The sequence below is a fragment of the Dipteris shenzhenensis genome, chromosome 26, assembly GCF_047967505.1.
Source record: "Dipteris shenzhenensis isolate YYH24624 ecotype China chromosome 26, Dip_SZ_1.0, whole genome shotgun sequence".
Lineage (NCBI taxonomy): Eukaryota > Viridiplantae > Streptophyta > Polypodiopsida > Gleicheniales > Dipteridaceae > Dipteris > Dipteris shenzhenensis.
The window spans coordinates 39,287,524-39,359,612 of NC_141621.1; the positions used below are offsets into that span (position 1 = coordinate 39,287,524).

Sequence of the window (72,089 nt, forward strand, 5' to 3'; positions counted from 1 at the left end):
CTTCACTGTCGATCGATAATTACACAAAAAAATTAAAAATTTTAATGTCAAATATGTGCTTGGTTGCTCGTCTTTTTGGGGTTTTTAGAGAGTGACCGCCGTAGGTGAGTACCCATCTTGTATAGTTTCTACTTGGACTCGACGTTCACAGTCTAACATTAAGTTAAACTCTTGCTTTCTATATGTCAACTTGTTTCCCGCATAAAAGGTTCTTAAAGTACCTATTTCTTGGGGGTTGAATTCCCAGCACCTTTAACATGCCATTTGAGATTTAACATAACTAGACCCCCTTAAATTCCAATAGGAATGCATACTCGTCAGAATCTTCAACTAGTCCTTAACTAGTGGTGGGAATAAGCTCTTAATCTCATAATGAATTCTTTCATCTTCACCAATAACACCCTCTTGTTCCATACTTCTAGGGTGGAATATATGAGTGGGTGAGTGAGTGAGTGTGTGTGTGTGTGTGTGTGAGTGAGTGAGAGAGAGAGAGAGAGAGAGAGAGAGAGAGAGAGAGAGAGAGAGCAATAACCTTACTCTGTAATGGATTTGGGATTTACAAAGCCAATTTTTTTCAAAATTAGTTCGTCACTTTTACAAGCACACCCAAAATCTCTACTTACATCCGCCCTCTTAGCTAAATAAATCATTGGATACCTATTTCATGGGTTTTAAAAAATATTCACCAACTTTGTGGCTGCCTATTCTATCGTCTCTTTTTTGAATTACCAATTCTTGGTACGCCAATGGAACTTCCCATAGTGGGATCACACAATCTTGATTGCTTCCAATAAAATGGCCTTGTAATGGGATCTTTTTCAAGCATTAGATCCTTGCACTTCCAAAGCTCTTGGCTCATTGTTTAAGCATGATACAAACATATGTTAACAATTTCAACATGTTGCTAAGACAAAAACCAGAAAGACAAAATCCATATGCATTGAAACAAGTGCTTTACCTTATTGAGAAGAAAATCAAACATCAATGCTAGTCTAAAGAAACAAGATTTGATGTTTGCAAGGCATGCTTTCTACTTGAGTACATGTTGCTAATTGGGGAGGTGGTGGTGGTTGGGGCGGGGCGGGATTAGTTGGGGGTGGGGGGGGGGGAGGCTCTTAAAGTATAATTGAATCTAAGAGGGAAAACTAAAATGCACCGCCTGAATTTCTCTTCCCCTCATCACACAGCTTACACTTAATCGATTTTTCAATTTTTGAAAATTTCCTTGGTCTTAGATATGAAAGTGAAAACCTACTAAGTATAATGTTTTTGCTTCAATTATTTCCTTACTTGCAATATCATAGATGAAAGATGTATGAAAACTTTTAAAAAGAAAAATTTATTAAGGCTAATATTGTGTCCTCCCAACCTACACATCACAATGTTTTCAATGTTTGAGACATGTTTTTTGTTTTTCCATTCACAAATGGATCCTCCAAATCAAAGAGCATGAAACTTACATTCATGTGTGACCTTCACAAGGGATGGGGTTACATTTCTTTAAGGGGTTTTACTAAATACCCTTATGTGTAATTCGTGTTGCTTAAAATTTAGATAAAACTTTTGCAATTGCAAAGCCCCATTTTTTTGTCCTCATCTACTCTATTCACATATTATTGAGTGGATCCCTTGACATTGTCACACCAACTACCCCCTAAAAATGTGGGAAAAATGTCTTTAATCTATTCATTTAGATTGTGGGGACCTTGAGAGATGAGGAAAGAGAATAATAACTTACATGCCTTCTTTTGTACTATAAATTAAAATAAGTTTTCTTTTATCATTTCCAATTATGATAAAGTCCAAATCTCTTGCTTGTTTCTTGCAAAGAAGTTTGAATTTCTGGCTTCTTCTCTGCTCTCTCTCTCTCTCTCTCTCTCTCTCTCTCTCCTTTAGCTTGACTTCATCTGTCACCTATATAACCGAAGGTGGGAAACTAAATGATCTAGAAGGTTTTCCCTTAGTTTTTCTTTCATGAAGATTGAGTTACTTGCTTCTCAAAGTCAAATAAGACTGTCGATGTAATTGGAAATTTTCCATTATGTTAATAGTCATTTTTTCCCTTCATGGGAAAAATATCATTAAGTTATGGCTCTTGAAGAATTTTTCCTAATTCAAATATGTGTGATTCTACATAGAGATGTCAAAATAAAGTAAAAGTTATTTCAATGAAAAGTGTTAAACCAATTAAAAACATCACACATGTATGTATTCACACCACACAAGTGGAGAGAGAGAGAGAGAGAGAGAGAGAGAGAGAGAGAGAGAGAGAGAGAGAGAGAGAGAGAGAGAGAGAGAGAGAGAGAGAGATGGCATGTCTATTATAAAATAGGTACATATAGGACTAAAAAAATAAAATTTAGCAAAGAATAGTGCTTGGTATTAAAAAACACAATAAAAAATACAATATTACTATTTCCCTCCACATGATGGTTATTAATAGATTGAATTTTTACTTTTCCATGTATAATGAACCAATATAATTGCTCTACACTTTCCACCACCCATTGATATTATGTAGCAAACACTATGGTATTTTTGCCTTGTCTTCATCTTCTTGTTTGCCTTGTGTAGTGAGAATTTCCTTGATCAAGACTTAAGAGTTCTTTAGACTTCAAACTAGCCATGACATTATCGAGTAAATGTATTGTTGCTTTGTCTTTGTCTTCTTTGTGCTCTTGCATAGAGGAATAGTTCCCTGGTCAAAATTAAGAGTTCCTTATACTTAACATTAGCCATGACATTCTAGAGTAAATTTGATAGACTAATGTGACATGTAGGCCCATCATCATGTCTACAAAGTAAACATCAACCTTAAGGAGGGCATCTCCTCAGGTTTGTGTGATTAGTGTGTTAAACAAAAAAGTTGCCACAATTCTATCATAGCTTCTTGCTTGATGTTAATAGGATGGCCTTACAAAGGTTGGCTTTGACAAGTCTATTGGAGTCCCCTAAGCTAAGGGTGGGTACCTCACCATCATAGTGAAGGGTGTTAGTTGGGGTAGATTTTAGATTGCCCATTTATTTTTGTAATCCAATACTTTTTCTTTAGTTTCTTCCCCTCTCCCTTTATTTTTTAAGGGCATGAAAGATGGGGCTAACCAAAATGAAATTTTTCTCCCATAAGAGAATATATGCATGGCTTTTATCATCGCTTATTGCATCACCTCATTATTCTCTTATATAAACACTCAAATAATTCTCCATGCTGGCTCTACACAAAAGTAAAATAGTCGTCACCTTGGCATATTTAAAAACCCCATACAATGCATTCAGGTAAGCATATAATCAAAATATCCATGTACTTCATATTCTATTTTCTTAGGTTGTCATTTACCCATAATTGAAAGCATGCATTTGTTGGGCATTGAATTGGAATCCCTTCTATCCATCCACAAGAAATTATCTTTACCACCAAAAATATTTTTTCATATCGAGTTGCAAAAATGATAATTATGAGGTAAGGACCCACAATAATTGAGTTTTCCTTGATTGGACCACCCTCAAATGTGCTTGCTCATTTTACTTGACCTTCTTGCTTCTCTCATTGAACCATATGATAGAAAGTACGGGAGGTCATGGTAGGGAAGTTGGGACATCCTCTATCAAAAACCCTAATTGTAATCTTGAAGAGCAAAGTATCCCAGGGAGTTCACTAAGCCCAGGGAGGTCACTAAGCGATAAGTAAGATAGCACGTGAGTTCATATGAAGGGATATTATTTTCTTTGCTGCATTACAAAAAACATAGATAGATAAGTGCTATAAGGGGTACTTAAGACCTTTTTTTAAAAACACATGTGATGGAGGGGAGTTTTACATAGTCAAACTTCCTAGTATAATGGAGAGATCCAAGTAGTTTAATGAAATAATAATGTTATGCTATCAAGATGCTTAGGTACACTATGCATGAAAGACTTGAGATGACTATAGGGATGTGGAGAAATATTCCATCTTGCTCTTAAAGTAATCATTACACAACATTCCAAGTTAGTCAGCTAGAATTACGGTATTACTCCTGACATAAGAAAATTAGGGTGGATGACCTAGGATAAACAATTACAAATGCTCTAAATAGTATCCATTGTATTATGAAAATTTGAAGTCAAATCAATTATGTGAACAAGAATAAGTACATTTGCAAAATTCCACCAAGGAAATTGATATTATAATGCCATGTGAGCAAAATTTTATGAGAACAATCAACACTATAATGCTATATTATCATCCCTTGCAAAGCAACCTTGAATTAACAAGCTATTTTAATTACCTTCTCCATTATAGAATTAATCAGCTGCATCTTGTGAGATCCAAAAGGTTGGGAAACGGTTTTTATAATCTATGATGGGAAAGAATTCCCATGACTCATCATATATCCTTTGGATATTTGTTTTTTATGGATTAAACGTTGGTATTTCATGAGATTGTGCACTTCCACCCATTAATTTCAAAATCCACAATGAACATACACATACCAACATGTATGCATAATGAAAGAGTGTTCCTTTTTGAAAGCAACCTTTAAGATGCAAAAACTTTATCGTATTAAACATTTTATGAGCTTGGGGGAATTTGTGTATACTTTAAGATGTTCCAAGGACCATTTCCTTCTTAAAACCTGTAAAACTACCACACTTCTTGATTTTGAACAATTGCTCGAATTTTAAATATAGTCTACTTTATAAATATTGTGTACTACGTTCCAACTATACTAAAACCATAAATTTTAATGTCAAGATGGCATTAAATTATATTGTTTTATTCTAAGAGTTAAAGGCTAAATGTCAAACCTTGTATGATGTATATTTTTACGAGATGAGTGGAGGTAGGGTAGCAGCATAGCCATTAAATTTTCTTGTACTATTTTACTCTAAGGGTCTAAAGTTAGATAGAAATCTTATATTTACAAAGATGGAGACTAATGGAGTAAACTAATATATAAAAGTACGCCCAACCTATCTTTTATATCCATGTGTCCATTATTAGATTATAGCATGGTACCTAGTTAACTATAAGTTTCTACCAATTCCTCAATACACATACATATGTGTGTATGCACATACGTAGATACTTACATATATGCATCTATGCATACTCTTGTGAACTTACCACAAGATACTATTTGTACTTGGAAAATAATTTTGTAAAATATGCATTGTGAAGTACGAGGCTAGAATGTAATGTACATGATAGGTAAATATAAGTTTTGCGTAAACTAAAACTACATTGCACAAGCACCTACACTAAACTTGGTGCCTTTAACTTTTGCAAAGGACCTCGATCCTAATGTGTTCTTGTGTCTATGTTGAGCATCAATACTATTCTCATCGTAAAAATTATTTAAAATCTCTCTCTCTCTCTCTCCCTCTCTATCTATCTACATACATACATTCATACATATCTATGTATGTATGTAGTATGTATGTATGTAGGAGAGAAGGGTAAGGAGCAAGACACAACACTAGGGCCCATAAATAAGGGTTGAACCCCCCCGAAGGTCTTTATCGCAATAGAATAATCTTTGTACAATTGGCTCTTGAAAGAACATAGAACTGAGTACAATTCTAAATGAATATGGGAGGCCTAGGGCCTTTCTTTTATAGACTTGGTCTAGAAAAAAGGCCTAGCAAAAAGCTAGGGCTTGCTTTCTAAAAGCTAATTTTACAGAATGCCAAGCTTTTTAGTATTTTTCCTTCTAAATTTGGTGCTCTGGAGCTTTTAGGCACCTTTTAATCTTGTGGGCTCTCCTTTTAATGAGGAGCCCCCTTGTTTATACTTTTTAAGCCTTGTGGGGCCTACTTTTTAGACTTTTCTCCCCACTCTTGGGTCATTTTTGCACTCTCTTAGGTCCTACACATGGCACATACATGCGTACATGTACATGTACATGTATGTGTATGCGTATGTGTGTGTGTGTGTGTGTGTGTGTGTGTGTGTGTGTGTGTGTGTGTGTGTGTGTGTGTGTGTGTGTGTGTGTGTGTGTGTGTGTATGCGTATGCATATGTGTATGTGTATGTGTATGTGTATGTAAATGTACATGTATATATATATATATATATATATATTTCCTTTCCTTCTTCTCTTTTTATTTTGGTTTGATATCTAAGTAAGCATTGGATTCATCAAGGAGACTTTAAAATCTTTGTAATTGAGCAACATATTAGACTTCAATAATGAGGAGAACGCGTCACCGTGTGGCTAATTTCTCATTATGTCCTACCCTTTAATGTGGATGATAAGCTATACTTTCAATTTTTTTCCTATAACTCAAAAGAAAACAAAACCCCTTCTATTGAACCCACATGCTATCTTACATTATGTATTATGTGCTTCTCTCGTGCTAGCCTGCAATTGCACTGTTATAAGCTCTCTTTAATGAGCTTGTTGCTAACTTGCTTTTGTATTGGCTTAAGCATTCAATGTTTATAGAACATAATTTATCAACACGGAGGGTATGATGTACAAAACCACTACTTAGATTTAATTTCAACAAGCTAGTGATATCATTTGTGTAAATGGTCCACCTCTACATCCTCAAGATGCACCCATTTTTCTTGAGACTAGTGCATCCAATAAGGAAATGGCACATTGTTGCACACTGAGCTTCTTGGCCTTCTATTCCATGCCTATTCTCTAGCAATACTACTCAAGCAAGTGCCTCATAATATTTTAAGGGCCCAAGAGAAGTACTACTTTAAAAACTATGTGAGAGGAGATGCAAAAATAGCAATGCCTAGGCTAGTAAGAGAGTTGAAACTCATGGAAATAGATAGCCTAGAGTGAAACCCCAATCTATGAAGGGCCAACCAAGACAAGAAAGTTGAATCCAGCTATGGAAGGAGAAGAAAAAAAGCCCATGTACATCAGTAACCAACTCACACAAGAGAATTAAAGAATTACTACGAAAATATCAGGATTGTATAGTTTGGTTCTACAAAGAAATGAAAGGGATTTCCACTAAAGTTGTGGTACATACCATACCTATTATGAAAGGTTCCAAACCTAAGATATACTGGACCTTATATAGGACAAATCCAAAGTATGGCACCCGTTTGTATGGTGAACTATAAAATCACTAGATGTTTTTGGTTTCATTTATGAAATCAAGCACATTGATTGGGTGTCATCAATTGTGATTGTGCCAAAGAAGAACAAGAGGCTAATGATACCTTTGAATCTCAAAAACGTCAATGTAGCTATTAGGGGTTAGCTAGGCACCAATAACTAAGTCTAGTCCTAAGTAGTAGTCTTATCTTTTAATTGTCATAGCCAGCATGCAAAAATAGTTATTAAGTTACTTGCATGTAACTTCTTGGTACTCGTGTTAAGAGTCTCTGCAGTCTAATGACAATCTCACATTGCAATTTATCCAATTCTATGTTGATCTTGTACTGTGATATGATGATGATGAATACAAGGAAGTATTGTTTAATTTGTATTTGTTGTTTCCAATGCAAAGTTGAATGATTATTTATTCCAACTTGTTTTCAATCTATTTTTGACTCTGTGCAGACTAGACAAGCTCTGATTGAATTTTGACTAAGGGTGATTATTGCCTTCATGGAGGATCTGGTAGCGAATGTCAGACACATGAGAATGGGAGACTCCTACCCGTAGAGGCCATACCTATTTTACTAGGGCAAGAGCCAGGTCCCGAGGCCTCGAGTAAAACCAACTTTCAACATCAAGATGGAGAAAGTAATGAAGATGCCAACTATGTGCTAAGTAGAGAATTATGTTCAATGGATTCTACTCACAGTTGGAGTATTTAGAAGTAGAAGAAATAAATTCAAGACTGATCCCAGCTTCACCATCCGAAGCTTTCATTAGAACTACCTATGGATCTTATCTAGTAGCAAGAGTTTGTATTGTAGCTCGAAGAAGCTTGTTCAATCCGTTGCTGCCTCAACCAAGAAGGAGACAACCTGTTCCACCACCTATCATCATGGCAAACCCAAATCCACTAGTGAAAGCCACAAAGTTTGAAGGGAAGAAAGGACAAGACATCGACAGTCATGTAGGGCAGTTCGAGACTCGATGGATTACAAGCGGTTTCTAAGGACTAGCAGATGCAGTAAAGAAGGAGAAGTTTGCAACCACAATGGAAGGGAGAGCAATGAGTTGGCTCATGTAGTATAATCTACCACACTTTGCTACATATGATGGTCTGAAGGGATATTTCTTGGGAAGATTTCAAAAGGAACAGACACCTGAGGTAATGCTTAAAAGGCTTCACAACATGAAGTTGAAAGACTTATTGGTGGAAGATTATGCACAAAAATTTAGAAACCTATATGGAAGACTTGCAGCAATGCAAAGACCTTCTGAAGAACAGTTGGGAGACTATTTTTACAAAGGGCTCAAGAAGGAGCTGTGGACCGCAGTAGCAGGCCTTGAATAACTTGCTAGAGCAAATGATTTTAATAATTTGGCTAAAACTGGTCAAAGGGTAGAAATAAGATCTGGTGTTTCAAAGAACAAAGAAAAGAAGGTGAAGAAGAAAAATCATAATGACTCTAACTCAGAATTTGATGAGAAGGAGGATTCCAACTCAGAGGCTGAGGAGAGTGATAGTTCAGAAGATGATAGTTCCGACAAAGGTTTGGATGAGGAAGGAGAAGGAAAAAAGAGGAAGAAAAAAGGAAAATACAAAAAGCCTAAAACAAAGTCTAAAACTAAAACCAAGAAAAAAGAAGCCTAAAGAAGACTCTAAGCTTGAGAAGATAATCAAGGAGCAACTAAAGAGTATAGGAGTAGAGTCAAAGAAAGAGAGGGCACCATGTGAGTATTGCTCAAAAGAAAATCATGATAAAGAAAAGTGTTGGTATAATCCAAACTACAGGGAGAGATTGCCTCCTCATATGCAGCTAGCAGGGCAAGCTGCTCAAGCAGCGGCAGTTGGGAGCACAAGCTAGCCCAAGATATAACAATGCAACACCTAGGAGACAACACAACTAGAACTGAGGTGCTCAGCCAAGACAAAATAATGAAGCATGCACTTATTGCGGGCTTGAGGATGATGGACATTGCCAAGGCCCTCAGTGTGAGTGCAAACACATAAATGAAAGAGGAATTCCTATTGTACAATTTAATCCTAGATCCAATGCAAACCCTCCACCACAACCACAAGTAGGTGTAAATGTTCTCATACTTGAGACAATTGTGGAAGAATCTAAAGTAAGGGATGACAAGAGGATTTTTTCAAAGAAATATTGCACTCAAAGATCCATATAGCACTTGACCAATTGCTTAACCTAGTTCCTGCCTTTAAAGAACGGTTGTGCCAAAATTTTCATAAGGAGCAACCCTCTATAGCTGAGGTGGGAGTAAGATTGGAAGGTGAAGAAGATGGGGAAATCTATGCCTCTAGTGTGGAGGATGTTGATTATAAAGTACCTACACTAGATGTGGTGTACAAAAGACAAATAATTCCAGAAGTACTTATTGATGGGGGATCTGGTGTTAACATTCTTTTTGAAGAGTTGTACAAGCGCTTTTGTGAGAATGAATTGGTCCCAGCACCTTTTCACGTTAGAATGGCTGAGTAGATGAGAATTCAACCACTAGGTATAGTGAGAGGTCAGCAAATCAATATATGGGGATTGACATTTACAATAAGTTTTGTGGTACTGAGAATGGATGAAAAAGAAAGCTCTTACTCTATGCTACTTGGCAAACCTTGGCTTCATGCTACAAAGGCTAAGCAAGATTGGGGAACTGAAAGGATTACTGTTAGGAAGGGAAAGAAAAAGTACAAGATAAGCCTAGCCTCGAAGAGAACTCTTCCTAGGCATATGCAACCCATAGAGGCAGAGGTAGTTTATATGGTGGCAGAGGTGGAGGAGGATGAAGAGGATTATTTTTTCAAAAGAAACCCGTGTTTGAAGTAGAGCTGGTAGGCATTCTACAGAGTATACAAATGATAAGAAGACTATTTCCAATACAAATTTGACTACACAGTTCAACTAGCCAGCCAATTCTGACCAGAAAGCTGATGTGGCTCAAAAGAAGCCAGATGACCCTGATGCTGATGAAGAAATAGTAGAGGGGAGTCTAAGAACTCATTATTTCAAGAAGAGAAAGCCTTTGAAGAACATATAAGCAGAAGATGAGCTTGAAGACATGAATCTTGGTGACAAGGATGGTTTATGTCAGCCTTGAATTGAAGGAACCTTTCAAGGAACCTTGAATTCAAAGATGGTATATGTCAGCCTTGAATTGAAGGAACCTTTCAAAGGGAAATTGAGGGAGCTATTGCTAGAGTTCAAGGACATTTTTACATGGCATTATATAGATATGAAGGGAGTTGATCCTTCTTTTTGGCAACATAAGATAAATCTTAAAAAGGATTACAGTTGTTCCGCAAAGATGTAGAATGAATCCTAATTAATCCTAATTATGCTAAGCAAGTCAAAGAGGAGTTGGATAAGCTTCTTAAAGTTGGGTTCATATATCCTTTGGATAAAGTCACTTGGTTGTCACCTATTGTCATAGCTCCCAAAAAGAATGGCAAGCTAAGAATATGTGTGCCAGATTATAGGAAGCTGAATGTAGCAACTATTACTGATCCATTCCCTTTATACCTTTTTGTGATACCATGTTGGATGCTATGGCAAGCCATGAGATTTATAGCTTCTTGGATGGATTTAGCAGTTACAATCAAATAAGGATGTCTTACGAGGGCAAGTACAAACTGTATTTGTTACTGAATGGGGAGTATTAGGCAATGTAATGACTTACGGCTTGAAGAATGCTCCACCAAATTTTTAGAAGTGGATACAAGAGGTGTTGGTAGACTACCTTATTTCCTTCATGAGAGTACTCTTGGATGACTTTATAGTCTTTGGTAAGAGGTCATATCATTTAGATCATCTCAGATTATGTTTTGAGAAATGTTGGATGGCTCAATTGAGCTTGAATCCAAGAAAATGTACTTTTGATGTGGAAGGAGGTGTGTTATTGGGGCACATTATATATGACGATGGAATGGCTATTGATTCAAGAAAGGTATCTGTCATATAGAAAGCTTTGTTCCCAAGAGTGAAGTATGTATGGGGATTGAAGTAGTAGTAAGCATTTGATGTTTTAAAGAAGATGTTGGTAGTAGCTCCTATCCTACAACCTCCAAATTGGGAATTACCCTTTCATGTGCTTGTAGATGCTTCAGATGTGCCAGTTGGAGCAGTGTTGATGCAAGATAAGCACAAAAAGTGGTTCCGACCTATGCACTATGCCAACAGAGTGTGGACAAAGGTTGAAAAGAACTATGCAGTCACTGAGAGAATGGTATATGCTTTACATAAGTTCAAAAATTACCTACTTGGTAATAAGGTTATGTTCCATGTCGACCACTAGGCTTTGATCTATTTGGTGACTAAACCACACCTAATTGGAAGAATTGCAAGGTGGATGTTGTTGTCTCAAGAATTTTACTATTAGGTAATTCATACACCAAGAAGATAGATTACTTAAGTAGGCTCATCTCAAGAGAAGATTCTATTAGAGTACTAGATCAACTATCAAATGTAGACCTGTTTGTGGTCCGAATGGAGGATCCACAAATTTGGTATGATCGGATGCTATTTTTCCTTATTGATGGACTGATTCTTGATTCTTTTGTCAAGGGATCAAAAAAATAAAATGGTGCTACAAAGTAAGCCTTATTTGGTTATTTCTTGTGTACTTTATAAGAGAGGCATTGATCAAATGATTAGAAGATGTGTGCCAGCTCATGAATAGCAGGTAGTGTTGACAGAGGCACATGCTAGAGGACACTTCTCAGGGAGGTCATCACAGGCCAAAAGATTATGCAGGTAGGCCTTTGGTAGTGTTGAAAGATGCTCATCAATATGCAAAGGAGTGTTTAGCAAAGATGCCCATGCCTTCTTATAGTCTAAGGGACATAAGTCTTGAGAAGCTAAAATCCCCCTTAGCTAAACATGATATGATAGACCACATCACTCAATTTATAAGGTCGTATCAAAGCATAGAGTTGCAACTAGATAATTATGGCACAGTGACACATAATAGCTAGAAGCCTATTCATATCTACCTAATCAAATCAACAATGCAAAATTCTTTTGCATTTCCAAATACAAAAGAATAGTATCCAATAAAACATTTAGATGGTAGATTTCAAAAATTTAGGATGGGTTTTCACCTAGCACAAGGGCACAAAATGAGGGAATATGACATTATGTGGTCCTCGACCTAGTATTATGCAAAGAAGAAACGAGCACGTCTTTTCTTTGAGCATCTTGGTCTGAGCACATTTTTTTGAGCATGGCCTATATTGTGAGATATGGTGCCATGAGCACATAGATTAAAGGGCAAAGGTATGTGATAAGGAAAGAATTAAAGTAGCCACCCTAAGATGTGGACTACATGATGTGGAGATGTGGATTGAGGATATCCACAAGGAGAGATGTGGATGAAAGGATCCCACATGTGTTGACTATTCAAAGGGCACTCTCTATATAAGAGGCCTATCATGTATGATTGAGTACACACACACACACACACATTGCAAGAGATATAGATTTGCTATCTCCCTCTCATGTCTTATTTAGTGTGCTTTGAGCCTCCTTAGTTCTTCCATTGATCTTGTGTGCACTAGGTTTAGCACGATCTTACATTCTTTGACACTCTCCATTTCTATTCATTAATGCCTCCATACTATCATTAACTAGCTCAAAATCTCTGAATGAGTCCACCTCTTATAGATTTATTTGAATTTGTGATCCTAATTTGCTTAATCTATGCAAAATCCTCACTTCTAGTGCTGTAGTCTCATTAGCAAGTTCTTAAGAGGTAGCTTGCCTCTGATTCTTTGCTGATTTTAATCATTTCTCATATGCTACCTTAGCTCTAGTCAATTTAGTATGTGTAACCTCCTCTATTTGGATGTTTGCATCTGTTGGCTTCCTTGAAGGTCGTATTAGAAGCATGTCCCTCATCTTCATATCTACCCAATCTTGAGGATGTAGTATCTTATCATATCTTTAGCATACTCTTTTGAGAGTATTTGTGTCCTTGACCATTGTTGTTTTTCTATGACATGAGAAGAAACCAAAAGTGTGTCCTAAAAAAGCTCAATTAGGAAATCTTCTACTGCCTCTTGAAGTGTCCAAATAGCTATTCTTTGCCACCTCATCCCAAGGTCCAACTATCACATACCTCCTTATCCAACCTCTCAAAGGGTGCCTTAGGAATGGCAAATCCTATTGCCTTTTGTGCTTTCCTGATTCCTCTCAAGGCACTTATGCTTTGTTTGAACCTCCTCGTATTTTCTTACTAGAGAATGAGCATAGGCTTTCCTTTTCTAGCATGTTTAGCTCTGCCCTATGCACTATCCTATTTCACTCTTTGCTGTTGTCGTTTGCCTTAACATGATGATGATGGTGTTGTTGCTGCTTGTGTTATACTTGGGATGTGTCCCTGTTCTCTTATAGTTGGTTTTGTCCTAGCCATATCTCTAGATAGCTACAAGACCTAAAAAATGGACAAATTGACCAATGAATATATTTTGTGTAGAAGAAAGCGATTTGGAAGGTTGAAAATTTCCCAAGAGAAAAAATCACTTTCTATTGTACATTCTATAAAAATTCATTAACGATAGGTATACTTTTATATATTTCTCACTTGTGGCTATGTTTGAGCTATATCCCTAAGCTGTACTACTATTTGGTGCAAGAAGAATAGGTGAAATTGAAGTATAAACTCAATTTTTGGCACAGTTGTGGATTTGGGAAAGTCTCAATGGGGCAAATTGCATCTATTACACAAATTTGTCAGATAGAATAAAACAATGTACACTTTGTGAATATCTTGATGCGAGGGAGCAAGGAAATCCAAGATGGATGCAAGATTGAAGGATGACTACACCTTTATTCATATGGTTGTAGTCCATGTGACAATATTGTATAAACTACCACAATGAGGATCAGTTATTGCATCACCTTATTCATGTATTTGTTGGACTTTAGCTTCCTAAATATGGGCATCACAAAATCAATAATACATCACCACTCCTGACATTTGCAAGGTTGATCGGATCCTAATGGACCCGGTGTCGTGTCTCATGTCCACTATTTTACTGATTCCCTTTTTTGGGCCCTGCAAAAGGTCCTATGGTGTGAGGGGTATTGGATGGTCCATAGTTAGTGAGTTAGTCTTTTTAATTGTTTGACAAAGTTAGGTGAGTTAGTGCGTTCTAGGTTTAGGTGGTTAGGTTTAGCTGGTTAAGTGTAGTTAGGGTTAGTTAGGTTTTTCGTTTAGTATATATTCCTATTTTAGGATTAAGTTAGTATTATTGTGTCTCCCGCCGGCTTCGTGTTCCTCCTCTTTGGTTCTTCTTCTCTATGCCACCTCCCCGCTCCTTTTGCTGCTCTTCTTTGCCATGGTTCTCCTTTCTGTGCTGCCATCTTCTCCCTTCTACTAGTTCTTCATATCTCTGTTGCCATCTCCTCTGCTTTTACCTTATCTTTCTGTCGCGATGTGCTCATGGTCCTGACGGCTCTTCTTCTATCTTGTGTTTCTGGCGACAGCTTCTAAGTTCTATTATCTGTCCCTCTGCGGCAATCTTGTGGTTTTGAACTCGGATTATGGTAGTACGAGGGCTTGAATCCTGTGTTGTTCGGTCATTTCGTTGATGCCCGCTGTTATCTTTTTCGGTGTTCACTTCTGTGTTTCGAAACGTTTCTATGTGGTGCCATGTTGTATTTGGTGCCCCAGTCTATGGGCTTGTACTATTATAAATTCGGGCTCTTAAATGATGGGGTCCATCTGCTCTTTAGCGAATCCATGGCTGCATATTGGGTTACCTTGGTCACTGTCATGTGGTGTATTCTGGACTGTGGTTGATGTGGCGCCATGACAAGTTCGGTGCACCTTCCTGTGGACTTGTATTGTTAAATTTTGGGCTGCTCTACCGAATCCAGGGCTGCATGTTGGGCCGCCTTATGAGGTGTTGAGCTGTGCGATACCTGCAATTCTGTTTTAAATATGCATTTAATGGCCGCGTGTATTAAAGATTAAGGACGAGGAGATTTCCTATGTTCTGTGTTTATTATATAGGTATTTCATTTGAACAGTTAATGGCCGCCTCCATTGTGGAAAATGAGGATGGTTGTTAGCTGGTTAATGGCCGCCTCCATTGTGAAAACTCTACTTTTTTCGTTGTTTTAAGACTAGTTATGCTAAATCCTTCGTCGTTTGGCAGCGTATTATGCTAGTTGAGATGAATGAAGGTATAAATTACAAAAACTGGGTGTATGTCGTGTAGCTCAGCCTATCGTTGTGCTATACGCGTTGTGCTATACGATAGTAGGTAGTGTGTGACATGTGTGGCACGTGTTCCTTGTGTTGTCATGCAGTTCTCATTTTCTTTAAGTTTGCACCTCTATAAAGCTGCATGTGCATCAAGGTCACTCTCAAACCTTTTACTTCGCATATGTTTCTTGGCAGTTCGCATTTTCGAGATTCAAATATTGTCATGGCTGATTGTGAAGGTTTGCGCCTCTGCATCCCTATCATGTATTTTCTTTTCATCATTAGGCTTTTGTGAGCGTAAAAGGTCGCATCAACCTTTTGTTCGTTATGTGCATTGGACAGTTATACGTTTGCTTCTCTTGCTGTCCATCATATGCACTGTATTTTTCTTAGTTTCGTAGTGTATTGCGTTTCCTTGGAGTGTTTGCTTTTTGATGTACCATTTGTTCTTTGATGTGGAATGTGTGCTTCTTGAAACGTGTGTGTGCCTTCATGTGCTCACTGTTTTAAAGCATAGTGCTCTATTCTTGCAATACTAGTTCTCTATAGCTGTAGATGTCCTTCTCTTCTCATGTTATTGTAGTGTTGTTTGTTGTCTGAAGTCGTTGCTTGGGTAGGTATAGAACCTAACCCCCAACATTTAAACTTCAAACCTCTCTCCTTTATGCAGATTTTTAACATTTATGCTGTTATTTTTGTCTCTTACAAAGAGAAAAATGGGTTATCAAACCTTTGTACTCATGATTATTTTATGAATAAAAATTCTATATTAGAACTGTTTTGTCATTTGATAAAGAAGTTGTAGTTGATAGTTGCACCCATTTTTTGGTATGATGAAAAAAATTATGAAATTAAACATTTTATACGATTTTGTTGCTTCACAATAAAATCTTTCCTTTTAGTAACTCTAAAATCAAATGAAAAGTGACTGTAATAATTACTAAAACAGTAAGTACAGTTAAATCGTACATGGTCTTTAAAGATGAGAAAACAACGTAATACAAAGTAGCATAAAGCATTGTAATGCACACTTTAAGTTTTCTATTTTTACAATTTAAGTTTACTGTGTTTTTTATAATGTTTCAAGAAGGCAATTACATATTATATAACATATAAGTATCTGTAACTATAGATTTTTTTTCTGATGAAATAGAAGTAATGTTAAAGAGAATTCCATTTTATCCACAGTTTGTATTTGTATTCAGGAAATGATTTAAGAAGGAAAAGTTTTGGCCTTATTCCAAGTACAAGAAAATAGACTGTGTAAGATATGTTACTAATGTATAGGTATACTTGTAATGATGTTCAATTAATCTTGTTTGTAATTTCTTGTGCAATCTTATTACAGGATGAACTGTTAATGTGTTCTCTGTAATTCACTTCAATCTATTTAACAGCAAAAGATCTACTTTAATTTTTCCTAATATTTTGTTACTATGGACAGAGGTTTTTGGTGCTGTTGAGTTAAAGGGGACAAATGTCCAGCCTCAAGAAAACTCTCCATCATTAAATGTTGCAAGTCCTTCCTTTGTTAGTGGTATTGCATCAGTCTTCCTTTCTTCTCCTCCTCCCATTTCCAACAACAAGACTCTAGTAAAGAGGTCTTTGTTTCAGTCTCCCAATTCTAATGAAAAAAAACCACGAGTTGTTACAGTCAAAGAAGAAAGTCCCTCCTTCATTCCTTCTGTTGATAATGTTCCTTTCCCAGCATTATATGAAGTAGAGAATTGGGTTGAAGAGGAGAGGAATGGTCCTGTAGTTAAAGCTATCCTAGTTCTAGACATTGATCTAACTGTCAAAAATTGTGTCTTTGATGGAAAGGTCCTGAACAAGTATGGTACATGCATGCCAGCCAATGTCAATTATCCCAAGTGCTTAAAAGTTGACCTTGCAGACAAGAAAGGCATAGGGTGCATAACTTTGCACATAGATGAGTTGTTCTATAGTGATTTCATAAGGTTTCTGAATATTGGAGACTGCATTTGAGTTACAAACTTTTCAGTATGCAAGAAGAATCCTAGGAATGATGGTGGCACAACTAATTATAGTATTGCATTTGACCCCTCCACTCGCATTGAGCGCATCCCTCCCTACATTGTTGTTTTTGAGATATACCTTGAAGGCACTATTGCAATTTACAACAAAGAAAAGTGTAAGAACTTGATTAACAAAGGAGAGGGCAACCAACTTCCTCTAGCCACTTTAGTTGTAAGAGTCATCAAGCTTGGCACGTCTTACAAGCAACGCAATGAGATAAAAGTTAGAGATGGTGAATACCTTGAAGATCTTATAACAGTGATCCTTCTTGCTTGGTTTTAAGTTCTTAATGCCCTTTCTTAGTGTGCAATTGCATCATTAATCAGTTAATGATTTGGCCTACTGTTTTTTTGAAAATGGTAGCTTACTTTTTGGAGTAATAGGCACTCAGATTTCCTCAAAGTAGCTGAAAGGTTCAAGACATTTGGAGAGGCTCAGTTTGTTCTTCACAATGTGGGCTGCAAGAAAAACACCCAGCCTATTGCATTGAATATGCTAGACATCACTATCATCACTCCCTTAAAATATCCAAATCTCACTGTCTATTTGGCGAGGGTTTTTAGCACACACATCCAACAAATTGGTTATGGAAACCAGGTCCAAACTAATATGATTTGTTTGAAATTGTTGCTTATAATTGATATGTATCGCTTCATAACCTTTGTACTAATGAACCATTCTTTTTTTGCATAGGTTACTGGTGTTCTTTCTATGACGGGCATGAATTCTGCTTTGTACAAGTCCTTGTATGGTATTTGTAAGGAGAATAAAATATCGATGGATTGTGAGAAAGTGTTTTGCTTGGTTTGTGATAAAGTCACCTCTCTTGTTAAAATTCCAAAAGTAAAAGCTCTCATTACAAGCACCTAAGGAGCTACTGTGGAGGTGGTGTACAAAGACTCCCTAGTGAACAAGGTCCTACCGCTCCCTCAACCATTTGTGGTGCTTTGTACAAGTCCTTGTATGGTATTTGTAAGGAGAATAAAATATCGATGGATTGTGAGAAAGTGTTTTGCTTGGTTTGTGATAAAGTCACCTCTCTTGTTAAAATTCCAAAAGTAAAAGCTCTCATTACAAGCACCTAAGGAGCTACTGTGGAGGTGGTGTACAAAGACTCCCTAATGAGCAAGGTCCTACAGCTCCCTCAACCATTTGTGGACTTGCTTGAAGTCATATCTCTTCAACAAGAAAGCTGAAGGGCGTTTCTTGATTAACATGTTCGGTGTTGTGACAGCATATGTTGCTCCGAAGGTTGAGGAACCACAAAACAACAACTGATGATAGTATTGTAATCAATATTATTTATTGTATCAAACTCCCCTAAACAATGAATTGAGTGTGTTGTTCTATAAAGCTTCCCTACTTTCTTGCTCTTCATTTCTTTCAATGTTTTAGAATGTTTCCAATGTACCACTTGTCCTATTCTTCATGATTTGTTTTCAATAATCTCAAAATTATTTGAACTATCCCAATCGCCCTTATACTTTCATTGAAACATGAGGTTTAACAAATCATTATGTGATGTTTAGTTAGACATTGGCTTTGTTTCCAAATATCCTCGCAACAAGTGTATTTTGCTTTTTATATCATACTTGCTAAACTTTCATATTTCCATCAAGGCATTGAAAAAAATGGTCATACACAAGATCACAAGCATTCTACAATCAAATAATGAAGAATTAATGCCATTAAACAATATGCTATTCCATGAATCTTTAGTTGAAGAAGTTTACAAAAGAATAGCAAGTACCAATGTGTATCTTAACGAAATCCAAAAAGAAGAGTTTTCCTTCTCACCGCATGACAATATATTTCGGTATGCATTGGTTGAAACACTTGCATTGAAAATTGAATTGTTCTTTTGCAGCACAGACATATGTTATCATTATTTTGAAAGTAATAATTCCTCCACAAAGAAATTCACAATGAAAATTGCAATAGAACATCCACATATGAGCCTTGGGCCTTTTCCAAGGTTGTTCTTTGGCTCCCCTAGAAGTATTGGTTATGAGAAGCTCACATATTTGGACATTGTGAAATGGGAAATAATGCACAAATCATTGAGATTTGCTCAATCAATTCCTAACCTTTTCTTCAAAGCGATAAAGGTTCTCATAAAGCAAGTCATGCAATCAATATGGGTTCACCTCAGAAAAGGAATGTTGTAAAACAAAGTTCTCTACGCAAGAGATGTGAAGACTAACATAAACATAGAAAGAATGCTCCATTCGGATATAGGATATCGAGATTTTGAAAGCCTTGAAACATCACCAGATTATAAGGAGAGGCTATGCAAGGATGCTTTATTATTTTTTTGTGACTGAATTTCAAAATAGAGGAAGCCAACATGAACATGGAATCATATGGGTGAAAGATGCACCAAAATACAAAATAGAAAATATGGAGAAAGTACTATCCTTCATAAACGAACACATTACCCATTGTGATAAAAGCTTCTTGAATAACAATATGAAAGAAATACAAACACATAGGCATACATGAACTTGCACCAAGAACAACAAGAGGGTTTGTCGATTTCACTACCCAAAACCACCTCTACTTGAAACAATGATTCTAACACCAAGCCAAGGAGAAGAGAGAAAGAAGTACCAGCTCGTACAACAACACATTGATGAGGAGCTCAATAACTTGGAATCACAAACAATGATGTCATTCAATGACTCACTCGAGCACTTGGAAATTCACATGGAAACCTACTAGAACCTTCTCCTACACATAGTGATAATGCACCTCAATGTGCTTTGTTCTAGCATGATAGACTGGGTTATTTGCCAAGTGTATACTGCTCATGTTGTCACAATAAATGACAACTGGCCCATCTATAGACTGATGCATATCATAAAGCAGCTTATGCAACCAAGCTACCTCAAATGCAGCCATTGCTGCACCCTTGTACTCAGCCTCTGTGCTCGACAAGGCAACTGTAGGTTATTTCTTGCTACTCCAAGTGACTGCAGCACTCCCAAAAGAGAACATATATCCCACTTGTAGATCGTCTATCAGAAATACTACCAGCCCAATCAGCATCAGTGTATCCATGCAACTGTATCTGAACCCCAGTCTCATAAAATAGTCCAAGCATCACAAAAACAACATTGTTTCTAAAAAGAGAGCCAAAAGACATTTACACAAATGCATTCAACAAAAAGATCATTTACTTATGGCAATAAAACATGGACATATAGTACATCATGGATCCATATGTAGCAACCTCATATTGTACATCTTATATTACCAAAATGGACAACAACATAACACAATCACTGAAAAAAAAAATGAAGACTTGCATGCAAGAAAGCTCATCCACTCAAGAAAGAATGTGCAAGATGGGGAATGCTTTTCTTTACTCCCAACAAATGAGCACACAACTCACTTCATTCATTGCATTGTCCTTGTCGCTACACAAATCCACCAGAGAGTGTCAATTTATTAACACAAACGAATATTATGGGACAACGAAGAGTACTTCAAAAAATTGTGTTCATTGACCCAAGAGCAAAGAGATCTATTTGACGATGTCATGATACGTAAAAGAAAAAACCCAATAGAGAAGATACACTTGTTTTTGACTAGAGGAGCTGGAATAGGGAAAACTTACCTGCTGGCTGCTAGTGCAAGGGTTGCTACGCCATTACAACCAAAACACACCAAACTTTAATCTAGAATTGCCTAATGTCCTTATGCTTGCATACACAGGCAAAGCGTCATGCAACATCAATGGCAACACAATACACTCCGTGCTACACTTGCCAACACATACAAGGAACCTCACCTCATTAGCTAGAGACAAGCTAGAGACCCTTTCACCCCTATACGAACAATTACAACTTCTTGTGTTTGACAAGATCTTGATGGTGGGAAAAAGAACTCTAGAATTCATAGATCTACGTATGCGCGCAGTCAAAAGAAACCACACAAACTTCTTCGGAGACGTGGACGTCATTACTTGTGGTGACTTCTACCAAGCGAAGCCCGTTAAAGACTCCTGGTCTTCAAAAATAGAGCTGACGAACTACAAACCATGGCCAATACTTATTGGCACACAAAACCAAAATGCTATGAACTCAAAACAACAATGAGACAAAGCAACAACAAATTTGTACGAGCATTGAACTTGTTTAGAAATTGTACACACTTAGAAGAAGAGATACAATACATCAACCAAATGTGTCACCGTTCTGCACCAAAAGATCACACATTCCCACATCTCTATTATTCAAATGCCCAAACAAACAAACAAACACAATAAATTAGTATTGGATATGTCCATAGGCACAAAACATGTATTCAAAGCAATAGATCACTTCACCAAGTCAATACCCACAAAAAATAGATTTTTGGAAGATCCAAAGGTCACTAATGGACTCCACACAATTATAGAAATAAAAGAGGGGATGTTGGTAGAGCTTTGTTCAGGAAATATTAACCAACATGATGGATTGGTAAATGGCACTGATGGAATATTCATGACATCGACAACAGATATGGGGAAACAAATTGTTGGGCTACTTTTTCCTCAGCCAAAAATCAGACTACATACCCGAGACAGTAATAAACAAGCATTTAGTGCAGGGATACACAAAGAATGGACACCAATTCATAGAGTCACAACATAAGTGCAAATAGGGCCATCAAAGACAAGCATCCTCACACGAGAACAATTTCCAATTCAGCCTGTAGCAGCACGAACAATACATAGAGCTCAAGGATTAATCTTGGAAAAACTTGCATTCTCCCCAAAAGGCGTATGAGCACACGGATTAACATGCACAGCACTATCTAGAGTTGAGGAAATAGAGAACCTGTACGTGCTAGACCCATTGCAAGCTCAAAACTTCACTGTGGATAACGACGTTAGGTTGGAAATGGAGCGCTTCAAACAAGAAGCAACATGGAAAACAATTTTGCATCCAACAAAAGAAAATAGAGGAATGCAAAAAATCATCATTCAATCTCTGAACACAAGATCATTAACAAAATATGTTGAGGACTTGAGGGGAACAACACATTTGATGAACTGAGATGTTATTTGCTTATAAGAGACAAGAACACCACAAATAAATGAATCTCTCAACACAAAGTTGCGAACAAATAACAAATTACTCACACTGTGGAACATGCACACTAGTTAGAAAAGGCATCAAAATTATCGTCGTGCAAAAACACGTAAGCCAAGGAATAGAAATAACCACTGTAATAATAAACAATAATAACATAGAATACAATGTCGTCAACGTGTACAGACCACCATCTACAAAACACAACATTTTCATATCATACATTCAATGTATCCTAACACAAAAAATTAGAATAAACTCCCCAACAATCTTAGTTGGGGATTTCAACATTGACATAATGAAAAAATCAACAGAAATAATAAAACTACAAAGTATGATGAATGAACTAAACTTCAACTTGGAATTCAAAGAACCAACAACAATTTATGGTTCTCAGCTAGACCACGTATGGACAATGAACAATCTCACAAAGAAACAGGCACTGCTTACGCATATTGGAGTGACCATTCAATCACCTACATTTGCATTTACGAAACATAGGGCATAAAAGAAAAAGAGGCCGCAAATTAGTGCATCAAAATCCAAGTCTGCAACAAAAATAAACTTACAAAATCATTGCAAATTTTTTTTTGAAAAAATAGGAATTGCAAAAGCGGGGCCTTAGTTGTTCCTTAAAATTTTGATGAAATTATGAGTAGTTTAAAAAATTATTAAGGAATCGACTTATTTTAAATTAGGTCGTTGATTCTGCCTTTTCTCTTAGGCAATCTAGTGTTTAAGAGAGATTACCAATCGAGAGCACCCATGGTGAATTTGAGCTCTGATGCACATGGGTACTGAGAGGAAGGTGCGTTTGTTCTTTCTGGATGGTGAATTTGAGCTGATTGATTACCCATGAGGACACCCTCCTCAGCTTCTGCTGTAGCTGCTTGGAGATCTGCTTCTCCACTCCAACCTTGCAGGTTTGCCTCAATCGCAACCCAACACTTGAGAGAAGCTCGGGACTTCTGCCACCGGTTTCCACACCCTGGCGAGGGCGCAGCTGGTAGTCAATACATCCGGCCGCATCAGTTCATGCACTCCACAGAGGATGGTGCGTTTGTTCGTCCTCTCATATTATTGTAACGGTTAAGGCCCTTTGCGCCACAACGAGCTTTTGAATCCTTAGTTTGATGGGAAAACCTTCCAGGTAGTGCACTGGCAGCAGACGAACGACGGCGAAAGTTCTATATAGACCCTTCCAAGTGGTTGGGCAACGGATTCAACAAGGTCAATGCCGGCTAGGCATCAAGAAGATGACATTTTTTGTTTTGGTTCTTTCTTTTGTTATAAGGAGTGGGTCGCTATCCTATTTTCTTAGGTTTCCTGTCTGAGTTGAGCATTGCTGGTTTGTACAGAGAGATCCTAGGCTACCGAATTTGGAAAGTAGTACTGCAAGCGAGACTCTTTGGATAGACGATCGTTCCAACCCTTCTTGTGTAGAAACATATCTAGCCGCTTTGAATTGTTGTGATCAACATTATGGGCGCCAAGAAGGACCAGCCTATCTACAAGAGGTGGATGTGAAGCGTGCTGATCAAAGCGTGAACCGTTCCAGGTGTTCCTTCAAGCATAAGGTCTCGATCCCTTGAATAGGCTGCATTTCCTAGCCAAGTTGGCTGCAGAGTTGAGTCAATTCGCATTTCACAGAAATGGATGCATCATCTTCCCAAAAAAATGACGTTGCTATCTAAGTAGAAGTTGTTCAATATCATGCCTCTTATGCTATTTATTATTATCTTCGTCATGCAGGGTGCCAGAGAACAATGATTCTTTTGACCTTTCCAAAGGTTTTACAAAGCTTTGTGAGGAAGGTCGGCTTGTTGATGCGCTTCAAGCTGTCAAGATCATGGACAAAGAAGGAAGCCGCGTCTCCACAAGTATCATATTTTGTCTTTTGCAAGGATGCATAAAACAAAAGGACTTATCAGCAGGCAGGGAAGTGAATTCCTTGATTATGAGATGTGGATTTGAGGCAAACACCTTTTTGGGGAGCCATCTGATCCGTATGTTTGCCTCCTGTGGGGATCTGTTGGAAGCAAATATAGTATTTAGCAGATTGCCTGAACCAAATGTGTTCACATGGAATGCAATCATTTCAGCACACAGTAAGCTTGGACAAGGTGAACGGGCTATTGGATTGTTTCACAAGTTAGAGCAGTCCAGTGTGAGACCAAATGAATACATCTTTGTTGCTGTGCTGAAGGCATGTGCTAACACAGCATCCCTCACAGATGGCAAGCTCATTCATTCCCATGTAACAGAAAGTGGCTTTGAGTCAGATTTGTTTGTTGGCAATACTCTCACTGACATGTATGCGAAATGTGGGTGCCTTGGAGATGCACGCAGAGTGTTTGACAATTTAATAAAACGAGATGTTGTATCATGGAATGCAATAATTACAGGGTATGCTCAGCATGCGCATGGTGAAGAGGCTCTCCAAGTTTTCCAGCAAATGCAACTGGAGGGCATACAGCCAGATGACGTTACATTTGCCAGTGTTGTAAGAGCATGTTCCAGCATGGCAGCTCTAGACAAGGGCAAAGTGATTCATGATCATATCATTGAAAGCAACTTTGGAACAGATGTCTTTGTCGGGAATATTGTTATTGACATGTACATGGCATGTGGGAGCCTGAAGGATGCTCACAAAGTCTTTAAAAATCTGCCAAAGCGAGATGTGGTGACATGGAGTTCAATGATATCGGGATATGCCCAACATGGACATGGTCGCCAGGCTGTAGAAATTTTCCACCAAATGCAAGAAGAGGGCATCAAGCCAAACCAAGTAACATATCCTAGTGTCCTGAAAGCTTGTGCCAGCTTAGCAGCACTTGATCAGGGTAAGCAGATCCACGTGCATATAATCCTAAGTGACTGTGAGTTTGATGTCTATATTGGAAGTGCCCTTATTGACATGTATGCCAAGTGCGGGAACATTGATGATGCACATGATGTGTTTGACAAGTTCCCAAGGCCCAATGTGGTGACATGGAATGCAATGATAGGAGCATATGCACAACATGAGGATGGTCAAGATGCTCTGCAACTTTTCCAACAACTTCATCAGGTGGGCATTGAGCCTGACAAAGGCACATTTGTCAGTGCCTTGAAAGCATGTTCGATTGTAGCAGCTTTAGACTGGGGCAAGCAAATTCATGGACAGATAATGGGGAGTGAATATATGGACGATTTGTCTGTCAGCAACACACTCATTGATATGTATTCGAAATGTGGAAGCCTTTCAGATGCATGTAGAGTCTTTGAGCAAGCTCCCATTCGGAGTGTAGTTACATGGAGTGCAATAATTGGAGGATATGCTCTGCATAATAACTATGACGTGGCCTTCCAACTTTTTGAACAGATGCAAGAAGAAGGCTTGAAGCCAAATGATGTCACGTTTGTTTCCCTGATCTCTGCATGCAGTCATAAGGGCCAAGTAGGCCAGGGCTATCATCATTTCCAGTCAATGCAAGAGAAACATGGCATTTCACCTACGCCAGAGCACTACTTTTGCATGGTTGACCTCCTTGGCCGTGCAGGACGCTTGACAGAGGCTGAGGATTTACTCATTAGTATTCCATTTGAAAGGAAATTGTTGGGTTGGAAGTCATTGCTGAGTCACTGTAAAACATACCATAATGTAGAACTAGGAAGACGCTGTTTTGACCATATACTCACACTTGATTGTGAAGATTCTTCTGGATATGCTCTTATGTCAGATATTTATGTTAATGCGAAGATGTGGCGTGAAGCACATGAAGTACAGGATCATAGAAAACTTGCCTCGGTTTGGAAGAAGCCAGGGAAGGCTGTCATTCAAGTTGACAATAGACTACATGACTTCATTGTGGGAGACATGAGCCACCCAAAAAGTGATAAAATTTATGCAACACTTAAAGATTTATCTATGCAAATGAAGAAGGCAGGAATCTTGCCAAGTTTGGCTTCCACACTAAAATGGATGTCAGATGAAGATAAAGATGATGCTTTGTGTGGACACTGTGAAAGACTGGCTATAGCATTTGGGCTTATCAGTATGCCTGCAGGCACAACTATCCGAGTGTCAAAGAACCTAAGAGTGTGTCCTGATTGTCACATTGCTACCAAGTTTATATCCAAGGCTGAAAAGCGGGATATTATGATTATGGATACATACCGTGTTCATCACTTCAGAGATGGATTATGTTCTTGTAATGACTATTTCTGAGTCCTGATGTGTATGCAGATCTTGGTTAAAACAAAATTTGATGCTACCCATATGTGAAATTTTAATCAATGCATACATGTCTGGCTGTTCAGATCTTACACAATTACCTGGCAACCCGGCTGTATAAGTCCCCAAATGTGTGTTTATAAGGTTGTCGTACTGATGCTAGGTTTGGTTCATCTGCTATGCAAAGACATCCTAGCTGTCATAAGCTAGTTTTCTTCAAGTCCATCTACTTTGGAGATGGGTCAAGTTATATATATATATATATATATACATACATATATATCATATGATGATAGGGCCCACTCCAGTTACCATTGATTTCACGTGACTAAATTTGATCCACTGGAATTTCTCTTTGCAAAATGAGGTAAGGAGTTAGTGCACGTACCGCTACTCTAGAAAGGAGGGAAGGAGTTAGCGCATGTCCATCTACTCCACAAAAAAAGGAAATTTGAATATTGATAGGAGTGTGAAGCTAGGAGGTTGGAAAGAAAAGGAGGAAAATGTAATAAAGATAAAGGGGGGAGGGCTAGTTTGGAGTGTTGGTCTGCCAAGTGGCAGCAAAGGGAGCTCTGGATGTGGCATAATATGCAGCCATTTCTTTTCAATTCAATAGATTCTCCCGCCTTGTACAGCTAAGGAATCTTTTATCACTCAATGTGTAATTTGATCACTTTGCTAATATACAAGGGGTATAATGAACAAAGTACATACAATCTTAGATATGAAGTCTTTCTCCTATGGTGTATTGGCCTTAGTCATGGTGAACATAAGCTCAAAATAAAAAGTGGGGAGTTGGACATCTTTGACAAAAGAGTTAAATAAGCACGTGCTTTTTAAATAAGGAATTTAATATTGCATCGTTCATTTTGCTATATCTGAGAGAGAGAGAGAGAGAGAGAGAGAGAGAGAGAGAGAGAGAGAGAGAGAGGGAGAGAGAGAGAGAATCTTGATATATCTGAGAGAGAGAGAGAGAGGGAGAGAGGGAGAATCTTGATTTTCGCTCTCTTTGCTTAGTCATCTTTTGTGTGAGAGAGAGAGAGAGAGAGAATCTTGATTTTCCCTCTCTTTGCTTAGAGAGAGAGAGAGAGAGAGAATCTTGATTTTCGCTCTCTTTGCTTAGTCATCTCCTTCCTTTCTTCTTTGTTTCTTGTTATCTCTCTCTTTTGTTTAATGAATGAAGTATTGGGTTTAGCCAAGAGACACAGCAGGTCTTTAGAAAATGAAGTATAGCTGCTTATCCTTGGGCACTAATGACAACATAAGCATCGCTCTGCTTGCTAGGTATGTCTACCTTTTATTTTTCAAAAGAATTTGCTAGCTCATTTTTCTTCTCTTTTGATTTCTCTTTTATTTTCAATGTAGCAACTAGAACAACAAAAATCTAAATTTGTAGGATCTATATATTCTAGTCTTACAAAGCTATATATCTATACATACAAATATAATGGTTACAGACATGCATTGTGACATGGGCAACTCCCCATGTATAGTATGACAGCTGCCCCTACATGACTAGCATAAAGATTGCTCCCTCCTTGTAAGATTACCTACTTCTTAACCCTGTCATGGCCATCACCATCGCAGGAGGAGCTTTGAGGTATCACAATGCGAGCAGCTTGCTTGATGCGCTTCTTCCCTTTTGTGTTGTGGTTTCTTCCTCCTTCAGCTCCTTTTTGTCCAACATCATGCCTCAGGCATGAAATTTTATTAATCGAAGTAGCCATATCTATCGCCATCGTAGGAGAAGCTTGGAGACAATCACAATGCACAATCGTAGAGTAGCCCAATTCATGCGCTTCTCCCAGTTTCTTCGTTCTTTAGCTATCACATCTCAGGTTTTCTAAATCGTAGTTAATATATTTGACCAAGATGCTCTGAAATTTATTTTAAGCATGCAAAGTAGTATATTACTATAAGGATTGCTTTAAGAACACGGTTGAAATCAAGTTCTCTCCATTTTTGAACTCATTTTTCATGTGGCCTGCCGGAGACGGTGCAGGGAAAAGGGGGCGAATTGAAAACTGAGAGAGAGAAAGAGAGAGAAGAAGAAGAAGAAGAAGAAGAAGAAGAAGAGGAAGACGAGAGAGAGAGAGAGAGAGAGAGAGAGAGAGAGAGAGAGAGAGGGGGGGGGGGGTTGGGAGAAAAAGATGGAGATACAAATAGCAAGATGTAGGATTTCAAGGATACAAATAGCAGGTGCAACTTAGCCCAATCATAAAAATGTGCACAAAAATTCATGAAAATGTAATTTCCACTTAAGTGAGCCGTTACTATAGCCTTCCCATCCAAGGCAGGCCAAAAAGAAACTCATGACTTGACGGTTGCTCTGTAGTATCTTTTGTTGTCTGTTTTAAGGTCTCTACGTCACGACTCACAACACCACATATGCTTGCATCAATTTTCCATTTATGTAGGAGGTCTTTCAGTTAGGGTAAAAGTAGTATAACGTGGCTATCAAAGGTCATTCATAAACTAGGCGGTGCAAAGATGCCAAAGGATTGCCATTCTAAGCTTCAAGAGCTTGAACTACACTTAACAACGCTTTAATATGAATGTTATCTTTACGAGAAGTACCTTAGCTTTCATTCCTCCCTAGAGGATGTATTTTGGAGCTTCAAATGCTTGTCTTCATTTTCTTGGACTTTTGTATTTTTCAGTATATAAAAAACTAGGGTATCTTGGCACACACCACGGTATTACTATTCAGAACTTGTTATGATGTTCTTTTCTCTTGCCATCAAGCAAGACATGACAGATAAATTTGAGAATCTCCTATTTGTTGCCAAGAATGCTTTGATGGCCTGATTGAATGAATTTGGTTGGCAAGGTGCTTGCAACGAGACATTATCACATGAAATCAAATTGCTTCAATCGATCCTGATCGCGGAGCTGTGTACAGCTATCTCGTGGTTGACAGAAGTTCGTGGGGATTGAGGTCCATTCCTTCTAATGAAGCGATATTACCACCAGCAAATTTGCAAGAGTTTGCAAAGATGTCCGATCGTATAATGATTTTATCGGAGGAACCTTGGACAATGCTCGCAAGCAATAATATATCTCTATTTGCCACATCATCTAAAAGAGGATATTAGAACAAGTTATTACAAAATTTATTGAATGAATTCTTTTGTTGAATCAGTTCATGAAACCATTGCAAATGCTATATGCAAAGTACTCTAGACTATATAGGATTATAATAAGTTATTTAAAAACATCAAAAATTTATTCCACACATAAATGGAAGCAAGTGTTCATTTAATCATCATGCAATTGGGAGGTGCTGAGCTCAAAATTGGCTCAATTTGTGCCAGGTTACCGTGTTACTGAAAATTGCAAAAGATTCAAACCGAACTAGCAAGACAGAGAGAGTGCATGCTAGCAACTTGCTTTGTGTTAATGACATTTGCCATAGCCGACTGTTCCTCCTAGGATGAGTTAGCCCAGCTTTCGTAAGTAACAAAAAAATTAAAACTTTTGGAAGCATTTTGGTACCATTTAATCTTCTAGAAAGCTTATAGTGGTGTTTTATCTATTATTTATACACTGTCGAGTTGCTAAAGTTAAGGATAGTGGAAATCATGCTAAAGTTAAGGATAGTGGAAATCATACAGGATCTCTTACGGAGTGGGCTTGGCAGTGTATAAATAGATAAAACACCACCATAAGTTTTCTAGAAGAGTAAATGGTATGAAAAGGTTTAACTATTTTGTTACTTATGAAAACTATTTTTCAACAACAAATAGTAGAAAAGTCATACATTATAGTAGAAGACATATGGGAAGCTACAATATCATGTGTAAAATGTGTTTTAGAGTCATTGCATCTCTTAAGCAAGATGACCAGGACCAAAATCTTGTGGAAACTATTTTGAGGGACAATCTACTTTCTCTTGGAAAGTATTATTTTTGAATTCATTGTGGACATTTAATTTGTCAAATTTACTAGCAATTTCACATCCACCACCGTTTGCTACTCTTGTACTATTTTTCACGATCTTATGCTCTGCATGCATTCAATAATAAAGTGAAGTAGGTACTACTTGATCTGCAAGAATTTGGAATGTCGCAAGCCATTGCATGCATTAATACTTCATTCTTAGTGCATAGGAGTTCTTTAGGAAAATTTTGATTGCTTTCTATCTTTTACAAGGTCACTGAAAAGAAAATAGCTCTAGTAGGGATAGGCATTGATAACTAAGCCCTTACAAGCATGCTAGGAAAGGTGGCTTGATGCCATGTTGTATTTTAGAAGTTGACATATACGGGCAAGGGTGCTTACACACTACCGTGGTGAATCTTGGGCATGTGGTAGAAGGTTGTATATTTAAGCCCAATCATTTCAATGTGCATTTAATAATATGGCTCTTAGTGGCGGGTAGGGGTGCTTACACACTTTCATGGTGAATCTTGGGCGTGTGGTAGAAGGTTGTATATTTAAACCCCACCAGCTCAATGTGCATTTAATGTTGTGAAGAAAAAACCCCCCGCCCAAGCCCTTGGGCAGGGGGTCTTGGCTGCCCAAGCTTGGGTAGGCTACATGATTTTCAGGGCCAATTGGGCCTCCCCATGTGGTTAAATGCACCTGTATTTTTGGCTGGTGGGCAGGCAAGCCGATTGTGTCTAAACAACTAGAGTACATAAGGTAGAAGCATGTAATTGAATCAATGTAGTTATGTTGCAATTATGTGCTTATGATTCATCATGGTGATGGTTACTAGCAGATTCAGCTCTTCACATCAGCGTATGATTGTGTGTGATTAGACTTAGATTCTTCATTTCAATAGAGTAAGACTTCTAGCTCTCTCTGATTTCTTTGTAGTCATCGCTTTTGCACCTGCAATTGATTAGGCAGTATGATGTCAAGATTGAGTTTTTGAGATCCTCTTTTGCATAATAGGGTGAAATGTCTTCAAATGATGAAAGAAGCCATTAGTAGATTCTCCCTCAAAATCCTGTCACCTCTTATCACAATCACCACTTTTTTTTTACATGCTTCTTCCCTCCACCTTGGTATTATAGAACAACACTAGATGATGCTAGTCATGTTAACCCACACAGCCCCAAGCTCTCATCCCCTTGATGCAGCCATGCATCTCTAGAGCCTTTCTCATCTGTTGTAGCCCCACCTTCACAATGCATATAAGCCGAGATCTTGAGTTGCACCATACAAGCCCACCATCTCCACCTTGTAAAGCTCACACCAAAAGATAATAACACACTTTTTAGTCCTTGGATAAAAGTAAACATGAATCTTGGACCCCTGGGTACTCCTAGCCAACACCACCCACATCTCAACTGCATTTTTACATCAAGCAACATATAGCTCCATGCATACAATGCCCCATCCCCATTTGAGTTGAGCCACACACTTATGCCATTATCCGATACTAGCATGAAAAATCCTATCACCCGCATGGAGGTAAGACTTCAGGTAGAGAATGCCTTCCTTAGAGGTGTCCATACTCTCTGCATATGTAGCACATCATGAGATGGTGGGGTTGGATGTATTGTTGTGATGCTTGGGTAGAGTAAGTGCATGAACAGTAAGTCATGTAAGATAACTAAAGAGATAGCACACCATTGGTAGAAATGTAGATCAACCTTCATTAGAAGCCATGCAACACTAACAACTACTTGCGACACCCGTAGGGGACTACTAGAGTGAAAGCGGGAGGAGTGACATGAGTGGTGACATAGGTGGGTGCTTAGTGCTAGAATTTGTTATTGATGTTGGGGTAGAGACCCTTTTAATAGTAATAATCTTTGTCCTCATGTCCTCCCTTCTCACAAAAGGTACAATACTTCCTTCCTAGACATGCTTATGGAGTGTGTCTAACTACGTGACAGATATTACTATTAGAAATGAGGGGTTAGCCTAACCATGGTTAGCAATCATGGATGATAAGCATGGTTAGGCATGATGATGATGATCATGGTAAGATGTAATTAACACTAATCATATAAGCATATGACAATATATGATGGAAATGCTAATGTAACAAATCATCCATTGGATTTTGCCTCTTAAATAGCTAAGGAGTACAATACTTATCTCATGATAAACATGATTAGAGATGGGATTATGTAGTAACAAAAAGTGCCCCGATATTCTCTCCCCATAATTTGTGGATCTAGGTAGCTTCTTCATGATTCTCTTCATTTGGCTTGGATCTATATCTGTGGATATTTTTACTTGTCTTCATCATTTGAGCCTAAGCACACCTTTGGATCTTGGCTCCCTCATCAAGTGTGGCTATTGCTTACTATTTCCCAAAAAACTCTCCCAATATCCACAAACATGCTATGGAATTATCTATTTTCCATTTATCTTGCTTGGATTTACCTGCCTCTTAGGGTTTACCAACTTTTAATTTGCCTTCGATTTACTTGTAGGGGGTTGGACTTATGCTCCTTGGTCCTTAGTTGTTATGATGATTAGCCTCATCCTTGGAGGCTTTATTGATGCCATGTTTTGTTGTTGAGTCACCTTGAGCCTTCTTTTCATATTAGTAAGTCTCTTTTGCATGATTTCTTCTCTTGCTTCTCCCTCAAATATTGCACTTAGTCTTTGTCTTTGGTGTGGTCCCTTGAGTTGCCTTGAGCCTTATTTTCATATTAGTAAGTCTATTTTGCATGATTGCTTCTCCCACCAGAAATATCATACTTAGTCTTAGTCTTTGGTTTTAATGGTCCCTTGAGTTGCCTTGAGATTTCTTTTTGTAGTAGTAAGTCTCTTTTGCATGATTGCTTCTCCCACAAATATTGCACTTAGTATTTTTCTTTGGTTTCAATCGTCCCTTGTACATGAAGCTTTGATGATGATCCTTTGGAGCATCTTCTTCTTGATGAGGTGGTTCATGTTCTTTGTCTTTTCTCCCCTTCATGGATCCTTGAATCCTCTTCTCCATGCATTTGATGAAGTCCATTAATGCAAATAGTTTGTGAGAATGATGATGGAGATAGTTTGTGCACTCATAATGGCCATTAATAAACCAAAATATCCCATATTCAAGATTGGAAGGCATGATGATGAAATGAGTCTACGTGAGCCTATCAAGGGTAGTGTAAAAAACCATTTTTAATGACGAATTGTAATGAGCTCATTAATGCTCACATCTTTCCCTCTTAATGAGATCATGGAATTGAGGGATATGAAATGATGTTTTGGATATTATTACTTAATGGTTTTTCTTAAAACAAAGCCTAAAACCACCATAAGTACCCAAAAATGAACATGTAGATAAAGATGGAGATTTGAGCATCAAAATTTCAATAATGGGTTAGAGGTTCACCAATTTGATGAAAGGGCCATTTTTAAGTAATGTATTTGGAGAGAGTCAAAGGAGCCTTGGCTATCTACTGCAATGCCTCGGGTGCGCGGATCAATTGGACAAAGTCTATAGGTTTCTTCACGAGCCATGAGGAGACACAGGAGATCCGTGAGTGGGGAAGTGACTTTGGCTTCAGTTGGATACCGCAGGGCCAGACAGCACGAGATTACCTCCAAGGCAATCTCGTGCCACATGCCTCATCAATCAACATCAAAGGCACTAGCCCTTGAGATGCCTAATATCTTTACCCTCTTATAGAACTCCCCCCCATCTAGTGTCTTGAAGTAGATCTCCTTAGGGAGAGACTCTGGGCACTCCACCACTAGACAAAGTCTGGGGACCCTATCATCTGCTACAACTGAAGCTACTGTGTCTAGTGGAGGCTCCAACACTATGCCAAAATTTTGATCAATGGACAAGAGAATGGATCTATATTCTCTCAACAGCCTCAGGAAGAGGAGCGTCATAAAAAAGTAGGGTACACAGTGTGTCGTGTCCATGTCCTCTACCATAAATCCATGGTACCAAGGGAAAAGATATACCAAGTGTGAGCCATGCTTTGCTCTACAAGGGTCAGGGTGGTCTTTGGTGAGAAAAACTAAAGGAGAAATACTCCCCTACCATAGACGGTGACGTCCTAAATATGGTCACCTTCCAATTCTAAGATCGCCTAGATCCACTCACACACCTATCGCCTTATGGGAGTAAGGTCCACAATAATGCCTACCACTACTTTATCTTGCAGCAATTGAACTACTTGTTTGACTTGCTACTTATCTTCTAGAGAGAGAAGGACCATGATGGTAGTGGGATTAGAGGGTGATGCCATGAGAGCACCTCTAGCTAGACCAGGGTCTCCACCAAAATACTTCTACTCCAAGAAAAAATGCTACCATGTGGAAGGGAAGAGGGGAAGGAGAAAGGAAGTAGGGCTAGAGAAAGGGTCAAAGGGGCTTGAAATTTGGAGGTCACCTTAGAGATCTAGAGTGGAGAATCAAGGGACGCTTGGGGGTTGAACCATAGCCCAAACCGTAGCCCAAGGGGTAGCCTCCACTAATGAGAGCAAGAGTGAGAGCTAAACGCAGGTCTACTCAATAGTGGACTGAAATGAAGTAAGTACAAAAGAGAGATGAGGGGTTTTGTCTAAGTGACAAAACCCTATCTTATCCACTAACCGTAGTTAGGGATTAGACTGTGGCTAGGGGGAAAAACTTCTAAGAGGGAAAAGTGCCCCTAACCCACTTATTACAATACATTGGCCACTGCCTAGAATATGATAATAATTCTAACACCCCCCTGCAGTGCCAATGTGGTGTACAAGGTAGTGATCAATCACCAAAAGGAGAAGTTTAAGGCACTGCGAAATGCCTCAAACTTCTCACGTGGAAATGCTTTGGTGAAGATGTCTACAACATTGTCGTGTCGACACATAGATCATACTGATCTCCCCTGCATGCAACTTCTCTCTGACATAATGATAATGAACCTCAATGTGCTTTGTGCAAGCATGAAACACAAGATTATTCGCTACTGCTACAGCACTCTCACTCTATCAGTGAGAATTGGAGAAGGAGACCCAATAAGAGACGAAGACTAGCGAATAGATGTCACCGCCAAACACATTCAACTGTCGCTGTGAAAGTTGCCCTGTACTTAGCTTCACATGAGGAAGTAGCCACATTAGATTGCTTCTTGCTCAACCAAGAAATGCAAGCTTTTCCCAAAAAGAAACAATTACCACTAGTGGATCCTTGCCAAAGTCTTGAGCTTGCCGTTACGGCCCCATATTATTGACATCATCCACGACACATAGAAGGGGTTTGTCCAAGAGCGTAGCATCCTGGACAAATCTTCACTTTTTGGGAGATAGTGAATTGGTATAGGGAGGAGTCACAGCCGCTAGCCGTCCTTCTCTTGCAATTTGAGAAGGCCTATGAAAGGGTGGAGTGGACCTGCCTGGAGGGCACTATGTGGAGATTGAGTTTCTCAGACACATGGATCAGAGGAGTTTTAGCACTTTATGTGGGGAGCTCTAACCAGATGCTTATTGGAGGATACATGCGCGAGGCCTTTCCTCTCTCACGCTCGGCCCACCAGGGTTGCCCACTTGCTCCCTTCCTCTTCTTGTTCATAGCAGAGGCTTTGGGCTACTACTTGAGATTACTGCTGGTGGGCCTCATGGGGTTGAGGCTCCCAATCCGACAGGAGGAGAAACAACAAATTTTAGACATTGCAATGATCAAAGATTCAACCATCTAATTTTAGACATTGCAATGGTTGATGGTAGTTCTAACCACTCTCTTTCACTGAAGAAGGGAGACAGACATTAACATTTGTACTATAAATGGCGCGATTAGCACTAGTACTTTGGATATTATAGGGCATAGTGCCAAAATGATGACGGGACCTTGATACTATAATTTACAGGGTTACTACCGATTGGCACTTCCAATTATTAGGCTCTAAATTCACATGATCTAAAAACATATACTAGGTGATAGTTACCGTGATACACCTATGTAAAAATCTAGATAATATAACCCTTCTGTTAGTATCTAGCTAGTATGAAAGGAGTTCTACAACTCTGATACTGTACTCTAGCTGAGGTTTATCCCTAAGGTTGGTAAAATTGCATGAAATAAATAAAAACGGACTGCGAAGCATAAAAGAGTTAGATGCAATTCATGCCGACAAAAAAGCTCTGCCTAGTCTACTTAAATACCAGAGTCCAAAATTATAAGGAAGGCCCTGCAATTTCTTGCACAGATATTTGTTGTTGATATGTTTTCTTGATGAAAATATAGATCCTCACATTGATGCTAGTTTTTAAACCCTCCAAGGGTTCACTTTTAGTAGATTGTTAAACAAATCTCAACCCTTGAAACTTTCAGGGAAGTAATTGATTCTATGCCCTCTACAATTTATCATCATTAGAGGGACCCTCTATGTGAGGTCGAGACACTTGGATTAATCAATGTATCCTTCTTGATCAGGAATTTAATATGGTGGACATGGATAACAACTGTAGCCAGGCCGTGAAGCCTGCAGCCCCATAATGTGAAGTATACATGGTCCATTCCCATGTTTTTACTGTTCCTCTTGCAATAGGTGCATGAGGGTGATGCATTTTGAATTTACAATTGGTGTATTCATACCATTCCACTGCAGGGGCATCGTTATTATCAATTTAATAGTTTGGAACTTTCATGCTACTTGTATATGAGAATGCAGAATTCAAACATTGTCATTCTTAGACCTTTCTCAATCATAAGTTCCACTCTGTCCAAAGTATAGATTGATCAAGAACATAAACATCCAATGAAATGGTCTGGTTTGTGTAAAAACCCGATTACAAGGCACAATTAATTAAGTCCATATTATTTCCATGGAATCTCTAAGTAAGTATTAAAGAGTGCCAAAAACTATCAAAAACCATGGTGGGTATCATAAAGTGTTCTTCATTGGCCATTGTACTTGAGCCCAGGACCATTGTAGATTGGTCTAAGTTTTTTGTCTGCATCCCTTCAGTTTCCTTCCCTTTTATCAAAAATTTGAGGCAAGTAGCCGGACTCACCTGCATCCATCCATAAGCATAGCATATGCCCTCCGCCTAAAGGAAACCATATAGGTTGGTTATTGGGACAGGAAACAAAGAAGGGACCAATGCCCTTGCACCTATCCCGTAGCCATGTAGGATGAGCATGCTACTTGTAGCTCACTATAGAAGTTAAGGCATGGCCTAGGCAAGGGCAACACAAGCTAGGTGCATCCTTAGGGTTGCACAACAAACCCAGGGGGGGTGCAACTAGGAGGTAGGAAAGAGAAGGCAGAGAAGGAGGGGCAAACTAAAGAGGGGAAAACTAAGGTAGGAGGGGCAAATTGAGGTAGGAGGGGCATAAGGGGGGAGCAAGGGAGGAGGAGCTCAAGCAGCTCATTCTACATGATGGTGCTCTTATTTAGTGCTTCCTTGGTGGCTACAAAATCTGGCATGGGTTACCGAATTAATAGTACTTCAATAATGGGATGGCCACCTTGGAAGATTTGGAAGGAAACAAATTGCCAAAGTGAATCAAAGGGATGAAATTTAAGCTGCTATTAGTACACATTGACTTAGTATTGATGGGTCGTGTAGCAGGGATTAGGTCAAAGATCATTGCTGAGTCTAGGCATGGACTAACAAAAACATATAGCTATAGGGGTGAAAAATCTCAAACATGATCAACTAATTATGCCAAGGTAAGGTGGAGGGAACATCACAACAAGGGAGCTGACTGGACATGTGGCAATAGTGGACTGACCTAGGGATTGCACAGTAGTTAATGCAGTAGGAAGGGACAATTTTACAGATTGTTGCTAAAGTAAAAAAAGTTGTTTTTATTTGTTGTACATCCTTTTGAGATTAGAGTAACTATCACCTAGACTCCCTTGCAATGTATCTAAGCATGGTTTACATGATATGAGTCAATATTGAGCCCCTCCCTATTCTTATGCACTCCTGTCCTCACTTCATACCCCCTATAAGATCATCTTGACCTGGAAAAGGAACTAGGGATGTCTTTCTCTTTGGATACTTGGCACTCGCCGCATGACTTGTGGTAGGATGGTTAGCCATGCAAAGGGCATGGCCACAAAGGACATGATAGATGGAAGGGACTTCTAATTCCATGACCCCAACAAACATTTGATCAACAAGGTATACAAAGGCACCATTGCTAAGAGTAGGCCCAATAGAGTGGAGCCACAAGGATGCAGCTCATATTAGTGGTGGGGTGAGTGTTGAACCCCAAAACCGATGAATCAAGGATATAACAAAGTGTGAATAAGAGTTTACCAACTGAAGGGTATTGAAGACTTCAAATAAACAAAGTGCCTCAGCAAAGGGTAGAGGGAACAAATAGACAAATAGCTACTAAAGGAGGGAGCATCAAAAGGCCAGATTGCACATTAAGGCCATCAAGGGCATCAGGACCCGATGCTCAATGTGTACACAATGCCTAGTAGGGAAGATGCCCTCTTTTACACTACAAGAGATCCATGTTATGTATAGACTACTAGAGCTTGGTTGTAGGAGAGTGAATGTCAGACTATCATAGGGTTGTGCAAGCATGGGTGAAATTGTATGAAGATGGGTAAACAAGCATGCATGAATGAATACAACCATTGCAGTAAAACTAGAGTTGCAAACCCAAATAAACAACAAACACTTGTATTATAGAGTTGAGGCCTTGGCCTAATACAAATACCCATAGCTCGTGCAACAAGGTATTAGGTGCAATCTCATGACCACTTGCCTTGGGTGGAAGCATGGGAAATGATCATGGCATGAAGTGAGAAGAGGAGTAGCACTAGACAATAAATCTAGTCAGAGGCATGTGGCTAGCTCCCACACCAAGAAGACACCATAACACCATCTGACATCAAAGTCAACCTACCATACAGATGATGTCACTAGCCAACATGAGGTATTTAACTAGGAGAAGCCTATCAATCGATACCTATCCAAAGCTAAGGTGCCTACTTGCTTGACACGAGCCTTTTTGAATGTAAGGGGTAGTACCCATCTGCAAATGTCAGGTGCTAGATTAGTATAAAAAGATAGAGAGCCTTAGGGTCTATGAATCTTGCAACTAAGGCTACTCCTATGTTTGGAGTGTAGCAAGAGTTTTGTTGTAATCTAGCAGTTTTTGTGGCTCTAAGTGATAGAAGTCCAACCATTGTAGCAAATTGTGGAAAACTCTCTCTCTCTAGGAATCTTCCCCTTCTCTTCTAGTTCTTTGCCCCCCTTGTGTTCAAGCATGCACTGCACATTTGCTTCCCAATTTACATTTTCTCATACCTTCTTGTCATCTACAAATGGTAATTGCCCCACATCTTAGACAAATAAAGGGCTCATAAGATTAAGGGTAGAATCAACTAGCTTGATAGCACGAATTTGATGTTAGGAATTGGAGTTAGTGCATTTTTCAACATTAACATAAAGTTCAGCCCATCATTTAGCCTTGGCTTGCGGTCAGGTGTGCATTTTGAAGCTTTTTCTTACTTAATGCCTGCCTTTGAAACGAAAATTGGCTTCATGTCATATGGAAGCTCTACTGTAAGTGCTTTTCCCTTTTATTCCTTACCTACTTTGGATGCAACTTGATCTTCTCCTTCCAATGAACACCTTGGGTTGGAGGTGGTGCCTTCTCGGAACTAGACACTGGTCCCTTGGATCAAGTGAATGCATTGAGGTTAGCTACTTTTGATAGGATCGCTCAACATTTTGGATCAATTTCTTGCCTTTTTATGTTGCTCTTAAGCATGTTAATAAGTTATTGCCATAGCTTGCATTCTAACTTGATATGACCATTCTCCTCATAGAAAAATAATCTTACTCTCAGTGGGTCTCACTCTTAGTGCTAACCACGTGCTTCTAACAGAGAGCAATGCAGCAGAACAAAAGTACAAAGCTAGAGCCCAAGCTCACGACATGTATACACTGGATATTGCAAACATGCAAAACCCAAGGCAAGATGAATCCTAGAAGGGAGGCCTGCCACCAATCGAGAATCAAGAGATGCAAGCCATGTTACACTCCTAGATAGCTCTACTCATGGATCAACTCATGCATTTGCTCCCTAAATTGTGCAATTATTTAATTTGGCTTCTTAATAGTACTCATCATTCATGGTCAAGGCTTGCTCGTTACAAAAATTAACGGCACTCATCAGTCATGGTCACAAAACACATATTGGTTTACTCTTGGTCTTGATGTAATAGCCACTTCTCTCCTAACAAGTGTGTATCAGACAATTGCTAAAGCTACAAGTACCCTACAGATGGCTTGGGTACACTCAATCCAAGTTCTTATCTACGCACAAGTCTTAAAATGCCATAGATTATATTACTCACTTGTAGTAATATGCTAGTCCAAGAAACTCCTATAGCTCATTTCTTGATATCATGTACTAATATTCAATTTTAGTGCTCTCATGACTAACAATTTCTCTTGATCATTCCGTTCACTTGTTCGATTCATTTTGTAGCAGGTCTCATCGTCCACTTGCTCTTGCTCATTCTGTTCACTTGTTCCACTCCCATTTTTCAAATTCAAATACATATTTGTCCATAAGCATGTGCATAAGCTCTTGAACGTTGTGGAAACATTGGCAACCTTTTTCTATCATACCTCAGTTGACTAGTGAGTGCTCTCAATGGATGCTTAAATTAGTGCTAGTATTGCAAAGATGCCCTCTCTCTTTCACTCTACTTGGTTTTCCTAACATTCTAAGGGTGCTTCATTGTGTTAAATCAAGCATTTGCTAAACTAGGTTTGTTGCAATCATTGATAGAATTGGAATATGCATACAAAGTGTAGAAAGAAAGAGTGAACAAAAGCAACTTCTATTTCTTCAAAAAGGCGGCTTGTAGCTCAATACAATAGCCATGGCTACAAAGGCGCGTGTGCAACAGATAATGCTGGTGCTCTCCCTCCCTCCCTCCCTCCCTCCCTCCCTCCCTCCCTCCCTCTCTCTCTCTCTCTCTCTCTCTCTCTCTCTCTCTCTCTCTCTCTCTCTCTCTCTCTCTCTCTCTCTCTCTCTCTCTCTCTCTCTCCTCTGCTTGGGCTCTAAACACTAGCCTCTATCCAAAATCTAAGCAACAAGCTAGCTATGCTAGCCATAATGAATGACAATCTAGCAATAGTGGAGCAAAAGTTGACCCATTTTAGTAAAGTTTAAAACTTAAACAAAAAGAGGAAATATTGGTCATTGGCTTTGATGTGCTTATAAAAAGAAAGAGGAAATTTAGTTGCTGATCCTTCTCATAACTAGTAATAGGACCTTGTAGCCAAATGACTACATTTGCATCCATAGTGGCAAGAATTTCTTGATAAATGGGATCCACTTCCCATCGTTCAGCATTGTTCTTGAGCATCTTAATATGCTCTTACCACAACTTGCATTCAAACTTGGTGTGATTGTCATCACACAAATAGCATTGAGTCTATGATGGGCCTTGATTTTTTCCCCATTTTTTCCTTTACTTTTATTAAAAATTGGATTTGCATGAATTGGATACAAAAGGGTCTAATACCCACAAGTGTGAGGTTATTGAGAAGAGGATACTCCTTCCTCCTCTTTGATAAAAATGATTTGGCCTATAAAGCCATGCACTAAGGTCTTTGGGCCTGGAGAAACCAACCTCTTTAAAACAAGACATCTTTTACTTTTTTGTATCCTGTACCAATGCCAAAAGTGTTTGGAAAGAAATTTAGATGCTAGTAGGGAAACCCATTAATTGAACAGCTATACGTTTTGGATATGAAAAGAAAGTCAAGCATGACATTTGGTTTTTCAAATAAGAGCTCATTTTTATGGTTCATCTAGTTCTATAGAAATAATTTACAATTCAATGGGTTCATTTGCCTAGCTCCATTGGCTTCTTTACAGAGATATAAGAGGTCCAAGGGATTTGAGACTAGGGGAGGCCCTTGGTTTTTGATGGATTTTTCATAGTCAGATAGTTAGATACCTTGAATGCCTAGTACTAGAGAGTGCGACACAAGCTTCTCTATTGGAGCTTGTCCAAACTCTCCTTAGAAAGTAGGGCCTTAGTAACCAATCAAGTCCTCCTACTTAAAGCATGGTACATAGCCTCTTGAGGAGGCTTTCACACAGATGCATGGGGTAGCTCAGGCACTTGGTGCATGACATCTTATGGGCAGGATCAGACTACACGAGAAACACTAGAGCCAGAATTTCATGGTAGAAAGTGATCATGCTTGAGGCACTAGGAGGCTTGGGCATCATAGACCTTAAGCCTAGGTGCAGAGACCTAGAATCTCTACTTCAATGAGGGATCCTCTAAAATACCCCACACATATGTGGCTAGTTACAGTAGTCTCACTAGTGGATTTTCTTTGAGGCCCTCTTATAGGGAAGGGATCCCCATTGATGAGGAGTCTTGACAAGTTTTGATAGTGGCTAGCAAGAGGACTCATTTGAGTGCACCCTCGCTACTGTAGGGAAGAATTTGAGCAACAACTGTGGGGGTTAAGGACCGTTGTGCCTTAACCCCGATTATGTAAAATTCTGCACCCACCAAAACACATATATATGGATGACATAGAAGATTAGGGTGTTCTGCAGCCAGCAAAACTTGTGTGGATCTCTCTTTTGTCTCTCCCTCTCTCTCACCTTCTTCCATTCTGCTTCCATTGTTGAGATCTCTCAACTAGTATGAGAGCGCGAGTGTTCTAGTTGAGCTCGGGTGTGAGCTTGCTGGAGCCCGAAGTTTGCTACCATGTAGCTCTGTGGGAGAAAGGAGAAGCTCTGTTAGGTGACTTTACCTACATCTTGGTGCACGGAAACCTTGCAGAAACCTTTCGGAAAGTTCTCTGAGTGGTTTTGGGGCAAAAAAATACATTTTTTAATGATTCCCCTATTCCTTTCAACGACGACTAAGAGTCTAGAATGACCTGTAGAGGAAACCATTGCCTGCTTTTGGTGTCCATTGCACTTTGAAAGTTTGAAACCCCTACATTCTTGAATTTGGGATCATTTCATTGGATTTTTGACTCACTGTCTTTGCTTTAACGTTTTTTTTCCAGTGTGTTGTAACTCAAGTTTCAAGCAACCATTCACAGATTTGTCAGTTTCAGTGGACTCAGGACTTCCTAAAACCTCTGTGTTGCTCATCATTCACATTCTAGTGATGTTTATAAACATATCTATTTGCATAAATGTTTTTTGGTCCGTGTGTTGGACCTGGTGATTGGGACCATAGTTTCCAACCATTTGTTCCATTACATTCCAGAGGCCCAAAAACCCCTACCTATTAGCTCTTGCATGATTCCATGGAGATTTGGAAAAGTTCCGTCTCTTTGAGACATTGAATCGTCTATTTCTCTATCAAAAATCCACTCAAAGGTTCAAACCTTTGATTTTTTTATTACAAGTCAATTGCAAGGGTTGACTCCCCATTTCCCATTCATCAGTTTTGGGATTTTGGAGTTCCAACAGCCAACAGAAGAGAGATATTTGCAAGCGTAATAAAATGAAACATGGAAAAGGTACCTTGATCCACAAATCAAGGGAAGAAAACATAGAGGCAAATTTTGTAAGTGCCTAATCCCATCCCTAATCATGTTTAGCATGAGATAAGCATTGTATTCCTTGACCTATTCAAGAGGCAACATCTAAATTATAGAAGATTTATCACAGTATTTCCATCATTATATTGTCATTATAATCCCATGATTAGCCTTAATCTACATCACACCATTATCATCATCATTATGCCTAACCATGCTTATCATCCATGATTATGCTAAACCCTCATATGCAATATGGTATCAAAGCACAAGAACATCTCTTAATCCATCATTATCCCATTAATCCCATTTTAAGCCATAATCCCCTTCTTATCTCCTTCTTCACCTTGTTTACTATGTACCCTCAGCCAAAAAAGTGGTTGGTCCACCCAACCCCTTCACCATTGCCATTCTTTTAGAGGTACCTTCACCAATTTAGTTGACAGCCTATAGCAAATCTTACAAGAGCACATTCCCATTTTCCCCAATCATTTTTTTTCTTCAATCAAGAATTACACCTTCTCACGACCAAATCAAGGCAATGGAGCTATCCTTGGAGATTTCCCACATGGCAAAGATGGTGATGAGGTCCATTAGAGTTAAAACATTGTCTTCCATCAAGTTTAGGCCTAGGGTACTCATAAAGTCAACTTGATATCATTCGCATGGTTGGACATGCTATTTTCTTGTTTTAAACCACATCTCATACATTAGTATAAAGAAATACACAAATTTGGCATGATCTTATCGCAGGTGGCTTTGTTCGATGGGTGTGATAATTTGCACAGGCTATAATCTTATTTATTTAAAGGGTTGTGTAAAGTGTCATGCCCATAGAACACCATTTGCCCTGTTGGGCATGCTTATTTTCTTGTTTCCCACCACGTACTCTCATACCTAAGTATCAAAAAACTTGCTCCCATCGTATGTGCTTTTTTCTGATGGGTATGATACTTTGAACACACCTTAATCTTATTTACTTTAATTCCTGTGCAAAATATCATACCCATCAAGCATCGTTTGCATCATTGGGCATGCTGATTTTTGTGTTTTCCATCACATCTCATACCTGAATATATCAAAAAATATGCATCTGCTTGCTCCCATCATATGTGTCTTTTTTCAATAGGTATGATACTTTGCACACGCCTTACTATTATTCAATTTATTGCCCGTGTAAATCTTCATGCCCATTTGATATCATTTGCATGGTTCGACATGCATATTTTCTTATTTTCCACCACGTCTCATAGCTTAGTATAAAAAATACGCACTTGCTTTCTCCCATCGTATGTGCTTGTTTTTTGATTGGTACGGTACTTTGAACATGCCTTAATCTAAGATTATCACAAAAGCAGGCCAAGCGCTTCAAAAACTTGGGTTCATCTAGGAATAGATACTTGATGTAATATACTGGAACCCATCTCTTTGAAGATTCATCAAGTGTATATGCAAAATCAGTGAATTTCACTTGCATATAGTGGATGATCTATGAAATCATCCTTGGCTCGCATATGTGTGCCTAGGACATCTAAAGTCCTATCAAACACAAAAAATAGCTCTTCCTTGTGACCTGCAAATGCAGTTCGCGAGATAAAATCATCAAACCTAGCTCTAGCTGAATCCATGGCAAATAGTGATGATGACTGATGGAGTAAGTTTTGAGGGTGGGAGTTTCTATGGCTCTCTGAAAGTGAAAGTGAGAATGTAACGTAAAAATGTCTCTTACCCCTTTATATATATCAAAACTTTTTGATTAGGCAATGATTAGTGTGCTAACTAAAGTTTGTGGTGATTGAAATCAATTTGGATCCATTTAGTCCACTTGTATTTGGTGGAGATTCTCAGTAACTTGGTTCTTACTCAAGCTCTTTTACATTAGACTCTAAGGTTGGGAAGCACACCTTTGGAATTTGGCTCCCCAATTATGTGTGAGTATTACTTCACATTTCCCAACAAACATACCATCATGTTTGGCATTTTGGATCCCCCATTGTGTGTGGCTATTACTTTCCCAACAAACATACCATATTACTTTCTTTGTCTCTTGTTGAGATTTTAGTTTCTCAATCTCTCTAGTCAACCAAGCTAGGTTATTATCTTCTTTCTAGATCTTTAGGGAAGTTATTGTCTTCTTGATGGACCTTGAGGTATTTTAACTCGTGCTTGAGTTGGTCTTCTTCCTTTTGTATCTTTTGTAGCTTTATAGAATCTAGCTCCATGCTCAACTCAGTCACTAGCTCATCTCGGCCTATCTAGGCCTTGTTGGCCTCCAATGCCTTGGTTTCAAAGAGTAATATAGCACTCTCTAGTTGAATAGCTAGTTCTTGGAACTAGTCCATAATATCTCTTAGCCTTAAGTTTCCTCTAATTTTTTGTTGACCGAAGCAATGTAGTGCCCTGGTGACCCACTAGTGCACACCCTGCACTCACCAAGGTGAGCCTGTAGCTTAGCCATGAGCACCTTGGACCACTGGTGGTTACTAGGATGGTGGGGCATTGAGCATATCTAACAGCATTTGCATGTTCAAAATGAGAAAATGTGCATGTTCCACTATACAAATGATGTCCAATCGTTATGAATCATTGTGAGTATAAGGTACTTAGTCATTAAAGGTATTTTCAAAATTTTTTAACAATGGATAACATATGTCTATGGTATAAGCATACCGATGCAAGACCCTAGGAATTAATCTTTTGAACCCATGATGACAAATTGAGGGACCAGTACCTCTTTGAATTCTAAACACCTTAGAGTTCATGAGTATACAAATAGACTAACCTAACCAATAATCACCACCTTGACTTTATTGAATTGGCAACAAGAATCGAAGGCATGGAACACCTTGGCAGATGGTGGAGAGATGGAAATTATTATAGCTTCATGGATCAAATACTGGTGTAGCCTTTCAATGTAAGAATTTTGAAGTTCTCCTTGAAGTGATTCTTGCCAAGACTTCTCCACCAATAAACTTTCAAATTTTGGAAATGGCATACCTTATGTTGCTTACCCCAAGTAATCATGGTCCCAAAAGAGATAGTGCTAGTATAGAGTGAAAATGGCTCTTCATTTCAGACTACTTCCAAATCGAGAAAAACATACATGAACAGTTACTGCCATGGATAATGATGTCCATGCCAAGCTCCTTATGAGTACTAAGAGTGGCTAAAAACCAAGGCAATAGTAGAAAATATTCATGCCCAATATTGACATAGCCAATAAATCTTGCCTTATTTGTGTTGGAAATGTGACCTATTTTCCAATCAAGATAGCTACATTTGTAGAGGAACAAAAAGAGGAAAATAAAATGAAAGTACCTTGCACCTCAGCTGCAAACTCCTTGTAAATTTCTTATCTTTTGTTCCTGGATACAATTCATGCTCATTTCTATTGAGGGTGTGCCCTATGCTATCGTGTATGTGTTCATCTCCATCTTAGTATACAAGTTAATCCATCAAATGGCATCCACAAGCAATGCTTCAACACATTCGATTGGCCAATCACCTAGCTACAATTCATGCTCATTTCTGCTGAGGGTGTGCCCTATTCTGTCGTGTACATGTTCATCTCCATCTTAGTTTCCAAGTTAAACCCTCCAATGGTATTCTTATCTTCTGTACCTAGCTATGGCATCCACAAGCAATGCTTCAATAGATTTTGACTGGCCAATTACCTTTGTTTCTTTCTCAACATGATGTGCTAGGGTCAATTCCATCATCTCTTTTAAGTCATTTGTAGAGGTTTCAATACCAACAAAGTCTTCACTACAATTGTAACCTATGAATGCCTCCATAAATAATATTCTACACGTCTTTGAGTGCTTGCCAAACCCATCATCCCCTCCAAGCCAACAACTACATTCAAAAACAATTCTTATGTGCTTTTAGGCTGACATACAACATAATGTCTCATTCGATGGTCTTGTAGCTTCAAATTCTCATTCTCAAAACCAATCGTTGGAGCAATGTTGGGAGATGGGAGCTCGGCAATAGTATTTCTATGGATGACCCCCTCCCCTCCCTCCCCTTCCCTTCCCTTGCCCTCCCCCTCCCTCTCCCTTCTCCCCTTCCCTTCCTCTCCCCCTCCCCTTCCCTTCCCTCTCCCCCTCCCCTCCCTTCCCCTCTTCCCTTCCCTCTCCCCCTCCCCTCACCCCCCCCTTCCCTTCCCTTCCCGCTCCCCTCCCCTTCTTTCCCCCCTCTACTCCCCTCCCCTCCCTCCCCCCCCCCTCCCTTTCCTCGCCAACCTGGCCATGCACCGTTCCTCACCTTTTGCTCCCCTCACTTCATTCCATCACTTCCTTTTTTTCCCTACTCGCCCACAACCATGGCCGCTAGTTTTAAATGTATTTTTTCAAACCAAAAAATAAACAAATCCTTGCGTTGAGCTCACATTATAATCAACCTTACTTTCCTACCCCCTTCGCAGATTATATATAAGGCAGCCCATGAAACTTTGCAAATACCTTTATCATGCTTAAATCCTTAATCTGACACTCTATACCATATACCCTAAATGTCAACCTTTAAACCCTAAGCCCTAAGCCTTATACCCTATACCCTATACCCTAAATCCTAAATCCTAAACCCTAAACCCTATGCCCTATTCCTTAAATGCTATATCCTACACCCTATACCCTAGACCCTATTCCCTTACATTTTAATCCTTGAACCCTAAACAAGATTTTGTTAACAAATCCCAATGCAAAAATGTGTGTGAATGGAGGGATGTCATAATCATTCTCTTTGAAAAGTTTTATAAGGTAGGACTGTACTATAGCTACATTGCTATTTGCTATAGCTACACATGCCCCCTTGGTTGGCTCATTCACTAGTAGGTTGATGAAGGAAAACTTAAGGGGGTCGAGCGACAAGGAGATGCTTGGTACATCAACAATTTGATGATGAAACAAATTTTAACTCCAAGAAGACATTGAGTGTACTCTTGCTTGTCTTGAAACCTTTTCCCTAGCCTCAGGCTCTTTGATCAACCACTCTAAAATAGGGCACTGCACATTATTCTTGGATTTTTATAGTACAGTTTTATTTAAAAAATGGATGCACTTTTTGCTTTAGAAATGTTTGGGAATATTTCAAATGTTAAAAATGTGTTTTTTGAACCGATCAAACTGTACCAATTGATCGGGTACACATCACATGGTATTTTATTTCACCACACAAAGTCATTAAAAAACATTGCACAGTGTTTTATTTTACCATGATGTGTCATAGAAAACACCAGGCAGCATACGGTGCTCGGTATCACCATGTAGTATTGATTTTACACACGCTGACTGGACATGTAGTGGGCTAGGATTTGAGTTCCCACATCCCGTGGGGTAAGAAGAGATATCACACAGTGTTTCTGGGCTGGGTCTATAAAGAGGGCTGATCCCCCATTTCCCTCATGTTTCGGCCGGTCAAATTCACCTTCCCTTGAGTGATGAGTTTTAGGTAGAAATAAGATCATAGTTGGGTGATGGCTGGCTCGGCCGACCAGAGTCATCTCGCTTTGGTCTAGTATTATATACATATATATGTTGATAATTTTATATAGGTGTTAGTACAGCTGGATGTTTTTCAGGTGATGGCTTGCTTCGATTGGCCCAATTCATCTCATTGACAACCTTCCCAACTAGATATGTGATCGCAAACACTTGATCTAGATCATCTTGGTTTTATGATGTTGTTATATGTTTTCTATTTGATTGTCTCTCCCCCTTTGATAGGGTCTTATTGACTAGTTTATGATGTATGGATATACATTTTGGATGCTTTGATTTAGTCTCTTACGTATGTAGACTATTAGGAGTTTTATGTTTCATGCTGTGAGTGCTCAATTTTATTTTTTTTCTATACGACAATTGTGTTGTGTGTTTTTTATTTAGTCTTGTACATATGTAGACTATTAGAAATTTTATGTTTCATGTTGTGAGTGCTCACTTATTTTTGTATGACAATTGTGTTGTGTGTTTTTGTATGTACAATTTAATTATCATTGTCATCGTAGAATGGCAATTTGAGTGCTTACATAATGGTGGAGGAGTGGATTGGAAATAAGATCATAGTTGGGTGATGGGCTTGGCTGATCAGAGTCATCTCGCTTTGGTCTAGTATTATATACATATATATGTTGACAATTGTATATAGGTGTTAGTACAATCGGATGTTTTTCAGGTCATGTCTTGCTTCGATTGGCCCAATTCATCTCATTGACAACCTTCCCAACCAGATGTGTGATCACAAACACTTGATCTAGATCATCTTGGTTTTGTAATGCTATTGTATGTTTTCTATTTGATTGTCTCTCCCCCTTTGATAGGGTCTTATTGACTAGTTTACAATGTATGCATATACATTTTGCATGCTTTGATTTAGTCTCTTACATATGTAGACTATTAGGATTTTTATGTTTCATGTTGTGAGTGCTCAATTTTATTTTTTTCTAAACGACAATTGTGCTGTGTGTTTTTTATTTAGTCCTGTACATATGTAGACTATTAGGAATTTTATGTTTCATGTTGTGAGTGCTCACTTATTTCTGTATGACAATTGTGTTGTGTGTTTTTGCATGTATAATTTAATTATCATTGTCATCGTAGAATGGCAATTTGAGTGCTTACATAATGTTTGTTGTGTGGATTAGATCATTGCCGCCCCTTTCCTCATGGCAGCCACCCAAGCGCGCACACACACACACACACAAGGAGAGAGAGGGAGAGCTTGAAATTTCATATTCAAATGTGTGTCTGCTAGGTGTGTATCCGACATGTTCTAGGATTGAGTGACAAGCATATTAGAGTTATTCCAACCACCAAATATTTGCTAGACAAAATGTCACCCATGGAGAAATAGAGGAGTCTGAGGTGAAAGACATATTGAAAACCAGCAAACTACACCCTCGAGGAAAAAAGGTTTTCAATATGTCTGAGGTGGAGGAGTGGATTGGAAGGGTATATAGGGTGAAGGTTGAGGGTGTGCCAAGTTTCAAACCAACCATGTCTTATGCTGGTAAAAAATTGAAATACGATATTGCACATGTGCATGCATCGCTCTGCTGAAGACAGTAGAGCTAGCCATGATTATGATGCACAGAGTCGTATGCCAAGCATAGGTTACACACATGACAAGGAGCTTTGTTTAATTAATCCCTTCTTTAATGGAGGTAGTATCCATGACATGTTCATGTGTCTACCTCCTAAGTACGGCACTTATATCAAGTAGGTACATCAATACTCTCCTCATGAAGAATCTTGCAACAAATGGATCCGTCACCACTGACTAAGGTGAAATCACCGCTGACTAAGGTCAAAGTGCTTTCTAGATTTGCACTGCTATTGTTAGTTTAAAAGTGCATGCGTGAGGATTTAGACACATAGTTTAAAAGCCTACAACTATATGTTAGATTTCACAACAAATGGTAGATTGGTCAGGTGGGAATTATTGATTGGGGGAAGAGTCTACACTAACTAAGAGAAATTATGAGCAAGATGAGGCACTTGCTCCCCTAATAAGATTTCCTTGGTTTGCACCAGAGTTATTGCAAGGAAATATGCAAAACCCCAACAAAAAGACACATGCTCAGAAATGTCAGATTGCTCTACTGTGGGTTGGCTGTTTGGTGAAGTGGTACACTTCCTTGTGGGTACACAAAAGCTTTCAACGACAAGCAATACATGTAAGGGAATGTGCTCAAGCTCTTGGTGATTGTAGAAATGGTCTATGCAAGGCTCAACCTACCCAAAAGGATGACAATGGACATTGTCTTGACAAAATGGCATGCGCACCATGTTGATCAAACCATCACAATGCAACCAATATATGAGATGAAGACATGCTTATAAAATTTCTCATTTGTACACCACATCATGTGCCAATGTACATGTTTTGAAAAGTTTTGTATTAAAAAAAAGATGTATATTTTATAAACTCTTCAAGTATTTACAAAGAGCTGTATATTTTATAAACTCTTCAAGTTGTACACGCTTCGAATAGTTTTATATCTAGCGAGCACTATTTATTATATGGGTCAAACATTAATGAATGTTTCATTTTTTCCCATAATTGTAGACATATTTCAGTCATTATTTGTATGAATAATATCATGAGACAATTTTGTGTGACTAATGTTACAAACTTTATACGATGTCTTTTACATTAGGTTTTTTATTACATTCTCGTGACAATGGCATGATCCTTTCATCCACACAAGCTGAGTACAAGAAACAAGACCCATGCACATGCAACAAACAACCATGAAGTTTTTAATGGATGTAGTTGACAGTACCTTGCAACCATCTAGGAGAGAAGAGGAAAAGGAAATTGCCATTGCCAGCCCCTTCCATTACCCTCATGGTTGGAAGTATGATTCTCACGACATTGACATCATCCTCATGACCATCCACACAAGCTAAGCTTGAGGCACAAGACCCATGCCTCATGGCCGAAAGTATTATCACATCAACACCGTTGTCTCCAACCAAGAGATTGACGTTGTATGGGAGTAGAGATGCATCAACCTTTGCACTAACAGTGCTATGAAGGAGAATGCATCCGTTATGTTGGAGCTCTTGTATATAAAGAAACCTCATAGTGGGTGCATTCCTTTATATTTTGCTGATGTTATATGCAAAATTCGTGCTGGGCCATCCTATGAGCTTTGCTTCCTATCCTCGAATACTCGAGTAGCTACATTTGACAGGAGATGACCATTGCCTTGCAAACATCGGGAGTCGATCTTCCGGTGACACAATTTGAAATTCAAATATCTTCATGTCAAATCTTTTGCATTTTTTCAAACAATTTAAGTGCAGCACTTGCTTCAAGATTTAGGGCACGTTCTTATGAGAATTTTTATACCGTGTAGTCTCCATGAGCTATGATGACCTTTTCATGACCATCAAAGAGGAGGTAGGAGTAGAAGAGGACCAAGGACTATGCCCAGGAGGAGGAGATATTACCATTCCTCCCATGATGGTTTGAGATACAATTCTAGAGCATTGATGGGTGCTAGAAGAGAACGAGCGGCTTGTAAATGACACAATTACATGTGTTGTTGTCCCAAACTGGCCAAAGGCTAGATATAGACAATGCCTATGCAGAGCATTGTTGGCACGAGATGCACAAGCCACTCTTCATCACATCGAGCATGGAGGCATCATCTCTTCAATAGATGCAATGTTTGTGGGTGTCACCATGCATAAGCCGTCCATCATTCCAGCACCAATTACGTTTATTGACAATGGGCCATGCTATCCTATCTGCCAAGATCTTTTCAATATAGCTACAAGCTACTATGCCCTACCTTGCAACCATCTCTTTCACCTAGCCTACCTCATCAATACTTTGAAGGTTAGAAGTGCATGTGCGACATGCAAAGGTCAAGTGGCCCGTCAACTGTACAACGTTCTTGGCATTGAAGCTACCTATTCTCCTAATCCAAGGCTACGTAGACTTTACTTTGCAAACTTTGCAAACTATGAATGTCAAGAATGCAATTTGCGGTGGTGACTTGTAGTGTAATGATGTATCATGTAATCATGTTGAAAACAAGTTTGCTTGCAAATATTTTAATCAATACTCTTTAAATGTTTGAATATTTAAACCAATTGTGTTGAAATTTTGTTTTAAATATTCACCATTCTTTAAATGTTAAAACACTTAATCAAAGTGTATGAGAACTCTTTTTTATTAAGTTCAACAACATTTTTTAATAGAGTTGTTACAATGGCACTCCTTGCAATCACCTTGATTGTGACCATCATGCTCCTCATGTCTCTCTTCATGTGCAGATGTTGGAAAGTTATGTACAAGCATGGCATCTCTATAGGTTGTGGACCCCAAGCAAATCGTCAAACCCAACTGGCACTTGTCTTCCATCGTCACTAAATTACTTTCATAACCAATTCTTTAGTTGGCTCCACCTCTTTTTTTTAATGTACCAATGCCATAAGTTGGCATATTTATTTTCCATGATGCCTATTTGTTGCATAGATGCTTGCAGATAATTGTGACGTCTTTGAATTTTCAAATTAAAGAGTACTTGTCGAATTTGAATGTTATTACATGAAACATTGAATGTAAATGCCAATTGAACACCATGTTTTTATGTGAATCACAAAATGGTTGCAACAACAATCCATCAATCTTATAATAGAAAATGGTTGGAGGTAGGGTTCTTTACAATTTAAAAATACAGAAGATAATTCCCAATGGCTTGTCTCATACATGGGTCTCTCAACCTTGCCTCTTATGGTTACTACTGAGACTAGAGCACAAAATGGTTGCAACTATTATAGCTCTTGCTCCCTTGCACTTTGCAATGCCTTTCCATCACCCAAGAATTGCAAACTCATTCTTTTTCCAACTCCATTGCAATGCCTTTCCATCCATCGCCCAAGAAATGCAAGCTCATTCTTTTGCCAACTCCATTGTACTGTTTACGCAGATGTTACATCTCCACCACTTGCCGACTATCATCGTTACATAATATTCCACCTTTACAATAGCTACAATCCATGGCATATGCCATGTTGTTGTGTTAATATCTATGCCAAAATCTCCCCTCAAGATGGTAGCCACTCTCTCAATGCCTTGCCCTTTACACATGGTGATTATGCCCCACTCATTGCCCGAGACGTGCCACAACATTCTTGCACGTGATCCTCTGTTCTCTTCATGGTGGAAAATGTTACATCTTGCACTTGATCCTCTTCATGGTGGAAAATATTACATCTTCATTGATTCCCAATTAGCGTGGTAATGTAGTCCCATGTCTTTGCTGGAATTCGAGTCCTCTTTGGAGCCATGCTGCATTGGACATCAAACTAGGAAAAGAAACAAAATTGCTTAAACATATTTCATAATCGTTGAATCAAATGTTGAGCTTCTATATTCACAACATATTTTGATAATCATTGAAACCAATGCTAACCTTCCATAATTGCAACATATTTTAGTAATCAATGCAACAAAATCCACATGTAAGCTTACTAGACCTCAAGAGAGAGAGAGATATCACCAAATTGTCTCCCCCCCCCCCTTTATGTGAATGGATGATCATGAACGTGTTAATCTACCTATTAACATAGGTGTGCGATGGCACAATTGCCTTGCCCCATGTTCCTCTCTCTCTCTCTCTCTCTCTCTCTCTCTCTCTCTCTTTCAAGTAAGCATTTTTTTTCTGTACCATGATCATTCGCATCATCATGCTTTGCTAGCGAATGTTGGTAGTTCACATACACTAGTCTAGTAGCTAGTGTTACTCACATAAACACTTCTATGCATGTTTGTTTTCACTTCAAATTTTATGAGTCATAAACATACTTTCGGGTTGTAAAAATTGAAAAATAGTGACATAATTTTTGTTAATGCAACAAAACATTGGAGTTTGAAATTTGAATACTATTCAAAGTATGATGACATTGTACATCACATGGTGGCATCACCCTCGGTGTCGCTAGAACTTACTTTAGCTTACACTTCCTAATTGATAGGAACATCATGCAAGGGACACGGGAGATCACAATGTATTGACTTTGTCATATCTCCATCACTACGCTCTCCCTTAACATCATCCAATACTCTGATCACTCCAATTTTGTTCTCACTGAAGGAATTGCTACTAGGCTGTGATGTGCGTGTGTGTGTGTGTATGTTTGTATATATACCTAGATGAATCCAAGAAAATTCCCAAACTCATCCTCTAAAAACACAACATAGTGCGGTTTTAATCTCACGATAGTCACTCATAAGATTCAAAACCATAAACTCCATCTCGCATAGCAAGGACTAGCTACCATGACATCCCCACTGACGTCATCAGCGCCCAACAGTGTGTATATATGTATATATATATATGTATGTATGTACACACACACACATATGTGTGTGTGTGTGTGAGGTGTTGATGTCCCACACTCTTCCCACAATCTCCTTGCAGCTCTTTTGCTAGGTCTTTTATTCTTGGATATGCAAATAATCCTTCCCTATTTTGAAAGGTGGATAATACCCTGATGAGAGTAGCATATTCAGCATTATCTTCAAAGAATTGTCCCAAGAGGTCATGCCAAGGCTTTACTTACATAAGCACTAACAAGAATTTTTTTTCTCTAGACTCTAAGCTAACCTAGTTTCTAAAGTGGGAACCCACTAGCATATTTTTGATACAAGTATGAAGTCATGGGCCAAAAATTGCAACATATGCAACATCACTATTTTTATTTTTTTGCACTTAATAGTATATGGAAAGCATGGACTATAAACCTATATATACTACAATCTATCAATTGTAATTTGTTACTGTCTACAAGTGTGGCACTATAATTTTGCGAGTTGCTACGAGCAATTTCGAGATTCACTACCAGCTAGACTTTGAACGACGTACTATCGGCCAATGTAAGCGAGCCAAAGTTCAAAGTATTCAAAGTCAAGTATTCTGTCTACACTCTTGAGTCCTACTTTATAATTTACTACTCATAACAACTCACACGTGGAGAAAATTTTATGTTATGCTTGGCCAGCATTTACTTAGTTAAAACCTCATCTAAACCTCTCTTCTCGTCTTCTCTCTTCCTCTCTTGTGAACTACTGCTATTGCTTCTATCACGAGAGCCATCGCTGGCATCCTCCAAGCCCCCAAGAGGCTTCGCCTGCTTCAACGCCATCCCAGCTTCACCACTGCCTTCACCAACACCTCTCAGGGGGACCTCAAAACTGTTGCCGATCACCCATCACCCAACATTGCTCCAACGATTGGTTTTGAGACTGAAAATTTTAAGCTGGACAACCGTCGAATCAGACATTCCGATGGACGCCAGCTTAAAAGCGCAGAATAATTGTTTTCAGATCCAGTTGCTGGCTTGGAGGGGATGACGGTGCCGGCAAGGACTCAAAGAAGCGCAGAAGAATTGTTTATGGAGGCAGTCGCAGGTTACGATTGTAGTGAAGTCTTTGTTGGTAGTGAATCCTCTGCGAATGTCTTAAAGGAGACAACGGAATTGACCCCAGTTGAGAAAGAAACGAAGGCGATTGGCCACTCGGAATGTGCTGAAGCGTTGCTTGTGGACGCCATTGGAGGGTTTAAATTGGAAAATAAGACCGAGATAAACACGAACGCGACAGAAAAGGGCACGCCCACAACCGAAACGAACATAAATTGTAGCCAGGAACAAAAGATGTTAGACAAGGCAGCCGCACTTGCAAAGCTCAATTTGAAAATTTGCGAGGAGGCTGTTGCCGAGGCGCAAGGTACTTCCATTTTATTTGCCTCTTTTGTTCCTCTGCAAATGTAGATGTCTTTACTGGCAAATAGGTCGCATTTCCAACACGAATAAGTAAAGAGTTATTGGCTGTGTCAATGCTGGACATGAACAGTTTCTACCAGTGCCTTCGTTTTCAGTCACTCTCAGCGTACTCGTAAACAACTTGGCATGGACATTATTATGCATGGCAGTAGTCTCAAATGAAGAGCCATTGTCACTATATACTGGCACTAACTCTTTGGGATCCCGATTACTTTGGATAAGCAGCAAAGGGTCTACCATTTCCAAAATTTGAAAGTTTACTGGTGGAGAAGACGTGGCAAGAAGCGCTTCAAGGAGAACTTTAAAAGCCTTACATGGAAAGGCTACACCAGTATTAAAGCCAGGAAGCTGGAAGGATTTCCATTTCTCCACCACCTGCCAAAGTATTCCATGCCTTCAATTCTTGCCCATTAGATAAAGTCAAGGTGGTGATTATTGGTCAGGTTAGTCCATCTATATACTCATGACGTCTGAGGTGTTTAGAAAGTCAAAGAGGTACTGCTCCCTCAAGTTTTTCATAATGGGTTCGAAAGGTCATGACGTCTGAGGTGTTTAGAAAGTCAAAGAGGTACTGTTCCCTCAAGTTTTTCATCATGGGTTCGAAAGGTCGTTCCTAGGGTCTCTTTCTAAGCTTACATGAAACCCAAAAATGTGCATTTGTGATCACAGGATCCATATCATGGGCCAGGTCAAGCCACCGGCCTTTCTTTTTCTGTTCAGGAGGGAATTAAGTTTCCGTTAACTCTCGTGAATATCTTCAAGGAGATTCAGAGTGACCTGGGATGTTTGGCTCCATTACATGGAAATCTGGAGAAATGGGCACATCAGGTGTGTTGTTTTGCTTGGTTTTCCGTAATTGCATTATTTGGCTGCCATTTTCTTGCTACTTTCTTTTTATCCGGGAGGGGGTGGATTTCTGTGCTTGCACATATGGATGAATAACCATGTGTCTTGGGAGGTATGTTGCTAGTACGTATTTCTTATTTATCATTGCCTTTGAACAGGGAGTGCTTTTGTTGAATACTGTCCTTACAGGTAAAGAGCCCATGTTTTATTATTTCTAATTTAAGATAAGATGGATAAATCTGTCTGAAACGTTGGGATCTTTGTCTGGTCGGATTAGGCATGGAATCATTTGCTCTCGTACAGGTTTACTTTTTTAGCCTGAGCATAATTTTATGATCGGATATATATGCTTTGATCTGCAGTACGTGAACGTTATGCAAATTCGCATGCCCAAAAAGGCTGGGAGCTATTTACTGATGCTGCCATTCAAGCAATATCACAGCAAAGATCCGGGGTTGTTTTTCTTTTGTGGGGGAAGCTAGCCCAAGAGAAAACAAGGTGCTTTTTTTGTGGATTGGTTTTGCGAATTTGCCTCCCAGCCCCCCTTCTTTGACTCTGCCCTTGTTCTACAGAATCCCCACCTTCCTTTCGAAAGCGCTCATCATATTTTGAAGGCTGTGCATCCTTCAGGCATCTCAGCCTACAAAGGCTTTTTTAACTGCAGGTTTCTGTCTAAACATTAAAATTGAGCTTTCCCCCCTCTTTTCGGGCAACGAAGCTTTTCCCCAATTGTTGGTTCACTATCAAGGTTTTGTATGTAAAGCTACGTAGGGAACTTTTGGCCTAATTGAATCTGTTATGGGCAGGCATTTTTCGAAAACAAACAAGATTTTGGAAGATCAAGGATTATGTCCAATCGATTGGCAACTGTGACGTGTGTGCCAATTTGTGCAGCTATCTTTACTGCACTTTTTTGCTCAGAAATGCTCGTTTGAGACTACAATGAAATACCTGTCCTCACATCCAGTTGTTACTTGGATGAAATGAACGTGGACTGCTTGTTGACTCCTTTCCGCTGAATCGGCTCTTCACCTTCGGAGTCCTGTCAGGAACTTACAAAGCTTTGTATAAATGGATGCTCATGTGTCAGTGGGTATGTGGATATGTTCATAAGAACTTTATATGTGTGAGAACATATGTTTGTACTTGGTCTACAGCCATACTTGGGCACTGATGATATTGGTGGGGATGTCATAGTAGCTGGTCACTGCTATGTGTGATGGAGTTCATGGTTTTCAACCTCGTGATGAGAATAACACTGCACTATTTTTTAGAAGATGAGTTTGGGCATGATCCTGGATTCATCTAGATTTATATCTGTAACAACCTGCACACCTTGAACACTTTTTTAAAAAGAAAATTCTATGGTAGGCAACTTTCAATACAGTAAAGTTTATAATATCAAAGCAACTTGTGCTGCTTTGCTTGGACAGAGGGTGAATGTTGGATTTCAGTGGCAAAGTACTTTTCATTGCATATTAAGAATATGTTGACTCTATTTGATGCCTGCTGTTATAAGGAGCATTGGCTTTGAGCATTCATTAGACTTCTGGGACAAAAAGGTACTGCGTTCTGCTGATTTAAGAAGCATTATCAACAATGAATCATTTTATATCTTGTCCTGGTGCAGTATGTCTCAACTTAGACAATCTTTGTTCCAGGAGTCCTTTCACATCTGAATCAAGGAGATTGCCAGGTACAACTCACCACTTCTATCGGGACTTCAAATAGTGGTACTTTGGTTTTCAGGAAAGAAAACTGGGACATGCAGTGTGGTTGAACGGGTAAGAGATTTCCCAAAATTTGTATGTGCAATGCAAGCTGCTTGTCTTAAGCTCAAGGGTGATGCAATGCATACCTGCAGAATCCAATACAACCTGTGAAAACTTACAAGCCCATTGAAGCAACAGCAGTCATGTGATGCAGCTTTGCATCTCCACGGCACCAGTTATACCATGACACATCTCTCTCTCCCCCCCCCCCCCTCCCTCTCTCTCTCTCTCTCTCTCTCTCTCTCAGCCCCCCTCCCCAGCCGCCATCTGCACCTTGCCTTGCTGCCTCAGCCCCTCCCACCGCCATCTGCTTCATCCTCCCCACCTGCTGCTCGATCCTGCTGCCCGGCAGCCCCATGGCGAGATGGGGCTGAAGGCTTCTTTTTTAAGGTAAACATTCAGATTTTTGAAGGATTCTTTTTTAAAATCAGAAGGGATTATTCATTACTCTAGCACAAAGAAGAGGGTAGACAAAGCTTAACTTTAGTCCTTGGCAATGGCGCAAAAATGTTAAGCTCTCCTCTCGGGATCAAAGAGCTAGAAATGCAGGTTGCCGAGCTCAAGCAAGAGAATGAATTGTTGAAAGCCCACAACCCACTTGAGAGGGGGAAATCCAATCACCTCTTAAGAGGAGTTCAAAATGCAGAAACAGAAAATGAAAAGCTCAAGGAAGAGATGGCTGCCCTACACAGATAGATAAGGGAAAGGCTGAAATGAAAGAATGGAGAGAAGTGGTCAATAAGGGCAAAGCAGCTCCAAAAAAGAAAGCGTTTATTTGTGATGCCTTAGAAGAAGAAAAGAGTAGTAAAGCACTAAATGTCCTCGTAAGAGGGCTTGCAGTTGGGGACACCGCCATGGCAGATGCTGAAGCTTTGATCACTAAGATGGGGGTCAATCTCACCTTTGTGGCAGCTTGGAGGGTAGGATAGGATGATGCACCAATGAGACCTATGATTGGACAATAGCAAACCAGTCTACCTTCATGAGCATGAGGGCAGCCCTGAAGGGGATTAGAACATACTTGGATGATGATCTCACCTTCTTACAATAAGAGCATAGAAGAGAGGGGATGACTCGAGTGTTGGTTGTGAGGCAGGAAGGCAAATGGGCTGTATATCAAGATGGTAAGGTAATCATTCGGGAGAGGACAAAGAGGTGGGAGAATATAGTCATGACGGTGTCGGGCCTTTGAGACAGAGCCACAGGGCAGATTGACTATGGCTGTTTGGAATTGTAATGGTATCCTCTGGTCCGATCCAGGTGGTTTCTTGGAAACATACACAGATAGAGATCATTTTCGATAGTTAGACACATGAGAGTTCAGAAAGAGGGCTGTCCACAGTGATAGCTAACACTTGGGAGTCAGCTTATAGAAAAGAGATGAGGAGAGATACAGGGACACGAGGTTTTTGGAGGCGTGGCTGCCCTCTTTAGATCACACTTGAGGCCATTCATATCCATCATGCGGAAGGAGCTTGCATGGCACATGTGGGTCCGGATTCAGCCACCTAACACACAACGGATCTTTATGGTGGTGTGCTACATTCTCCCAGGTACATCATCTTATGCACGTGAAGTCACTGTTGTAGAAGGTCACAGTCCATATGAGATGATTTATGATGACAGGAGTTCTCCAAGCAAGGAGAGATCCTTCTGTTAGGTGACTTCAATGCACGTCCATGCACGTGCATGAGAGAGACAAGTGGGCTTGCTAGACTTTGAGATAGATCCTCTTAGAGTACCATAGATGGACCCAGCAGATCTCGGGATAGCGAGATTCCTAGATGATGCACCACATGTGACAGGATACGAGAGACACTTACTTGAGATGGGAGCCATACACCATTTGATCATATATAATGGCCTCCATAGATGGCCATTATCCAAAGGATCCCACATGGTTGTTTATAGGCGTCAGCCACCGTTCATCCGAGCAGTCCTTTTCTGTCCTTTTTCTATGCCACTCTACTTTTCCCCCCCTCCTACTTGACTCATACTTGTCCTTCAATATCATGACCACGCTGTCAGACAGGATATGATCTCTCGGCATGTCCTGGATCCAAGTGCACTTTGACCATGCTATCGATGCAGTATACATGAGCCACTTGTCTCGTAGGAGCTAGTGATCCCCTTTGGAGATACAGACCTCACTCACTCTTCCAAGACATGTGTTTCATTGGTTCACGATGTTGCCATCAGATCCTTGCCCATGACATGCTTTGCAGCATGCCCTGCCACCTGGAAGATGCCACAAAAACCATGGTATGATGATGAGTGTCGAGAGCTGAGATCCCACCTAATGCAGGAGTAGGCGTTGGGGCATCTGACGAGGTTGGAGACACAACGGATCTCAAGGCGTGTAACATGATGGAAGAGACTGTCTTTCCTCTCACATAGGATGGCTAAGGTAGTTTACTCTTTTGGAGGGGGAGATCCCACCATTGCATGGGGACTTCTGACTGAGGGGAAACCACCTATTTCAATCACAGATCCAGTTATATGGCATGCATATGTGACATGATTGGTGATGCCCCAGCCTAGCCCCCACTTGACATGTCTTTTATCCCTAGGCCTGCCACGTGTATGCTATTCACCACCTATAATGTGTAGGTAGCAGCACATCGGTTTCACAGCCAACGAGCACAAGATCATGAGGAACTACAGATTGAGCACATGGAATAGAGATCTTGCACATGGAATAGAGATCTTGGCTCCAATCCTTGCGCAATTGTTTAATCGAGCTTTTTGGTTTCTCCCCTGCTTGGAGCACTACTACCATTATCCCGATACACAAGTCAAGAGACCCCATAGATATTGGGAATCACTGCACGCTCATGATTGGCCACACATTGGTCAAGATCTATGGCTTGGTATTGGAGAGATCGATAACTTCATCGAGACACATGGGCAGTGAGCCTTAGGGTACGTTAGTTTCAGGAGACAATACTCTACTCCAAATTACATCTTCACTCTACGTGCCATCATTAAGGTGAGATCAAGATCTTTGAAAGTGTACACTTGTTTCTTTGACTTTCGGAAGGCTTTTAAAACTGTCCCACAGGCTCGCATGTTCAGGAGGCTCCATGAGATGCGGGTTCTCGAGGTCATGATATGGGGGGTGATGAATTTATATGAGGTAGTCAGAGGCAGAGTGCGTGCCTCAGGAGGAGCCCATGAGGTTTATCAAATTAGATAGAGAGCACGATTGGGGTTAACTAGGGATGCCGTCTTAGATTACTACTTTCATTGATTGTCACCAAAGTGAGTCTTTATCGGATTAACTACGGTTAAAGAAAGTTAACTTTGGTTAACTAGAATAAGGTTTATTGCTTTTACTTTTGCTTTGCATTGGTAAAAGAGAACTATGGGGACACCCACAAGGGACTAGGATTAGTCCAAGAACTAGGAATGCATGCATTTTGCTAACCTCTAATGGGTTAAGGTGTTGGACCTTGTTTGTGCAATGTGTAGGACTCAAGAGAGTGCAAAAAGAATCTAAGATGGGGAAGAAAAGCACAAAAACCAGGTCCCACGAGGCCTAAAAGCATGGACAAGGGGAGCACCTCTTTAAAAGGAGGGCCCACAAGATTTAAAAAAGGCACCAAAAGCACTAGATTTAAAAAGAGAGCCTAAAAAGCTTGGTTTTTTTATAGCTTTTAGAAAGCAGGCCCTAGCTTTTTGCTAGCCCTAGTTTATAAAAGAAAGGCCCTAGGTCTTTTGGATTCATTCAAGAGTTGTACTCAGCTTCATGCTCTTCTCAGAGCCAGTTGTACAAAGTATTTCTATTGCAATAAAAATCTTCGGGGGGGTCTAGTCCTTATTTCTGCACCCTAGTGTTGCTTGTGCTATGTATCCTTCCTCTCTCCCTCTACTCTATATTGAAGAATCTTTGAGATAAGTGTTGCAATTGTGATTTTCAGATTTCAGTTTGTGTTATGCAGTATCTATCGCGGAGAAGTGAAATATTGTAAAAATATTGCGTGGAAGTAGCAATCTTTGTTCTCTCTCTTCCTCCTCTTCCTCTCTTAGTTTGTTCATATTTCCAGACGAAATCTGATGCTACTCCTCGTCAGATGAAACTATTAGATGCTATTTGTTCCTGTTATCTATGAAATTCAAAATCTATCTCGATTGTCTATTGCGAATCGATGATCGAGGTTGCGTTTCTACGAGTAGTGATTCATTTTTAGGGTTTCAAAGCTCAATACAATTTTGTTTTAGGGTTTCTAGTCCGGTTCCAGTGATATCAGAGCATAGGATTTCCACTTTCCGGTGGAAATGGTCCAAGGCTAGCACACAGTTGTGAATTAAGGTGATCTGCTCCTGTTTTTGTATCAGTTCGAGTGTTGGAGGGTGAGGCACACCAATTGTGATCTGATTCTAGCTTGAGAAGGTGGGGTGCTCTTGGTGAAATACTACACATCTAGGGGGGTGGGGCACTCCAGTTAGGAGGCTCGTTGCAGCACTAGGAGCTAAGGCACATCTTTCAAAAGGCACAAATTCGTCTTAGCCGGACGTTTCTTCTCTCTCTATCGTCCTATCTCTTGGGTTGTTTTCATCTCTTCTCTGTGATCTATCAAGTGGGAAAGACATTCATCTTGTCATCATCCTTGGTGACGTGCTTTCAATCTCTTGCTTAGAATTCTTGCAGCAAAAAGCACTTGCTTTTCCATCTGCTTCTCCCAAAAAAAAAAGCACCCTCTTTTTGTGCACACACAGCCTCTTGTCTCCAAAGTGGCATAAAAAAATCGGTAAAAGTAGCAAAAAGCAACGAGGTCCAGGCCCATCAGGAACACCATCAAGAGATACTTCTGGACTAGTAAGATTCTCTTTGTTTTGAAGGATTGTAAGTTATTGTACACGAGTGATATAGTCTCTTTTATGTGGAACCAATTTTTTATCAACCATAGGGTTAAGGCTATGGACTATTTGTTTGGTCTCATCAAACGTTTGTATGCATTCTTAACACTCTCTTAGAACATTTAATGCAACTTGTCGTAGTACAATTGACAAACCTCGTGAATGAGTGATGAGTGACGGTTACTTTGATATAGGTGAGCTTTAAAGTACCAAGACAAAAGAGTCTCAAAGTTGTTATATCTAGTTTATGGGTTTGAGCAGCTTATGCAAAAGAGGAGAAGTGTTAGAGACTACTTGTATATCTTTTATGAATTGAACAGTTAGATCCATGATAGATTTAAGATCAGACCCTATTTGAGGGTAGTATGTTCAAAGTTGGCAAGTTGATAGTCATGCGCCTGATTTTTTGATATTCAATTAGGGAATTGAGTTATGATAGCTAGTCATGATAATCAGTTATGTTCTTATGGAGGAGATGATCAACAATCCGATCCTTAATGGTGGTTATTATTGACCAAGTTTTTCAATTTCAAGTATATTATCTCAATTCTAGAGGAGTTTCAATTATGAAATTCAAATTTTTTGTTTTCTTGTGGAGCATGACATGCTTAAGTACCATCCCTCAATATGGCAGCATTTTATGGTCATTATTGACCCAGTACTTTCTTCAAGATTCTATTATTCAATAGTTTCCATTGGGATTTGTTTTATACAAGAACTCTTATAGTTTCTCACGGATTATTATGGCTAAAGCGACAAAGTTTTGAGTCATCTGTCAGTTATATGTCCTTTTGGAAAGTTTGAGAACCCAAGTTTATGTCTAACGAACACGGTAAGTGTTTGGTAGGAAGACCTTGAGAATTCGGAGCACTTGTGCACTGAATGGAATCTATTTTAGAATAGTTCTTTCCGAAGCAATCCCAAGAAGAGGTTCACACTACTTGGACATAGTAACAATATATCTGCAAATCACTTCATGAGAGAAAATTCAAGGGATCTCTCAGAAAAAGAAGACAAAGAAAGGCTCCGAGAAATATATAAGGTTAAGTATCTCTTTTATGTTAATAAAGTTTGTCTTATGAAGATCTAACCCTTGTATGGCAATGCAAGGAGAATACTGGATTGTTTTCTTGAATTTGTTTCAGGGAAACACTACTCATGAGAAGTCTTTAGAGCCTGATGCAGTCAAGTATCGGTACAAGTGATCATTGGCCAAGTGTTTCTTTCTCTTATTTGGGAATTAAAGGTGGAGTTGCAGACAAAGAAGTTGAGTGGCATACAAAGCCCTTGGAAGAAGCAACTCATCTTAATATGGAATTGTTGAGATTGTCTGCAAGGAAGATGATAGGCATAGGATAGAAAAACTGATGGATTTTGGTTATTAGAATCTTATGACTGTTTTGGAACACTTTCCTTCCACCATTAGCATAAATGGCAAGAGTCAGGGCTTGTGAAAGGCAAAGTCGTCAACTCCATAGGAAAGAAGAGCATGGATTTGGCAAGAGAAAAAAAGGGTTTGAATTTGCCAAGAAAAGAAAAGTGTATGGCTGCCTAGCTTAAAGAGACGGAAACACCAAGAAAAAGAAGGGCCTATGGCTTGTCCAATGCTCTTAAAGAGCAAGAAACGCCAAGAAAAAGAAGGGCCTATGGCTACCAATGCTCTTAAAGAGCAGGAAATGCCAAAGAAAAGCAAGAATCTCCATGTGAAAAGCAAGTGTTTTAGATGCAAAAAGAGGGGAGTGTGGCTGCCTAGTGCCCTGGAAGGCTAGTCGGCCAAAAGGAGCAGAGAATGCCACAACACCAATCTAAGTTAACAATCAGAAGTTACTAGATTCCAAGATCCACTCTAGATGGAAGAGATGGAGGATCTCTAGGAAATAGACTGCGTGCCGCACAGAGAAGTAAAGCACCCAGAGGAAAGCTTACTTGTGGCAGGTTTCTTGCCAAGTACCAAAACTATTAGGCAATTGATGCCAAGAGAGGAGGTATCCCCAAGTTTTACTGTTGTATCAAGAAGCTTTTCAGTTGAGGACAACTGATTAGAAGCCGAGGGGATGTCACCAATTGGTATTTCTCCCAAGAAATAAAAAGGAGTCTTTATCAGATTGACTACGTCAAAGAGAGTTGACTTTGGTTAACTAGAATAAGGTTTATTTTGCTTTGCATTGGTAAAAGAGAACTGTGGGGACACCCACAAGGGATTGGGATTAGTCTAAGAACTAGGAATGCATGCATTTTGCTAACCTTTAATGGGTTAAAGTGTTTGTGCAATGTGTAGGACCTAAGAGAGTGAAAAAAGAACCCAAGAATGGGGAGAAAAGCACAAAAAGCAGGTCCTACGAGGCCTAAAAGCATGGACAAGGGGGGTGGCTCTTTAAAAGGAGGGCCCACGAGATAAAAAAAGGCACCAAAGGCACCAAAAGAAAGCCTAAAAAGCTTGGTTTTTGGGTAAAAGTAGCTTTTAGAAAGCGGGCCCTAGCTTTTTGCTAGGCCTAGTCTATAAAAGAAAGGTCCCAAGCCTCCCAGATTCATTCAAGAGTTGTACTCAGCTTCATGCTCTCTCAGAGCCAGTTGTACAAAGTATTTTCTATTGCAACAATAAAGACCTTTGGGGGGGTCCAGCCCTTATTTATGTGCACTAGTGTTTTGCGTACTGCGTATCCTTCTTCTCTCCCTTTGTTCTATGAAGAATCTTTGAGATAAGTGTTGGAATTCTGATTTTTAGATTTTAGTTTGTGTTCTCCAGTTTCTATCACGAAGGTCTTGTGAAATATTGCAAAAATATTGTATGGAAGTAGCAATCTCTGTTCTCTCTCCCTCTCTTAGCTCACGTTCAGATTCCTAGAAGAAATCTACTGCTGCTCCTCGTCAAGTGAAGCTATGTTGTTTTTCACTGTTATCTATGAAATTCAAAATCTATCTTGGTGATTAACTACTACGAATTGAAGATCGAGGCTATGTTTCTACCAGCAGTGATTTGTTTTTAGGGTTTCAAAGCTGAATACAGATTCGTTTAGGGTTTTTGGTCCGGTTTCATTGATAGCTTGGGAGGGGAAGCATCACTGCTCGTAGACCTAATGGTGCAGACACTGCTTTACACCAATGACATAGTCCTTATATCCTCCTCCGCAGCAGTAGCAGGTCTCTAGAAGCATCTACATGCCCTAGAGGTGTTTTGTAGGGAGAGGGACTTGACAATCAACCTTGGCAAGACCGAGGTTATGATTTTCAACACCTCATGGGTGGTGCTTCATTGACATACTTTCACCTACCAAGATGAGCCCCTAGAGATTGTGCAGCCCTATACATACCTTGGAGTAGTTTTTTTAGGTGAAGTCTTCAAGATGGTCCCTGCAGTTAGAGCATGACTCACACGTGGCTAGGGGGCTCTTGCTCGACTAGAGCGACAACGTTTGTAGGCACACTCTCTAAACCTTCATATACGAAGGGATGACTTTTTGATACACTCATGAGGCCAACATCCATGTATGTAGCACCCTTTTGGGGAGGGTGATCTCTCGATGACCGACTGGAAGAGGTTTGAGATTATGGGCTCCTGGATGATCCAGAGTAAGCCCTTAGTCCCTCATCACAATATATATGTAGAGTTTGCCACCATGACACTCTCCAGATTGATGCTATCTTTTAGATAGTGACATATATTCACAGGGTTTGGACTCTACCTAGTTGTGGAGATCGCCGAGACGTGACACGAGTCAATATGATGACTTGCAAATAGTGGGGTCAATACAACCTGGTATGCATATATCTCCAGATGGTTTGATAGCTAGGGGATACAGATGGATCGAATCCCACCCTTTCAATATAGCTTGGATGCCTCGTCTTCCTTGATCCCACGAGATGAGATCAACCATATCATATGGTTGCTAAAGCTTTACGCGGTCCGGATTTGGGGAGGGGACCATGAGTACCCCACTAAGATCCATTTCTACGGCGATCATTTCCTTAGGATATCGGGGGACGGAATGATCATCAGACTCTCATACCTAGAAGACAGATGTGTCTCACATTTGCTGAGGATTGCTATTAGGTAGATGAGAGTCTCATCCCATCAATTGGGGATAGAAGCAGGTAGAGTTTCCCGGATACCGAGAGAGCAACGGATATGCAAGCTTTACACACTAGGGGAAGTGGAGACAGAGTAGCATTCTCTGTGCATATGTCCAACATACTATGAAATTTGACATCCCCAAGAAATATAGGAGTTGAGGAGGAGGCGATAGATGAGATGAAGGCATCACGGACTAGGGAGAGGGGATGACACGGAGCAACAGAGCAGAGAGTAGCTAGACTGCACAATGGGGGTCTAGCCTATCATAGCCTTTCTTTGAGGTGAGCATTAGAGTCGAGGGGCCACTTTGACATGGCACGTCAGATGCAGAGGTCTCAAAAATCACGTTCTCGATCGCCATTACATGGGTCAACACAATAGATGCATCTCTGAGATATCCTTGCATCTCAATGGAGAGCCACCATATCACCTGGATATGCTTTTGGAATATTTGCATCTCCATATATATTGTTTTTGAGTTTTTTTTATTTTAAGTTTTCCATAGTACTCTACGGAGGTCTTAGTGAACCCCTTGCCTTAGCCCATAGTGGCTTGTATGAGTCAATTGTGATTGTACTTTGTCTCATAGGGCCGTGAGGCCTCCCAAAGACGTTAATACATCTCTATCTCTCTCTCTCTCCTTTTCTCTGTGTGTGTGTGTGTGTGTGTGTGTGTGTGTGTACATGCTATTCACAAGGGAAAGTATAGAGTAAAGCAAATCAAAGAGGTGGAGATTGGAGCGCTACCTAATACTCCAGTAAGAGAATTCAAGAAGTGGTGATTAGAGAGCAACCTGATACTCCAAACCAAACTTCTCACAGCACAACCTTATGTATTTTTTCCACCCAGCATTATTTAGGGGCATCCAAGAGATTGAACTTGTACGTGTAGAGTTGATCTAAAGCACGTGTTTTAAATACCTTTTATTAAACTTGCATGGTTAAAGGGGCCTCCAAGAGATGAAACTTGCAATTGACCTAAAGAACTTGATTGGAAATATTTTTCCTTGAGTAAAATGGAGGTCCATGAAAGTTCACTCTATGATAGGCCAAGCCATTCTAGCACTAATACAAAGTTCTCCACCTAAATCTAAAGTTTTCAGAAGTTCAACTAATGTTAACTTTAAATAAATCGACACGCTTGCTTTGCTACATCAAATCAATAGCAAGGTTCATATGTGTTTGTCCAAATGTGGTCGATTTGAGACCCGTAAATTATTGTGGAGGTTTTGTTCATTAATTGCATATGATTTTCTTCCATGAGATTTTGCAGTTGCAGTTGCAGTTGCTTTTGAGAAGCTTGTAGCATATTGATGTTGAAATCTCCAAGCACAAAAGTTGGATAGAGTGATGGCCTTTGTTGTAGTAGGCGTGCGATTTGTTCTAGGAAACTTTAGAGGTTGCATGCTTCGGTATGGTATATTACCGGTACAAACATCACTTGCCTTGGATTTGGTCGAAAGTGTGCCATGATCATTTCAAGGCAGGTCATTGTAATTGTTTGGTGTGAAACCAAAGAAATCATGTGTTTGTAAAGTGATGTACCCATTCTTGCAAATTATATAAAAGTAGCAAACGCTGATGTCTTGATATAGTGTTCTGGGTCCATGGTTCTAGTTTTGTTAAGGCAAAGAAATCATAGGGTTGGATGTGAGAGTGTGCATTAATCTCCTTAGAATGTAGTTGTAAAGAGCGAGTATTTAACATTTGTATAATGATATGTGTTTGGCTCCATCTTTTGAGGCAAGGGGCGTCGAATTGCCAAGTTGCAGTTATAAGGAGTCTCTCCATTTCAGTGTGGCCACAGTTATATCCACATGGAAATGTTTGCTATTCAAGGATTGAGGAGGTAAAGGTTTGATTTAGAATGTACTCTTGAGAGTGTTGTATATGCAATGCCGTGTTGTGACAGCCTATAAGTTCGAAACACAATGTTTCTAGTGTTGAGCCTTGTGCATGGTGGATGATTCTTGTTGAAGCCGGTTGAATTGGAAATTTTATTTGTGAAGTGATGTAGTTGTTATTGCTCCCTATTTGTATTTCCTTTGTAATTGGCAATATTGTAGTCTAGGATTGTTCAATATGATTTGCATACAAGTGTCGAGTTTGTTGACGAGTACATGCTCCAACAACGGGGCTAGAGAATTGCACCCATATAACTTTGTTTGAGTCTCATTTGATTTGGATGTTGTTACAGCCTTGAAGTGGCCATCGGCTCCATTCATAGGACCATCAGTTCTATTGTAGTAGCTGCTAGCACAAAGCTCAACAATGATATTTGGTTTGAGCTTTAGTTCTTTGCGCAAGCCAGTAGTCTTGCTGGGGTCATGCAAGGAAAGAGTTCCTGAGCAATTTCCATGTTTTTTATCCACAGCTTGGAAAATGTAAATGTTACTGCTTGTATGCTAGAACACCATTTCGTTATGCACATGCACTAGTTTGTTTGTACAAAATAGATGAAGTATTGTCAAGTCCAGTGGTGTCTTACAGTAACATCAAATTAATTGTGTCAATGTCTTGTTTACTTTGTGTGTTCGTTCGGAATTTTTTTAAGATGTTAGTGAACAATAAATCATTTTGGCGCATGAAACTGATGAGTTGTAGCATTTGATCCATTCTTTCCAAAAAAATTGCTTTAAAGGGTTTCGATGTTGGAATACCCACTTATCACATATAGGGGGTAACTAGTATAGGTCTCCTATTATTACGATGTCCAAGCCTCCATACTGAATGTTGTGAATGCGATTGATGGCACTTAACCGCTTATCCACAAAGTTAAGTATGTGTTTGCCAATGAGTGATAACTCGATAAGAGCTCAAAGGTCCAAGTATTGTTTTGTGAGCTTGTCTAGTTTGTCAGCTACCAATTTAGGCAAGTTTTTGCAGTTTATCGGTATATTCAATGTGGAATGGAGAGTTGTGCCATTCATATGGCAAGCAGCCCTTCTCTAATATTTTCATAGTTAATGGGTCAGAGGTAGAACCTTTGTTATATAGACACAACACCTCTTGGTGAAGACTGTGTATGAATGTTGTCTTGCCTGTTCCAGCAATGTGTAAATTGGCTCATCTGGTCTATTTTTCTTTTTTCACATTATGTTGTTAAACGCACACCTATTTTATGGATTCAGTCACCGTACTTGGGAGTAATGCTCTTCTGTGGAGATTAATCATGCCGATGGATGTAGGTATTGGTAAGCGTCAACACCTTCTCTTTTTTTATTGTTTCTAGTTT

General features: G+C 39.5%; 1 protein-coding gene and 1 pseudogene across 2 annotated transcripts; both read left to right on the top strand.

The window, feature by feature from the left end:
• The first annotated feature begins 23,136 nt into the window (after nt 1-23,136).
• LOC147885050 (pentatricopeptide repeat-containing protein At3g12770-like) lies at nt 23,137-26,597 on the top strand. The gene is made up of 4 exons (XM_087397660.1): nt 23,137-23,437; nt 23,534-23,613; nt 23,742-23,941; nt 24,136-26,597. Exons 1-4 carry the CDS (start codon nt 23,239-23,241, stop codon nt 26,591-26,593), a joined length of 2,937 nt encoding a protein of 978 aa, XP_087253786.1. The 5' UTR covers nt 23,137-23,238; the 3' UTR covers nt 26,594-26,597.
• A 29,991-nt stretch (nt 26,598-56,588) lies between these two features.
• Nucleotides 56,589-59,688, top strand: LOC147885051 (uncharacterized; annotated as a pseudogene). The gene is made up of 7 exons (XR_015543558.1): nt 56,589-57,249; nt 57,531-57,748; nt 57,975-58,133; nt 58,310-58,340; nt 58,514-58,649; nt 58,747-58,815; nt 58,958-59,688. The product of XR_015543558.1 is annotated as an uncharacterized LOC147885051 (transcript).
• Nucleotides 59,689-72,089: the final 12,401 nt, after the last annotated feature.

Excerpts from the sequence above, each read along its gene's own strand:
- LOC147885050 (XM_087397660.1), top strand. The coding sequence starts at position 23,239 with ATGAGGACACCCTCCTCAGCTTCTGCTGTAGCTGCTTGGAGATCTGCT. Across the intron at positions 23,614-23,741 it reads TGGGCAACGGATTCAACAAG|AGAGATCCTAGGCTACCGAA; the intron begins GTCAATGCCGGC and ends TGGTTTGTACAG. Across the intron at positions 23,942-24,135 it reads CAAAGCGTGAACCGTTCCAG|GGTGCCAGAGAACAATGATT; the intron begins GTGTTCCTTCAA and ends TTCGTCATGCAG.